At 41.3% G+C, this 72,089-nt stretch overlaps 2 protein-coding genes, 2 long non-coding RNA genes, 1 other non-coding gene and 3 pseudogenes across 5 annotated transcripts; 5 read left to right on the top strand and 3 right to left on the bottom strand.

Annotated features, from left to right (window-relative positions):
- The first annotated feature begins 20,076 nt into the window (after window positions 1-20,076).
- Window positions 20,077-23,123, top strand: LOC121804070 (serine/threonine-protein phosphatase 7 long form homolog). Its single transcript, XM_042203619.1, has 5 exons — window positions 20,077-20,110; window positions 20,186-20,273; window positions 20,360-20,806; window positions 20,898-21,135; window positions 22,987-23,123. The coding sequence occupies exons 1-5, from the start codon at window positions 20,079-20,081 to the stop codon at window positions 23,016-23,018; spliced, it is 837 nt and encodes a 278-aa protein (XP_042059553.1). The 5' UTR covers window positions 20,077-20,078; the 3' UTR covers window positions 23,019-23,123.
- Window positions 23,124-28,579: 5,456 nt separating this feature from the next.
- On the top strand, window positions 28,580-37,239 carry LOC121792779 (annotated as a pseudogene).
- Window positions 37,240-37,922: 683 nt separating this feature from the next.
- On the bottom strand, window positions 37,923-38,461 carry LOC121792704 (annotated as a pseudogene).
- A 447-nt stretch (window positions 38,462-38,908) lies between these two features.
- On the top strand, window positions 38,909-38,990 carry TRNAS-CGA. Its single transcript has one exon. It is a non-coding gene; the product is annotated as a tRNA-Ser (tRNA).
- Window positions 38,991-40,086: 1,096 nt separating this feature from the next.
- LOC121792630 (vicilin-like seed storage protein At2g28490) lies at window positions 40,087-41,830 on the top strand. The gene is made up of 5 exons (XM_042190675.1): window positions 40,087-40,462; window positions 40,539-40,720; window positions 40,815-40,895; window positions 40,972-41,322; window positions 41,390-41,830. Exons 1-5 carry the CDS (start codon window positions 40,087-40,089, stop codon window positions 41,828-41,830), a joined length of 1,431 nt encoding a protein of 476 aa, XP_042046609.1.
- An 8,016-nt stretch (window positions 41,831-49,846) lies between these two features.
- LOC121741872 lies at window positions 49,847-51,619 on the bottom strand. The gene is made up of 2 exons (XR_006037942.1): window positions 50,914-51,619; window positions 49,847-50,290 (listed from the first exon to the last, which is right to left on the bottom strand). It is a non-coding gene; the product is annotated as an uncharacterized LOC121741872 (long non-coding RNA).
- Window positions 50,288-55,704, top strand: LOC121741864. The gene is made up of 6 exons (XR_006037941.1): window positions 50,288-50,572; window positions 51,676-51,741; window positions 52,282-52,646; window positions 52,724-53,008; window positions 54,993-55,093; window positions 55,196-55,704. It is a non-coding gene; the product is annotated as an uncharacterized LOC121741864 (long non-coding RNA).
- Window positions 55,705-70,859: 15,155 nt separating this feature from the next.
- Window positions 70,860-72,089, bottom strand: part of LOC121741854 — a 4,940-nt pseudogene continuing 3,710 nt past the window's right edge.

The following is a 72,089-nucleotide window of genomic DNA, read 5'->3' as shown; positions in this document are numbered from 1 at the left end:
AGAGAATCGATTTAGAAAAAATGAATACATTGATTATATCTCATTTAATTCTTAAAATTAAATATTTCATCACTTGTACGATCAAACTACATTGATCAGACTTAGATCCAACATTTTATTTTTCGCAAATATCACTTAACATCGCAAGATGCAATTTTGATTTGAGAAATATAGTTACCTGGAAAACATAAGTTATAGTAATTCCTTAAAGTAAGAATAAGGTGCTCCCAAACCTGTCGGCAGATTTCCCATACTTCATAAATTCACAATTTATAATTTGGACATCAATTCAGAATTTTTTTTTGGAGGGAGGGGGGGAGGAATTTAGTTAGTTACGGAATAATAATATGCATGAGCGATTGATTATGTACAAATTAAATGGGACATACTTTTCAATTATGTCCCAACCTTGCTCTTAATTTTCACTTTTTTCTACACTTTGGTTTAACAAAGTACTACTATGAAACAACTTACCAACTTTACTCATTACACCATGGGTCTTGTGTGCAATAAAATAGACAATTACTATAAACTTAACAAAATTTGGGACTTGGCTTATAGCTAGTACAGTTTTATGTAGGGGTGTGCATTCGTGTTTCGGTTCGGTTTTTTGCCAAAATCGAACCAAAACCGAAAAACCGAATTTAGTTCAAAATCCAAACCGAACCGAACCCGAAAAACCGAAAAACTGAAACCGAAAAATCGAAACCGAACTTAAAAAACCGAAAAACCCGAACAAAACTGAAAAACCCGAAAAAAACCGAAAAACCTGAAAAAAATAAATATAATATAAATATATATTTATATATGTGTATTTTATTTTATTTTATTTTATTTTATACTAATAGAATATTTATATATAATATAAAATTAATAATACATATAATATATATTATATAGTAGAATATATTAAAAGAATATATATATTATATATAATATATTATATTAAATTAATCGAATATATATATAATTCGGTTTTTCGGTTTTTTTCTTCGCCCGAACCGAACCGAATCGAAAAACCGATTTTTTTTTATTTTTAAAACCGAACCGAACCGAAAAACTGAAAAAACCGAACCGAATTTTAAAATTTCGGTTTGGTTCGATTCGGATATTCGGTTTCCGGTTTTTTTGCTCACCCCTAGTTTTGTGAAGTCCAATACCATGAATTACAATTTTCTGTTTAAAAATTTGAAATTTGGTTATCTGAATATTTAGTCAGTCTATAGATTGTGTATGATTCGCCGTCAAACAATTTCATGTGCATATGTATGTCGCAATATATACTCATTGTATCCCCTAAAAATAAAAACTTTAAAAACAATACTAAGTTTTAATAGTATGAGATTTGTAAAATAAGAAAAAGAAATAGAAAATTGAAATAGAAAATTGTAGTTAAAATTAGTGTTAGGCCATCCGCAACGCTGTCTCTTAACCGTCTCATCTCTTCACTATTCATGGGCCCCACTGCACTTTTCATCTCATCTCTTAACTAAGAGACAACACCTGCAACCCTCCATCTCTTAACTGTCTCTTAACCATCTCATCCCTTAACTATTCATTCAATTTTTTTATATTTTTTTCCAACAAATTCAATTAATAAAAAACGCACTTCAATAAATAAAATAAAAATACAACTTAAAATTAAAAAAAAAGCATATAATTAAAATCATAAAAAAATAAAAATTACAGAATTTAAAATACAGTTTTATAGAAATTAAAAAACTACTACTCCGCCGGCGAATCATCCTCCGAAGGCGGTGGCGGTGCACTCAAGCTACCTGGAGCCGGAATACCAATTTGTCTTGCCATATACTCAATTCCGGCAAGATCGGCTTGATATTGTGGAGGCGTCATGCGGGAAGTGTCCGCCATCGTGGCGGTCAAGTACATGGACAATAGGGTGTTCGAGCCCGAGACCGAGCCCGAGCCCGCCTGGCTTGATTCGCCTCGGCCCCTCCTCCCTCTAGCCGCCTTGGTCCCTTGCGGCCGATGGCGCCCACAGGAGGAGCCCCCTGCATCGGTGGCCGTGCCCTCAACCTCTTGTGAGGCAACCTCTTCTGAGACGCTGCCTGACCCGCCCTCACTAGACGAGTATTGGCCACCCGCCGTGTGCTTCGTGCGCTTCAAGCTCGAGCCATGGCTGGACTGGACACCGTCGGCCAACCTTTCAACATCTTTGATGGCCTACCAAACATCGACATGTTTGAATTCTTTGCCGTTGTCGTCAATGAAGACTCGCAAAGCCGCTCTCATAATGTCGGCTCCACTGGCTCAGCTTTGGTATTGAGCTGCTTAATTCTTGTAGATGCCGCAAAAGTTTTTGACATCTCTGTCGACGCGGTCAAAATGACTGCGGAGCATCTTCAGGGTGCGGCGGCGGGACCGAGCCGGCTTGTTCTCGTTGTAGGCGGCGGTGACCTTTTCCCAAAAACACTTGCGGGTTTGTTGATTCCAGACGATGGGATCGTACGAGACTCTGACCCAAGCGTTGAACAGAGTCATCGTGTCCGCTCGGCTGTATGGATGACGACCTTTATCCTCCTCCTCCTCGGCCGCCTCCCTCTCTTCCTCCACGGCGTCGAATGCGCGACCCCTGGAGCTTCCACCGCCGCGTCCTCCTTCCGGATTAGGTTCATCCGGAAAATCCTCCGTAATTTGGGATAATCCATGCGATTGCCCATACCTCGGGGCGGAGGGATGAGAGTATGCATCCACATCAAAATAGGGTGGTTGGTACGCCGGTGGCGTCGACGAGCCTTGGGTGCCCAGCGACGACGAACCAGAACCGGCAGCACCCAAGACACTGTACATGCCCCCAGGTGCCCAGCGACGACGAACCAGAGCGGCCCTCGTTTCCGTCGCCAGACATTTTTGAGATGAAAATTGGAGATGTGAGAGGAAAATTGGAGAGGAAAGAGAGATGATTTGAGAAGAATAGATGTGTGTTTGTGTGTATAAAATGAGGATGAAAGAGGAGTATTTATAGAGTAAAAAAAAGGAAAATACCGTTGAAAACGGTAAAAAATGGTAACATTACCATTTATATATTTTTAAAATTTTTCTTAATTAAAATCGATTTTTTTTTTTAAAAAATGATTTATTGCGTCAGCGTGATGATGCCCACTCGCGGGCCGGCGAGTGGGCGTCACGTCTAGCACCAGCGCGCCCCAGCCTTCCCTCCGGGATGAGACACCCGCCGAGACGAGAGCGAGACGGATCCATGCAACGCCGTCTCGCTGACGTTTCGTCTCTCCGAGACGAGATAGAGACAGCAACGAGACGCGTTGCGGATGCTCTTAGAGCATCCGAAATGGCGGACGTCCACGCGGAATTCCCACCGACGTGCGTGAATTCCGTGGCGGACGTCCGCCATTGCGCGTCCCTTCCACGGATACGGAATTCTGCGAAGGAATTCGCAGTTCCGCAGCCATCGGCAGAATTCCGAGCGGACGTCCGCCATTGCGTTGACGCCCGCAGAATTCCCGTTTAATGCATTAAATGTTTTTTTTTTAATTTGGTGAAATGTACTTTTAATTTGGTCCAAGCCACGGTGTGGCCACTGGCAATGTCCGCATGGGGATACTCCACGACGATGTCGATCGAGTCCGTGCATTCGCTGACATGCGCCAAAAACAAGCCTATGCTTGACTCTAGAACGATATTATTGAAGAAGTATGGCTGCGGAGGGGTCGTCGTTGATGTGGGGGTGGAGCATTATTGAAATGTATTTTTTTAATTTGGTGAAATGTACTTTTCTTTTTTTATTAATGGAACATTTTTCCCTATTTGTGTCGACTATTTAATTCCGTAAATTTCTTACTTTCAGAAATTGTTTAATTTGTGAATTTGGAAATATGTCCCCTTTCCTGGTTATGGCAAGAAATGAGCCAAATTCTGTGCATTTATACTTGTTCAGTGTACAAGAAATATTTCTTGCAAGCCCTAGAATCATGCCAAGGCCCGCACTGCTCATCAAGGAATAGGTAGAAATCAAATCTTTAAAATATGGTGGTTTTTGTATATGTGCCGAAACTCGCACCCAGAATTGAATGGAAGAATACATTTTTACCCCTGGCGTTCCCCCAATTTCATAGCCCACTGATAGAGGGAAAAGATGAGACTATGACTCTGTATGTGTGTCAACTGGCCAGAAGGGTACCTAGACCTAGCTGTGTCGTTGGGTCTGTGTCTATCTTCCCTATCAACAAAAAAATACCTCAACCCACTTCTACTGGCTAGTATAGTGGAGTAAGGGTCGAATCCCACAGAGATGGATGTAGGCGAGATACACTTGCGATGACATTCTGGGAGCGGTTGGTTAGCTACCACGCTTTTTTTTTTGGGGTTGAGTTTTACCTAGTCGGAAAATGAAATGGAACCTATACCCCTCCTGACCAGTAGGCCAAGGTGGGCTCTAAATGCTGCATGCTAAAAGAAATTAAAATGCGTGTGTAAACTAGGGTGCGAGTGTGCATGTGAGAAGCTACTAGACGAAACTTACTAAAAATGGCTAGACAAAAGGTAAATGGAATCAAAGGACATGCTGGCAGACTGTTTACGGGGTGTGCAGAAAAGCAGAAAAAGTGCAAGTACAAAAGCATAAAGCAACAAAAGCAACACAAGTGGTCCCATTCTTTGATTGTGACATTTTCTTCTTCACCAAGCTAAACTAACAAGATCTGACAAACTCCATTGATGAATGCTCAAGCTTGAAAATTCGTGAATGCAATATTTAACTTGAAATCAAGAACGAAAGCTAAGAAAACTGAGATCTACGCAAACTGGTCAGCGGGACAGGGTGACAGAAACAAGCAGAAACGAATTCCATGCATTTTTCAGAAACATAAATCGATTAAAACTTGTAAGCACTTGAGGAAAAACTAGATCTAACTAAACAAAGCAGATTCAAGCACTTAAACAACAGAAATCAATGTAAAACTATCAGATCTAGCTACTAGGCAGAAAAAGATAATAAGCAAGCTGAAACACAAAATAAAACCACAATAAACTTCATTGCATTCAAGATTATCACCCAAAAGATGTTCCAACTAAGTAGCTACTGGAATCCAAGTCAAAGGCATGCAAAAACAAGTACTTAAACTAAGAAATCTTAAAAACAAAGCAAGTAAAAGATTGTTTGGCTCATCGGAAACTAAAACTAGAGGAATTTCTGGAACTACGGCGGCTGGAATGAATCAGGCATGATGCTTTTCGCCGGCAGGTGGCCGGAATCTTCAAGTCAGGCTGCTGGATTTAGATGGAACTAAGAGCTAGTGGAGCTATTCTCCTCAAAAGTGATGTAGTAGTGATGATAAGTCCTAAGTGAAGTGGTGTCAAAATTCCCCTCTTTTCTTTATGTTCAGCTCCTATTTATAGGGTGGCTTGCCCTAATTTCTAGGGCTTTCTCTTCATGTGGAATGACAATTTTGCCCTTCTTTAGATAGGTGATTATTCCAAGCAAGTCCTTCCTTCTCGTGTCCAGTTCTGTAGCATCCATCCTGACCAGTTTGCGTATTTTCTGCTCATACTAACCAGTTTGCACACTTTTCGTAGCTTTTTCACTCGAATTCCTTCTGAATCTTTCCTCCTGATTTAGTACTTCAACCTGCACACTTTAACAACTATTTTGCAGATATTATCCAATAAAGCACCTTATACTGATCAGTAACCAAGGCCGAGAACGAGACTCATCAAACTGCTCACACTTAACACATACTTGTCCTCAAGTATGAAGAAACAAGCTAAATAAAAATAATGAGTTGAGTTCGCAAGCCTGGTTACCTCCCTTCACCGACCTAAGACTCTAAAACTTAAAAGACTCTTCAACACATAGATGACTCACAGAAAACAAAAAACAAGAAAACGGACAAAAGAAAAAAAAAACTCATAAATACATTACACAGGCTATATTTTCAATCAATCCTCCCCCTTGGGTTGAATTAATCCGGCTGTAAACAACTTCGAAATTCTACCACCCTCCCCTTCACTGGCTAGTCTATCCGCTTGTCAAGATCGCCACTCTTATAAGCCAAAAGCTAGGTTCACTCAGTCACTTATTCCTCACCAGAAATGTTAGGACTATTCTCTCAATATGCTCAACCACAATTGCTTCGGACTTAGATCTCACGTGCAGCTACCGAAGGACTTAAAGGTTTGTACTGGGGTTATTGGCTTGTAGTGTTTGGGGTGGGTGTTCCTAAGGCTCTAAGGTTCAAAAACTACTACTTTATTTTGATGTGGGGGAAATGTGTGTATCTGGGCTTTTGGCTGTTGCTTCTCTTTGGCTGGGCGTTTCCTGATATTGACCTCCAACTGGTCAGTAGCTTCTTTGTGGCTTCGCCACCCTTATTCCTTCTTCCTTCTTTTTGTGGTCAAGTGTTTTCGACCATTTTCTTCAACATTTTTTTTAATGTGGCTTTGCCACACTTATTCCTTTTTTTTTAAACTGAACAGAAAACAATTTCATAGCATAAAACATGTTTGGATCTTCAAACAAAGTACTTCTAGGCGGTGAAATTCAAAAGCAAACAAAGATCCAGCGTAAGGAAAAACAAACAATTTAACTACGAAAGCGAAATAAAAGTGTTTTGCCACGCCGGGCGATGGAACTTCTAACTACGATCTTGCTGACTGGATGAGAACGTCTGGAACTCTGGGAACTTCTTAATCTTCAAGTGACCATGGCAGTGGCGAGGAACGAGACTCTAGACTGGGCTGAAGGACTGAACTACCGAGAGAATTCTACCAAAGAGTGGATGATGATGAAAAATAGATGTCTCCTTTCTCTCTCCAAGTGGCTTCCTTTTATAGGGAGACTTACCCTTGATTTTAGGGTAAAACCTTGCGGTGAGATGACTTCTTTGCACTTAATTGTGATTGATCAGTCCCAGCTATCCTTCTTCTCCATCTCGAGCCATTTTTGCATGTATACTGGTCAGTACGTAATCATCCTGACGCCCTTTTCACCTGAAGTATCTGAAGCTTTGCCTACTGGCTAGAACACTCAACCTGCACGCTTAAGCAACTTGTTTTGCAGATAAAGTTCAAATATGCACATCATACTGACCCGTAACAAAGGCCTAGAATACGACTTATCAAACTGCTCACACTTACCACATGCTTGTCCTCAAGCGTGAAGAACAAACAAAAAGAAATAAGTCGAATTCTAGCCTGGTTACTCCCCTGACCGATGCAAACCTAAACTAGACTCTAACTATGACGCAAAGGAAACACTTAAACAAACACACAAAAAAAAACTGAAAACACAAAGTGCGGGCTATATTTTCAACCATCCCTTACCTCAGGATCAGGTGCAATCCGGCCTTAGACAGCTTTGAACTTCTGCCGCCCCCCTTTTCTTTCCCAATCAGTATATCTACTTGTCAAGATCGCCCAAATTCTCTCACGTGCGGCTCCTGAAGGGCTTTAAGGCTTGTAATGAGGCTATTGGTTTGTAGTGTTTGGGGTGGGTGTTCCTAAGGCTCTAAGGTTCAAAAACTACTACTTTATTTTGATGTGGGGGAAATGTGTGTATCTGGGCTTTTGGCTGTTGCTTCTCTTTGGCTGGGCGTTTCCTGATATTGACCTTCAACTGGTCAGTAGCTTCTTTGTGGCTTCGCCACCCTTATTCCTTCTTCCTTCTTTTTGTGGTCAAGTGATTTCGACCATTTTCTTCAACATTTTTTTAATGTGGCTTTGCCACACTTATTCCTTCTTTTTTTTTTGGACCCGTAATTTTTCCTGGTCGATTTTCTCCTTACCTCTCGATTTCTTTCTCCAGTTGATTTTTCTTGTACGTCCTCCTGGCCAGTCGCCTTCTTGCCTTATGCCTCACACACACACAGTCCCAGTGGCTAATGGGTTATATCTGGGTATAGATTTGGCTAGAAAGTGGGGTTCTAACGGTGGTTTTTTTTTTTGCATGGGGGGTTTCCTAATGCCTTCAGGACTTGCTACACGCAGTCACCTTACCCTAGGCATCATATGGCAGCCACTCTTTTCTTTTTTTTTTTTAAATATTTAGCGGAAAGTGGTTCCACTTTAGGCTTTTAACTCACCATTTTAAGAGGGCTTTCACAATTGGCTTCTAATCGGGTTCTTCTTTCATACTTGCATCCTCTAGACTAGCCTAGATCTAAGAAAGGTGGTTTCTATTCTTGGTGTGTTTTATTTCCATCGATCATCTCGCCTTAAGATTGGATCAGTTGAGTTTTTAGCCCGTGTTTTAACACATGTCCTAAAAAAACAAAACTTAACCTAAACTGACTCACTAGGGACTGACTCGACACATGACAACACATATATACAATTATACTGGCCATTATCTCCTCCTCCCACTTCATCCTTGCTTGCCTTCACGCAAGTTTAGTGAAGTGGAAAACAGGATGACCAGTATCTAACACATAGAAGCACAGAAAACTAGAAAACACATAACACATGGAAAACATATTATATATGAAACTTCTCACACTTAGACTATGCAATAGGCTAAGTGGGAAAAGAATAACAAACATAGAGAACACATAGACAATGTGGAACAAGAACTAATATGCAAAACATACTATGTCAACAAAAACTTCTCACACTTAGACTATGCAATAGGCTAAGTGGGAGAAGGTATAGGACTCACATAAAAAAAACACAAAACAAAGACAACTTCTACACATCCTAAACGCATATAACGTTGTAAACCCTCGTCTTCTCACACTTAGACTATGGAAAAGACTAAGTGTTATGAATGAGGGTATACGCATGCTAAAATATGTACAAAAAATAGAAACAACACAACTAGAAAAAAAAACTCAAGTTTACTGAAAATAAAAAGAAAGCTAACTGGTCAGTTGGTAGGGTCGGTCATCTTCTCCTCTGGATCCTCTTTGGTCAGGAGCCTTGTGCAGTTTCCTTCTTGGGTTCCTTTGTTGGTACAGATCAGGGGTATCACTCTTTTTCTTATGATTCTTGAAAGTCCCCTTGATTTTCCTCTTTTCCGTGGGCCGCAGATGATGGTTGCTGGGGACCTTGCTCCCAATCAGTTGGGCACTTGTCCCAGCTTCTTGATGATAATGGCCGATAGGACCACCCTAGGCTTCTTGGTCTCCTTCTTTTGCTTTGCTGCCCCATTGCCTTTCCTCTTTCTTTCTTGGTTGCATTTTCCTTCTTTGTCTTGATTTTCCTGTAAGTCGGTTTCTGGTACTGGTGTCTCTTTCTGGGCAGCAAGGATGACAAGTGGATTGTCGATGTTAGCCTCCTGTACTGGCTGGGCGAAAGCTGCAGTCGGGTTCTCCCCAGGTTTTGTAGGAGAACCCTCTTCCTGGATAGTAAGGGTCGATGACGGATGTCCAGCAACAGCGGGGGTCTCTGACTTGGTTGTAGCATGTTTTGGATCCTCCACAGGTTTTGTAGGTGGTCCACTATCTTCCTGGCCAGTATCAGTGTCCTTGCTCTTCTTTTTGTTGCAAGGAGTCTTGTCCTCCTCGCTTGAGATCTCTACAAGATCATGAACCTTGCTGGGCCCCTTCTTTTTCTCAATCATACGCCCGATGATTTGCCTCGATGCGCGCTTTGGCCTTTGTTTTCTCTTTGCCTTCTTCTCGGCCAGTTGGTGAGCCCCAGTGGCTCTAGCGAATCTTGACTTCTGACAAATAGTCTCTTCAATATCCTCTTCATCAGGTTCTTTAGTGGTTTCCCTTGAACTCTCTTACGGACCTTGATTGATTTGAGGTTCAGCAACTGGCTCAGTTTCATCAGGACCACTCTTCTTGGTCAGTATGCCCCCCTTATCCTTCGTCTTGCTTGATTCCCCAAATGACTCGTTCCGTTCAGGCTCCTTGTAGGATGTTCCTGACCACAATGTCACCTTCCTCACATTAGCCTTGTCAGGTATGTGCACCGGAACTGGGAGCCTTTCCGCATTCCCACAAATCTCGTTCATCGAACTGGTCAGGTAGGACAGTTGCTTATTCAGCATGTCCATATTTTCCTTATGCTCTTTCTGGGCATTTTGCATGCCTTGCACCACTTCATTATTTGACTGAAATTCACTCCTCATGGTTTGCTGGTAAGCAAGCATCTCTCCCATCATCTCTTCCATAGATCTTCCTGACTTGTTTTGGTGTAGGAAATGGTTAGGATTTTGCTGATGGTGGGGATTATACTGGGTGTTAGGGTATGGGTGGTAGGTATAGTTTGGCTGATTTTGATGAGAGGTGTACTGGCCGAATTGGTTAGAGTTGTGGGGTTGACTGTGATTGGGATTCAGGTGGTGTATTTAGGGAATTTGCTGGTGATGGGAGTTATACTGGCCGTTGGGATGCGACTGGTAGATGGGATGGTTTTGATTGTAAGGGTAGTTTGGCTAATTTTGGTGTGAAGGGTACTGACTGAACTGGTTGGGGTGGTGATGCTGGTTAGGGTTAGGGCATGGGTGATTTTGGCAATGTTGGGGTGAGTGAGAAGGGTAATTCTGGTTTCCCATTTGATATTATGGCACATAGGTGGTATTTTGATATGTATTTAGTGGGTGCAGATTATGCTGGTTTTTTCCTGACCAGTTCGGCTGTGAATCTTGGGCTGGGGGTCCATCGTATACATTCTGAGGTGGGTTGGGCTGGTTAGAGTTTCCCTCTCCCCATCTAAAGTCCAGGTGTTCTCTCCAAGGCGTGTCCTCCCGCCTTTCAGGATTCCAGTTTCTATTTGAATTCCAAAGCCCAGTCGTATTTGGATAGTGATCCTCTTGGGCAGTTACCATGGTGGCATTAACTGGAGGAACTTGCGGTTTACTCTTCTCAATTGCTGACAAAAGTGCCCTCTCGAGCTTGTCAATCCGACTCTCTAATTGATCATTATTTCCTACTGCTGCAGCATTCGCCATGCCTCTTCTGGACGGGAGAGTACGTGGATTGTCATAGGCTCTTTTCGCATAGAGAAGTCTTTCCATGATTCTCTTGGCCTCACTAACTCGTAGTTTGGAAAAACTTCCTCCACTTGATGAGTTCACTAAGTCCTTGCTCTCCGCATTCATCCTCTCATAGAAAATCGAGTAAATTTCTACTTCCAACATGTGGTGGTTTGGGCATGCGTCCAACAGACCCATGTATCTTGACCAGTACTGACTCAGGGTCTCATCATAACCTTGTGTAACTCCTCGGATTTTATCTCTTAGTGCACTTGTCCTGGCCGCTGGGAAGAACTGATCCAAGAACATCATCTTGAAGTCAGACTAGGTTCTGATACAATTTGGTGGCAGCCTCTTGAACCAAGTATTCGCCTCCCCTTTAAGGGCAAAGGGAAGGGCCCTCAGTCTGTAGTCGTCTTCGCTCGACCCCGCTGGCCGCTTTAGAGCCTTGCAGATTTTGCAAAATTCATGCAAGAACTCGTATGGGTTATCACAACTCCTTCCCAAGAACACATGCAAGATGGCCATAATGTGGGGCTCCACGTAGATTACTTCTTGTCCTAGGGTCGTGACGATTGCTTGCGGTGGTTCGCCATCCAAGTGAGCGTACAACGAGCTTATCTCGGGATCATTTTCCTGGTCAGCCATGTTGGCTTTCTCCTCTTCAGTTGCGGATATTGATTCCGGTTCAATCTTGATGGTTGTGCTGCGATCTTCCTCACCGCTCGCATCCAAGTCAACAGGTAAGGCAGTGGTTAATTCTGAATGAGTGGTGACTGGATTTACCCCTTCTTCCCTTGGCCAGTTGGACTCAGTTTCATTTAACTGCGGAACACAAAAAATAAAGAAAAGTTTTTCTACAATATTCACACCAAAATTCTTAACAAAACTCCTCATAAACTAAGAAACAAAAGAAAAGAAAAACAATTAACTATATGTACACCAAAGTGTCATGCAACAAATGTATGCAAAAACGCCATCCATCCCCGGCAACGGCACCATTTGATAGAGGGAAAAGATGAGACTATGACTCTGTATGTGTGTCAACTGGCCAGAAGGGTACCTAGACCTAGCTGTGTCGTTGGGTCTGTGTCTATCTTCCCTATTGTAACGACCCGCAAAACCGATATTATTAGAAACGGTATTATTAGCTTGATTATCTGTATAAGTAATTTTTAGGCGTTTAAATCCGAGCTACGATAGATTGTTATTGTTGTTTGTTTGACGATAGGGAAGTGAACAAATAAATAAGACCCCAAAATTTAAAATTTTAATGTCTGATACATCCAACAAAAGTCCAACAAAATTTAATACATCCTACGTTCTAATAAAATCGGATACTTCAACACGGACAACCACGAACTTGAACCGATTATACCTACACCAAATTAAATAAATGAATAAATAAATAATCAATTAATAAAAAAATAAAAATATATATTAATAAATAAAAAGGAATGCAGATCCCTTGGGCTTAATTATTTTCTGACACAGCATTAAATGCTGCATTTAATTAGAGAAGGAAATCATTCTCCAGATAAAGAAGAATATTTGAGATAGGATTATGTCAGGCCACTTGCTTTTCCTCACACTTAAATATCATCACCGCCTCACCCTTCCACCGCCTCATCTTTTCACCAAAGTTTATTCATCTTAAAAATAAAAAAAAAGAGACAAAAGATGATCCATTCCCTTCCCTATCACTGCAACGAGCCGCAACAAGAATTCAGGGAGATCTTTTCTTTTGAAATCCACGGCAGACTTCGAAGGGTGCCAAATTCCTAGATCAATCCTAACTGTGAAATTGAAATTTTCCAACTTCAAGAACCTCCCTTTTCAGCCTTGTGAACTCCACAACATCCTACTCACGGAGGTATATCTTTTACTCAATTCTAAAGCATGAACTTTTAGCAATTGTTTCACAGCATATCATCATCCACCTTTCCCACACATAACACAATTATTTGAGCATAATTGATCGAACACCCACTGCGAAAGAAAATAATTTGTAAAAGGGACTTACCTTGCGGGGTGGTTTGGATTGGTTTCGGGACGAATCGGGGGCTGCGGTGATGTTTCGGGGCTGCACGACCACCGACGGAGCAGGGGCGAACAAACAGCCCGGCTCTGTTCAGCGGCAGCAGCAGCGGCTGACTTCAGACAGCCGAGACGGTGGCTGGACGACGGCCACCAGCAGCGACGGCGTGCGACGGAGGATCGGCGGTGAGGAGTTGGAGGCAGCGGCGGTCGGTATCGACGTCGTGGAAGGGAGAAGACGCCTCCTTCCTATCGGTAACTTCGCAGGGAGGCAGGGAGCGACACCTTCTCTGTCGGAAGCCTCGTCAGGAGAAAGGACTCGACGCCGGTGACAATAATCGGTGGAGAGCGAGCCGACTGTAACGCGATTTCGTCGGAGAAGAAGAGAGGAAATCGCTGCTCCTTCACTAATTCACTAATTTTTTTTTTGAAAGATTTAAGAAATTTGGGGAAACATTCTGGAGATGTACCGATGGGAGTGGAAGGAGTATTTGACTCATTGGCTTTAGAATTGGGCCATGTTGGATTAAAAGAAAAAGAGAGTCCAATGGAAGAATAAAGAAATTTGGGCTTGTCCCTTTTAAATGAAGGAATTTGGATTTAAGGATTTGGGGCCTAATAATTAATTTGCTTTGGGCCGAGAGATTTTGTTGGTTTTTGGGCTACCTAATTAAACTAGTAGACTTGGAAATTTAATATTGTTGGAGTAAAATTAAATAAGGAATTGAGTTGGAGCTCATTTAAATAATTCCCGAATAAAGTATTAAAATTTCAAAGATGGAAGATGTTAAAGTTGGAAATGCTAAGGGCCGACCGGCATCACCCCGCGACGCCTCGGGCGGCCGTTAAGGAAATGGGAAGAAAGAGGGAGACGACGTTCTCAAGTCACAGAAATAATTAAGTTTAATAAAGAAGTGCTATTAATTAATTTTCCCAATTTAATTAATATGCAAGTTTCTAAAATTTTCTAACGGTGAACAAATGATAAAAGAAATAAAGTAGGGCATGCATTCCTGAGTATGTGAATTTATCGAGTCTTATTAGTACGTTGTTTGTTTTCAAAAGGCTATCTCCGTGAGTTAAGGGTGGAGTCAGAAAAATTCAAGTTAAAGAGTTTTAAGCGAACAAGGTGAGCTTTCCTATACTAAAAATACAAATCGTATTTTATGAAAACACGAGCGCATGTTCGTGATTCTTAAAGATGTTGTCTTGCCATAAATATTTTTGTATGATGCCTATCTGTTTGGCTAAGGCCAAAGGAATTATGAATGATGATATAAGTCGAATTCGGGTCCCAGTGAGGGTGGTGTCCCCGCTCGGACTAGTGTACACAAGCTACCTCTGACATGTTGGGCAGAGCAGGTGACCGAGGAAGGTGGCCACCTTCCCGGCACAAGAATACCTCTGACATGATGGGCAGAGAAGGTGACCGTGCGAGAACACCATCTCGACGGCACAATGTGATCAGATATGGCTAAAGTACAGGAAAAAGGGACTGCAGTCCAATGTGAATATATTTAATAAGCTCGGGGCTTTTTCAATAACACCCCCGAGTGTTACTGTGATGATGGCTTGACAATATTTTCAAATGTATATGTGTAATTTTCGACAATGTGTTCACTGAGTACTTTTTGTACTCAGCCCTGCATATATTTCTAAATGTGCAGGTTGAGCAGCGAAGTGGTGGAGGAAGTGCTATTGAGACAAGACATTTAATTCAGTCAGATTTTGACTCTCGGAGGTTCATGTCTTCATACATGGAACCGCGTTCATTTGCTTCTGTTGTGCATCTGAAAAGACTCAAGTCTATTTTGTTCAAAACTCTGATTTTATTTCGAGCTTTTCACATTTGTTTGGAGCTATGGTCGATTTGTGTTGTTTTCCCCTTTCTTCCCCGATTCTTTAACCCTTCCCCTAGTCGCGATCAACCGTGTTTTCTATCCTTAGAAAATGCGGTCGTGACACCTATCAACAAAAAATACCTCAACCTACTTCTACTGGCTAGTATAGTGGAGTAAGGGTCGAATCCCACAGAGATGGATGTAGGCGAGATACACTTGCGATGACATTCTGGGAGCAGTTGGTTAGCTACCACACTTTTTTTTGGGGTTGAGTTTTACCTAGTCGGAAAATGAAATGGAACCTATACCCCTCCTGACCAGTAGGCCAGGGTGGGCTCTAAATGCTGCATGCTAAAAGAAATTAAAATGCGTGTGTAAACTAGGGTGCGAGTGTGCATGTGAGAAGCTACTAGACGAAACTTACTAGAAATGGCTAGACAAAAGGTAAAGGGAATTAAAGGACATGCTGACAGACTGTCTACGGGGTGTGCAGAAAAGCAGAAAAAGTGCAAGTACAAAAGCATAAAGCAACAAAAGCAACACAAGTGGTCCCATTCTTTGATTGTGACATTTTCTTCTTCACCAAGCTAAACTAACAAGATCTGACAAACTCCATTGATGAATGCTCAAGCTTGAAAATTCGTGAATGCAATATTTAACTTGAAATCAAGAACGAAAGCTAAGAAAACTGAGATCTACGCAAACTGGTCAGCGGGACAGGGTGACAGAAACAAGCAGAAACGAATTCCATGCATTTTTTAGAAACATAAATCGATTAAAACTTGTAAGCACTTGAGGAAAAACTAGATCTAACTAAACAAAGCAGATTCAAGCACTTAAACAACAGAAATCAATGTAAAACTATCAGATCTAGCTACTAGGCATAAAGAGATAATAAGCAAGCTGAAACACAAAATAAAACCACAATAAACTTCATTGCATTCAAGATTATCACCCAAAAGATATTCCAACTAAGTAGCTACTGGAATCCAAGTCAAAGGCATGCAAAAACAAGTACTTAAACTAAGAAATCTTAAAAACAAAGCAAGTAAAAGATTGTTTGGCTCATCGGAAACTGAAACTAGAGGAATTTCTGGAACTACGGCGGCTGGAATGAATCAGGCATGATGCTTCTCGCCGGCAGGTGGCCGGAATCTTCAAGTCAGGCTGCTGGATTTAGATGGAACTAAGAGCTAGTGGAGCTATTCTCCTCAAAAGTGATGTAGTAGTGATGATAAGTCCTAAGTGAAGTGGTGTCAAAATTCCCCTCTTTTCTTTATGTTCAGCTCCTATTTATAGGGTGGCTTGCCCTAATTTCTAGGGCTTTCTCTTCATGTGGAATGACAATTTTGCCCTTCTTTAGATAGGTGATTATTCCAAGCAAGTCCTTCCTTCTCGTGTCCAGTTCTGTAGCATCCATCCTGACCAGTTTGCGTATTTTCTGCTCATACTAACCAGTTTGCACACTTTTCGTAGCTTTTTCACTCGAATTCTTTCTGAATCTTTCCTCCTGATTTAGTACTTCAACCTGCACACTTTAACAACTATTTTGCAGATATTATCCAATAAAGCACCTTAAACTGATCAGTAACCAAGGCCGAGAACGAGACTCATCACCCACATTCCAATTCAACCCAAAAAATCAAAGCACTCAGTAACCCTAGTTATGCGTCGTCGTTGTAACAAGCACCGGGCATATCCGTGTCGGATGAGAGAAATTCGAAACATTCTTCAGTTTTCGGTCATTTGGTAAGGCCTTCACTGAATGAATACATCAAAATATGCTTATCAATTTCATGTATTTCACACGACAAAAAAATTCTGAGCTTTTAAACCCTCTAATATTTTTAGCTAACAGTTCGACTCCCTACTGATAGTCCACTAGGTGAATCACACATGTCTTGAGCAGCCTCATCCTGTGTCTCCATTTTTCTAGGGTGAGCATTCGGGTTTCGGTTTAATTTTTTATCTAAACCGAACTAAAACCGAAAAACCGAATTTAGTTCAAAACCCAAATCGAACCAAACCCGAAAAATCAAAATTTTTAAAAATGCTGAAAAACCGAAAAAAATATGGAGTATATATTAATATATATATACATATATATATAATATTTTATTTATGTATACTAATAGAATATAAATAAATATATATATATAGATAATATTAATTAAAAGAATAAATATATATAATATTCCATTTAAAATATAATTCGGTTTTTAGTTTTTTTTTTCCTTTCACCCGAACCTAACTGAAAAACTGAATTTTTTGTATTTTTAAAACCGAACCGAACAGAAAAATCGAAAAAATCGAACCGAATTCCAAAATTTCGATTTGGTTTGGTTCGGATATTCAGTTTTCGATTTTTTTCTCACCCCTACATTTTTCCACCATCATCTGGGATTTTAGAGTCAATGGAATTGGTTCTTTTATTGCAAACCTCTATAATATGACCTTTTGGCATTACTGTGTTATTCTTTTGTTGCGATCCTTTATAATATGAGCTTTTGGCATTATTATTCTTTTGTTTAGATATTGAGAATTCATTTTTTGAAGAGTAACGGTGTTAGAATTTACAAGTGCAAGTTTTCAAATTCGATCAATATATTATGTGGATAATTTGTTAAGTATGTAAATAATAGCATAAAATTTCTTTCTAATTAAGGTACAACTCAAAACCACTTTTTCGATAAAAATGGGCCTCTGACGAAAACTGAAATCTAAGTCGCCTAAAATCCAAAAAAAACTACAGATATTAACTTTTGGGCCTACTAGGCCTTTAAAAACCTGGTTAGAATAATATGCTTCATGTTATTAAAATATTTAGTCGTATATAAACTTTTTCAATTTATTTAAGTACGATTTTCATTGCATTTTCTATGCAATAGAGTCAAGCTTCTTATTTAGATAATGGGAAAAAAGCGTCATATAATTATGGAGTACTGATACAAATATTCAATCAATCTCCAATTTTAGCCACATTTTAAAAAATATGAAATAAAAGTATAAAACCGCCTCAGTGTATAGTTGAAAAGAAAATAACTAAAAACTTATAAATGAAATTAGAAGATGGAATGGGATCCCGGCTGTAGAGGAGTGCACAGCAAGGTGCTATCCCTCACACCTCAATATATTATTCATCAAATACAATTAATTTTTTAATTATAAAATAATGGGGTGTGAGAGACAGTACCCCTGCTGTGCACTCCTCCACAACAGGGATCCCGCCCTTAGAAGAGAAACTATTGTGATGAAAGAGATAAAGTACTTATATGCCTGAATAGGTTTAGGGGCAAAATTATTAGTTCAGACACCGTTGTCATGAATTTTTAGTTTTTACAGTTCAGATCTTTGAAACATGATCTTCCTGAGTTCAAGTATTTATAAAGTGCAAACCTCGTTTTTCATGGACTATATGAAGTGCCCTCGATTTATAATATACAAACTCTATCTTTAGGTGAGAGAAAGCTAAGAGGCCAAGTCTTGAGCATATGAGCAATGCACAAACAAATTGATGGTAATTGAAAAGAGGATCAATTCTTTTTTTGGTAAAGGATTTTAATGGAATTCCATTTTAATGAAGAGCATTAGTCGTATTCCGCCTCAGGGAGTGACGCATAACTCTTATGCGTCACTAACAAAAAGACGCATAATCCTTATGCGTCGCTATTAAACGACGCATAATCATTGTGCGTCGTTAGTTAATGACGCATAATCATTGTGCGTCGTTAGTTAATGACGCATAACCATTGTGCGTCGTTTATTAGAGACGCATAACACTTATGCGTCGTTTATTAGAGACGCATAATACTTATGCGTCGTTTAATAGCGACGCATAACTCTTATGCGTCTTTAGTTATCGACGCATAATACTTATGCGTCGTTGGTTGAGTTTTAAAACGGGCAGAAGGCAGAATCAGGCAGAAACGCGACGAAAGAGGCGAGGCAGGCGATTTCCGACGAATCCGAGCAAAATCCGGCGAATTACCACCATTTTGCAACCATTTTCCGGTAATTGTTCTTCAATTTGGCTAAATACATCCTTTAATGTTTAATTTGGGCAGGTTTTCCGTTATTTAGTAAAAGTAGGGTTTTTGATTAAATTGATGGATTTTTGGTATTTTTGTGTTGTTTTGTTGCATATAAGTAGCGATTATGATGAAATTATGGGTTATGATGAAATTGATGGAATTTTTGGACGACTTTCCGTAATTTGTGTATTTCATATGGATTTAATTTAGCAAAATTAGGGTTTATGATGAAATTGTTGGATTTGTTGGTCGATTTTCCGTAATTTGGGTATTTCATATGCATATAATTGAATGTGTAGAAGCAATTGATTAAGTTTTTGTAATTGTGCCCCTTTTGGTGGGCGATTTTATGCATATATTGTGCCCCTAAGTTGCAATTTAGTTAGCTTGTTGATTGTTGAGTTGTTATGAAAAAAATTTGAAGCATGGGTGAATGTTTTGAAGTAGATGGCATCTGCAAGTTCCGAACAACAGTTATGCTATGGACCTGAGGATCCATCACTACTGTTTCATCAGAGCGAACACATTTCAAGCTCGTTGTTGGCGAATGACACAACAAATGTGTTGAGAAGTCGTAGGACGGAGAGTAAGGTGTGGGCATTGCCTATACATGAAAATGTGATGTATTGGCTAGGTGTATAGGGGTTCAGAGGCGTGGTTGAATGTGGAAGACCGATGAGGATGGACAATGAGCTAATAACTGCCTTGATCGAGCGCTGGAGGCCTGAGACACACTGTTTCCACCTTCCAGTTGGGGAAGTTACTGTTACCTTACAGGATGTGCAAAGCCTGTGGGGTTTGAGAGCAGACGGTCGTGCTTTCACTGGCCGTGACTACCCTGTTGGATTTGAAGATTGGTCCAGCAAGTGTAGAGATTTGTTGGGATGGATACCTGACTCAGAAACCGAAACGAAGCACGGTGGTTTGTTGATGACGTCTCTGATCCACCAAGCGACGATGCCGTTGGGTGATGGGCTGCCTGTGTAAGCATACATTCAAAGAGCACGCATACATGCTCTGATCCTGTTAGGGGGGCTTATTTTACCGGACACCACAGGGTGCAAGGTCCCCTTTATGTGGTTAAATGCCTTAGACGATCCGGAAGATGTGGCTAATATCAGTTGGGGTAGTGCTGCGTTAGCATACTTGTATCATTATTTGTGCGAGGCTTCTGTAGGCAGACAGAGAAGAGATGTGGGTGGACCTATGGTTCTCTTGCAGCTGTGGGCCTGGGAAAGAATGCCTACATTGAGGCCAGCCTTCTTGATATCGCCTATGCACACGCCGTATACCCCGTGCGGAGCCAAGTAATGTTTTTGTTTAAATTAACTCACATAATTATGTGTTTTGTTGATAACTTTTGACATTAATATTATGTATAGGTGGCACGGAGTTACTGAAATTGGAAATGCGCCCCGACATTCAGTAGCTCATTATCGTGATCAGTTATCACTGATCCGTCCTGGCCAGGTGAAATTTATTTGTGTTGTCTTAATTAATGAATTTACTTACTATAGTATGAAATTAATTGTGTTTTTTATTTTATTTGTTTGTAGTTTCTGTGGACACCCTATGCAGACTGTATCCTCCCTGAGTACTGCATTGATTCGACTGCATCCTACTTGTGCGATACTTATTTGGTGTGCTGGTCATTTGTCGAGGCACACGAGGCTGGACGCGTTTGTCGACAATTTAACCGCTACCAGCGTATTCCTCAGTACTGTGATAGGATGCTACATAGCTCCGGCCATTTGAGTAAAAGTCATCGCCGTGGGAGGAAGGGCGCTGATTGGGCTAAGGTACATAAGTTCTTCATTGATGAATGGGACTTGCGCCACGACAGGTTCCAAGCAACTTTTGACCACGCAACGGCGACACTAGATGGTCGCATTAATCCGGGTTATATGGCGTGGTACAATAGGATCACCGTGTCGTACCTAGTTCAACCTGGGACACAGTCAACTGACGGGATGAACGAGGCAGCCTCTTCTAATTTATTGGCGGTATGTGATGTTTTTGTATATAAAAACGTCTTTAGTTTAAAGTTTGTATTGCTCCACGTGGTATGATGTCATTTGTATTTTTGTTATCTAGGTTGAGACCCTTCAGGGGATATGGCATTTGACCTCTGAGCATGACACAGACCCTCGGTTCAGGCAGATTCGAGACATGGCTGCTTCGGCACTTCGTGCGATGAACCATGCTGATGCGATGGAGTATCCATCTTCTCAACGGCAAAATGTGGTCGTGCCGCCACGCCCACCAACTTCTCTTCGTCATGGACTGCCGGGTGTCCGGACGGGTGGGCACGGGATTACACGACAGCATAGGTTGGCGCAGCAGCAGCAACCGCAACCTGAGTATGCGGTACCAGAGCCCTTGAGTCCGGAGTACGATCCCCCAGGATGGTCTCAGTTGAGTGGTGCAAGCATTGAGCCCTCGCAATGGGGAGCACGCGCGTCATGTGATTCATTCTTTGGAGGTGTGTCTGATTGGGATGCATCTCAACAAGGACGTGACACGTACTTTCAGAATTATCAATTTATGGATCGTGTGGGGGAAGAAGAGGGTCAGGAAGAAGAGGGTCCGGAAGAAGAGGGAGGGGAAGAAGAGGGTCAGGAAGAAGAGGGTCCGGAAGAAGAGGGCGGGGAGGAACATGACGAAGTAATATTCCGACCACCGACCGCGGGATCCTCACGATCATCAAGTACGATTGGCCGGGCTATGCAGAATGTATTCAGGGGCTTCTCAATAAGGAAGAACAAAGGGAAGGCTCCGACAAAGTTCACGCCTCCATCTAGATAGATTTCGGTCATATGTCAGTATTTGTGTCTATTGAAACAGGTTGTGGTTGATTATTTTTTATGTGATGAAAAATAGGATCAAGCTCCATGTTTTCTATGGTTGAATGAATAGTATTATGATTTTGATAAACAAATATAAACGAATATCAACATATGACCGAGCGAAGTATTATGATTTTGATAAATCAGTATTATGATTTTGATATAAAATTCGGTTACAAATATAAACGAATACCAAATATAAACCGTATTATGAAACAAATATAAAATTTTGAAACATAAAATCGCCCGATCGGGCGTTTTAGGCACGTAAATCGCCCTACCGGGCGAAGTTTCTGGACTAAACAGTGCTGAACGAAATTGCTTTTGTGACGCATAACTATTATGCGTCTTTACTTGGTGACGCATAACTCTTATGCGTCGTTACTTGGTAACGCATAAGTGTTATGCGTCGTTTATTGGTGACGCATAATGCTTATGCGTCACCAAGTGAATTTCGTTTCTGCACTGAATTCACATTTTTGAACATTTTTTCCGGGTTGTGTGTGGCTTTTTGAAACACATAATGTTACAAAATTTTTAGTCTAGACATAATAAAACACATCATAAATGTCGACAACATCTCACAAATGTTGATACATACATAACATCTCAAATACACAAGTTCAGATACAAATGGCTACCATGACTTTACTGAACGGTACCGGCTGAGCAATTTCTTCGGTCATGCCCCTCTATCCCGCAATTTCTGCAACGACGGGGAGCTCTCGGTTCATCCTCCTCCTGGACATCCATTTGATTAAGTATCCTCCTTCTTCTAACTCGGCCACGCGTTTTAGGAATCAACTGCTGAGGGGTGATGCACAATTTCCATGAAGGTGCAACCCAATACTCTTCATGTCTTGGTGCATCAAATGAAACTTCACTATAGTACTGTGATCTCCATGTACCTAGGTAGTACTTCTCATCTATGAGGTCAATCATAACATGACCTCTGTCTCTAGCAACCGCACAAGCATGCGAACAAGGGATTCTCCACATCTGCCACTTACCACAACTGCAACTCGATTCCAAATACCTGACTATTTGAACATTGTTGCCCTTTGACACTCCTTGTACGATTCTTCCTCGAGTTCGGACATGGTACTTCCCTAGATCTCGGTCAATGACAGTGATGTAATGTTTTCGCCCCTTTGAGTCATTCTTAGCAAGTCTGTCCCTCGCCCATGGGGTTAATTCACCTTCGGTGTGTTCTATTGTTGTCTTCTTCTCCGCCCACCATTTTACCGTCCTCCAAAATGTCAAATCAACCAACGCTCTAATCGGCAACTCTCTCACACCCCTCAAGACGTTATTGTAGCACTCCGACATGTTTGTGGTGGCCACCCCCCACCTAAGTCCACCATCGTAGCACAGTGACCAACATTCTTTTGTAATCCTATTCAGCATTCGAACCGCACCACTGTTGACATCATATAGTGCTCGACGTCTTCTGGCAAATTTACGTTCCTGAGAACTGACCCCCAACTTCCATATAATGGCCTTCACATTGGGGCCCTTGTGCTTCTTCAACACATTTGCCCTCACATGAAGCAAACAAAATTTGTGGTGTATCTGCGGGGCCCTAGTCATGATTTCAGACTCCATTGCATTCAAGAGTCCTTTATGCCTATCTGATATAATGCACACCTCCCTCTCGTATTTCACTACATGAGTTCTGACATGATCCAAAAACCACGACCAACTGTCATTGGTTTCTTCATCCACCACAACATATGCAATAGGCAAGCATGTCTTGTTAGCATCAAAACCACAAGCAACAAGCAACTTACCTTTAAATCTTCCTCGAAGGTGAGTCCCGTCCACTGTTAACACCGGTGCGGACTTCTGGAACGCATGTATTGCAGGCCCAAATGCCCAGAAAACATAGTTGAACACCATTGTACGCCTCTGACTCAACAGATCGTTATGCTTCCACTCAACAATTGTGCCCATATTCTGTGACTGGAGTTCAAACATGTAGCTTGGCAACTGCCTAAACGACTCCTCCCATCCACCGTATACAAACTCTATAGCCTTTCTCTTTGCATACCACGCCTTCTTATAACTGATTAACACACCAAATCTGTCTTGAATATCAGCTATTATTGAGAAGACCTTGAAATCGGCACATTGTCGCACATGATGTCGAATCAACAGAGCTATCATTGGGGCTGAAAAGTTAGCATGATCTCTATTAGCACGATGGCCTATACAGGTATGTCGATTCTTCCACTTCCTAACTTCCCACATATCGTCATGCGACCTTTGTGTAACTGAAACCTCCCACTTACATTCCCTCGCCTTTTCAGCGTCGGTGGTGCTGATGATGCCTGCCCCTGTGACTGTCGTTCCTGCTGGAAATTTGCATACAGCATGCCACCTTCTTAATTTGCTCTCGACAACCTTAAACTGTTTTTCATTCCATAAACTCCACATAGTTATAGCAGTTTTCACGTGTAGCTTGGAATCAAATTTTGTTCCCAACACAATCCGATGCGGCTCATTCTCATTCCAATACAAAAGGCTGTGTTCATTACCTCCCACATCATCCGATACTCCAGAAGGACGACTTGGTAATTCACGAAAGAATCTAAACCCATTAGGATTGTATTCCGGAAGTGGTTGTTCACCTTGCATAACAGGTTTACATGGTACTATCTCATCATCAGAACTAGCACCGACATCATCAGCACCATCACCATCACTGAGATCGGGGTCTGGCTCTGTCTCGGATAGTGGCCTTAGCTCATCAAGATCATCTGCATCATCTACCTCATCATTCAATCCAACACCAACATCAGCAACATCTACAACATCTACAACATCTCTCTGCTCATTCATTTGGTCCACCCTCGCAGATGATCCAATACCACACTCAAAACTCATTTGTTCAAACCTCGCAGATGCTCCAATACCATAATCAACAACTGGTGGGATTTCTTCACTCCTCACAGGTGAATACTCAACAAATAATTCAATACACCCACTTGAATTTTGAGCATTGTTGAACATAAACATTACACTATCATCATTGCGAATCACAGAACATGTATAACTCATACCGGAACCATAGACTATACATTGTATCCATAATAATTCAATTGTGTGTTGGTTCATATCTATTCCCATCGCATCACAAATCATTGCTACCAACTCATAATAGGAAACACCTGAATTTAATATAATGGAGCTCCTCGCACGAGGTGGGTCATAACCAATACCCATATGTGGTAGTTGAACTACTCTACCACCCCAATACAAACTCACAAATACTTGCATGATTTCTGCATCAAAAACATATAAACCAACGACAATTATGGACATTTTCCTACAAGCCCTAATTTGTATAAATTGGGTAAAACTAACAAATGAAAGCACAATAAACATGAATAATGATGAATGTAGCTAAATTGATGAACAAATTACCGGATCTTATGGAGAAATCGCCAGAAAACGCCGGAAATCGCCGAGATAGATGAATTGAAAGTGTATGAAGGTGCGTTCTGTGATCTGCGTGTGACTGGAGGCAGATAAAAGCCGCCTTAACGACGCATAACCAATGTGCGTCGTTCATGAGCGACGCACAACCCTTATGCGTCGTTAAGCGACGCATAATCCTTATGCGTCATTAATTAACGACGCATAATGGTTATGCGTTTCATTAAGAACGACGCACAATCATTATGCGTCACTCCCTCAATTAGAATGAATCTATTCTCCTTCATTAAATTGGAATTCCATTACTCTCTTAGCACAAAAGAAGAAAGACCTCTTGAAAAGATGGCTAAGGAGATATGCTTAAATGTTGAGCTATAGCTCAACGAGAAGACCATGAAGATTTCTTAACGAAGGACTATACAAGGAGGACTGAACATCTCTTATAATTGTACTCGTTCAGGCCATCCACAACGCTGTTGCTATACCGTTCCTTAAACTACTATTTGCAGACCCACTGTACTTTTTTACTTCATTCCTTAACTAAGGAACGAAACCTGCAACCCTCCGTTCCTTATCCGTTTCTTAACCGCTCCTTAAATTACTATTCATTCAATTTCATTTTTTATTTTTATTTTCAACCCAATTCAATTAAAACAAACACACTTCATTAAAAAACACACCACATAAAAAAAATTACAAATTAAAATTTTAAAAAATAAAAAACACACAATTTAAATCCTAAAAAATTAAACGTTGCATAATTTAAAATACAAATTTAAAGAAAAAACTACTCCGCCGGCGAATCATCCTCCGAAGGCGGTCGAGGTGCAGGGGGAGGCGGAAGGCCAAGTTGTGCTGCCATATACACAATTCCGTTCCACCAGGCTTGGTATTGGGAGGGCGAGAAGCGAGCAGTGTCCGCCATTGTAGCGGTCATGTACACCGCCATAAGGGTGTTCGAGCCTCCCCCGAGCCCGCCTGGCTTGATTCGCCTCGGCCCTTCCTCGCTCTAGCCGCCTTCGCCGCCTTGGTTCCTTGCGGCCGACGGCGCCCACGGCTGGATACCGCGGCATCGCAGGCTGTGCCCGCAAACTCCTGCGGTGCACCCTTTTGTCCGCCGCTGCCCTCACCGGTGTCACCAGACGAGTATTGGCCACTCGTCGTGTGCTTCGTGGGCTTTGAGGTTGAGTCCGAGCTGGAGCGGACACCGCCGGCCTACCTTTCCTCGTCCTTGACGACCTGCCAAATATCAACATATTTGAATTGTTTACCGGTGTCCTGGTTGTAGACGCACAAAGCCGCCCTCAGAATGTCGGCTCCCGAAGCTCCGCTTTGGTAGTGCGCCGCTTCGGTTGAGTAGACGCCGCAGAATTTTTTGACCTGTTTGTCGACTCGGCCAAAGTGAGAGCGGAGCATCTTATATGTGCGCTTCCGGGACCCTTTCGGCTTAATCTGGTGGTAGATCTCGGTGACCTTTTCCCAGAAGCACTTGTTGGGTTGTTGATTCCCGACGACGGAATCGTACGAGACGGTGATCCAGGCGTTGTACACCACCATCATTTTGTTGTTGTTGTATGGATGCCGGCCTAGATCCTCCTCTTCCCCCTCCTCCTCCTCGCCCGCCTCCGACTCCGCCATGGAGCTTCGCCCGCCTCAGCCTCCTCCCCCGCCTCAGCCTACTCCCAGAGTGGGTTCAATGGGGAAATCCTCCTGAATCTGGGATAATCCCTGCGAATACCGCGGGGTGGAGGGACGAGCGTATGCATCCACGTCAAAAGTGGGTGGTTGGTACCCACCCGGCGTCGCCGAACCCTGGGTGCCCGGCGTCGACGAACCGGAACCACCCAGTGTGTTGTACATGGTCTCCCAATCGTTAAACGTGTTGAGATCCCACCCGCTGGAGCCGCCACCGCCGGAGTTGCCGTCGCCGGACATTTTGTAATGAGATGTTAGATGAAAATTGGAGAGGAAAGGAAGTTGATTTATGAGGAATAGATGTGTAGTTGTGTGTGAAATGAGGATGAATTAGGAGTATTTATAGAGTAAAAAAATTTAAAAAAAAGGTAATATTACCGTTTACAATTTTTTTTTTAAAATTTGAATTTTAAAAAAAAGATTTATTGCGTCAGCACTTGACGACGCCCACTCGCGAGCCGGCGAGTGGGCGTCACGCAAGACGCAGGGGCGCGCCACGTCGCCATGGCGCGTGGCGTGACAGCCCGTCCCGCGTCTTGCAGGGACGGGTTACGGGAGGAGATGGGAATGGTTCGGGGGCGGGACGGTGTGCCACAACGCGTCGCGCTGGTTCTGTTCCTGCGGAACGAAACGCGGGACTGTTCCGCGCCGCGTTGCGGATGCTCTCACGATCAAGTTGATTTCTTTCGTTCTTATTCTAGTTTCATCTTATTCCTCATTTAACAATTTTAGATGTGCATTAAACTGAGTATGATGATAGACAAAAGAGAGATAAAAGTTTCGATGAGATGAAAAACAAAAAAAATATTTTTTACTTTTTCATACGTTTCACGATCAGAACGGCAATGTTTTAGATTTTTAGTACATATAAATATACCTACAAGACACATTAGACCAAAACAATGTTATTTTGGTTCATTAGAGCATTTGTAATGCAAGGGGCCGGGCCGCATCTCGCGAGTCCCGGCCCGTCCCGAGCGTTGCACGGAGGAGAGTCACGGCCTAGGCCCGTCCCGGGGCCGCGTTCCCGGCCTGTCGCTCGTCCCGCGTCCCGGCCTGGGACGGCGTTGCATGGTGACGGGCCGCAACTGTAGAGTCCCGGCCCAGCGTTACACGCTCCTCGGGCCGGGCCACAACCAATATTTTTTTTTTTAAATTCGAAAATTTTTTCTATAAATACTACTCCATTTTCATACACATTCAACTTCATATTCAACTTCAAATCTCTTCCTAGAATTCGAAAAAATTTGGACTCGCACAACACACTCGCCTCCAAGCCGATCTAATCGAAGAAATTTGGACTCGCACCAATGTTTTCCAGAATTGACGTTATGTTTTTATGTATTTTATTTTCAGTTTTAAATTTTCTATGTTGTAATTTTGCAGTATTCGATGAAATTAAATTTTCCGTGTTATAAATTTCCAGCGTTTTTTATTTTACGAGTTAAATAGGTTGGAGTTGTGAATAGTGTCATTTATTAGTTGCTGCCAGGGCCGCAACCTGCAGGGTTACAACAGTTGGGGCCTGGACCGCAACTGTAGAGGAATGATGACGTGGAGGGGACTTGGGGCCGGAAATGGGGACGGGTTAATGATGCCCTTATACATCAACATTTATTAATTCTTTTATTTATTTAAATTCACAATTCGTAATTTTAGAATAATACACCATTTTTTTTCTTCTATTTTCAAGGGTTTTGATACAAATCTCGCAAATCTGATTATATCACAATGCAGATTGCAGAGCAATACTGATTTTCAATACTAGTACAAAACAAATAGTACTCGCTCACTCCGATGTCACTTCCGACGGCTTCGTTTAACTTCGGATTAGACTCCGACGCCGACGAACTCCAGGCCATCGCCGCCGAGCAACGCTTCGAACTAATGACCGCCAAAACCGTCGAGGCCGACCTCGACTTCGCCTTCGATCTCCAACTCCAGGAAGCCATAACCGCTTCTCTATCCCTTAATTCCCAACCTTCCACCTCCTCCGCTGCCGCCGCTGTCGATCAACCCCAACGAAACGAGGAGGAATTGAAATTCACCGACGTCCTCTCCGACGAGCTCCTCAAACTCGAGCAGGAACTCAGAAACCAAGCTATTTCTGAGAGAGAATTCCAGAATTTGAAGAATGATCTCGACAGGAGGCTCCACGATCATCAGTTGGCGCTTGAGATCTCGAGTGTGTCGGAGGATGAGTGGGATGATGATTTCGAGCGACCGTTTGGGGAAGGCAGTTCGAAAGGGGGGAGTAATGAGATATTTAGGGTTTATTTCAAGGGTTTGATGGAGAATCGTTTGACCGATGAATCTCCTATCGGAGGAATTGGCGTCGCGATATGCGATTCGAGGGATGATTTGTTGTTTGAGTTGCGGAAGCCGTTTCGTGGCCCACGGGGCGAACCGGCGGACCGCGGATATCACGGCTCTTATCGAAGGCTTGTTTTCTACTGCGATTATAATCCGATTTTCAATTATGTGAGTTTTGGTTTGGTCTTCTTAATTTGAAAGAAGGTTTTTATAAAATATTTACAGTACTTGTTAAATATATGCAGCTATGCTCTGTGCGAGCTTTAGTAGTTTGATTGCTTGGGGTGTATATCTTCACTGCAATTGGTGCTATGATCGTTGTATGATTGTGTTTCAGTTGTTAAAATAGATGAAGTGAATTTGGAACCATCCATCGCGTTGTTGTGTTCTATAATGAATGTCCTTTTCAAGGAAATTGATTTTTTGGTTAATGAAATTTGAGGGGTTGCTATGATTGACCGGTATTACTAGTGGTTTTTATCGCTCCAAAATATGGTCCCTTCTTGCTATGATTTTAGTTTATACTAAAGCGTTACGAATGCATCAACATGTTTTACAGAATAATTATTAGAGTCAAGGATACGGCTTTGTGTTTCATATCATGAATCATGATCACCCTTATGTGGTTAGGAGCAGATGGATTGGGGATTGATTCCATGCTGAGAATCATTTGGGACTGACTTGCTCTATTTGTAAAGTATAGATTTTATTGTTTGAGTTGGATTTTCCCAATATTTATTGGTTTTTAGTGGCAATTTGCTTTTCTCAGCAGCAAATTAGCTGCTCTCTACTGTACTTTATCTTCTAATAGAGCTGCATGTCCCTTACCGAGCGTTGTATGAGTAAAAAATTGTGCTTGTCCTTTTTTTGAAGTTGTGTGCTAGTCCTTTGTTTTCCTTCTAATTTCGTAAATTTTGTCTTTTTTGCGTTCTACTAGGATCTTTCTTAATATTAGTGCAGACACTGACTATTCTTACACCTTAGAGCATCCATAACCGTGCTCTTGCCAGCGGCACGGTTGTGGACCCGGGCGGTACTATTCATGCCTGCTCTCTGTCAAGAGCACAACACCCACAACTGTGCTCTTCCGCAAGGACGAGTACAATTAATTTAAAATTCAATTAAACAATAACATTTCCATAATATTAAAATTCATTTAAAAACCACAATAAATATTACAAATGACAAATAAAATTAAACATTACATAATTAAAATCCTAAAAATGAAAAATTACATAATTAAAATCCTAAAAATTAAAAATTACATAATTAAAATCCTAAAAATTAAAAAAACCACTACTCGTTGCCGAATTTCGCCCAAATGTGGTTGATTAAGTCTTCTTGTAGTTGATTGTGGATTCGAGTATCGCGCATTGTGTGTCTTGTCTCGATCCTCTGGCCAACCGTCGTATGCTCGCCTCGGCGTGGGGGAGACCTCGCTGTTGAGCTTCCGGCTTCGTCCTCGTCGTAGAAGCTAGCTGCCCTCGGCCCTTCGTCGGCTATAATCATGTTGTGTAATATAATACACGTGAACATGATGTCGGCGATATTATTCACGTACCACAGCCGAGCCGGGGCCTTCACAATGTTGAATCGAGCTTGAAGGACCCCGAAGGCTCTTTCGACGTCCTTCTGCGCTGACTATTGACGCTGCGCAAAAAGAACCCGTCTCGGGTCGTGCGGGTTGTGGAGCGTCTTCACGAACGTCGACCACCTTGGGTAGATACCATCGGCGAGATAGTAACACATGCGGTATGTATTTCCGTTGATGGTGAAGTCGATCACCGGTGCTACACCATTCATCACATCATTGAAGAGTGGTGAAGAATAGAGCACGTTCAAGTCGTTGTTGGATCCGGCAACGCCGAAATATGCATGCCAAATCCATAGGCGATAGTCGGCGACCGCCTCAAGGATAAGTGTTGGGCCGCCGCCTTTGTGACCGCTTAAGTGTTGCCCCCTCCAAGCAGTCGGGCAATTCTTCCACCTCCAATGCATGCAGTCAATGCTGCCAAGCATTCCGGGAAAGCCATGGACTGATTCGTGAAGGCGAAGCAACCGTTGGCAATCATCGGTGGTGGGTGCCCGAAGGAATTCATCCCCAAAAGCAGAACGAACGCCCTCGCAAAAATTCTTTAAACAAAGGATTCCAGTGGACTCACCGATATGCAAATACTCGTCGAAGATGTCGGTCGTTTTCCCAGTAGCGAGTTGTCGGATGGCACACGTACACTTCTGCAACGCCGTGATACTTTGCCGGCCGGCTGCATCTACACCTGTTTGAAAGTATTCAACACGTGCGGACAATGTGTTGACAATTCGCATGAACAAGCGCTTTGACATGCGAAAACGGCGCCTGAAGTAATCTGCCGGAAACCGCGGATGGTCGGCAAAGTAGTCGGCAACGAGCCTTTCGTGGGATCCCTCCCGGTCACGATGGATGTAGCGGCGATTTGATCTAGTGCGTTGAGGAGGATGAACGAGGGTATTCGCCGCGACATATGCTTCGTAAGCGGCACGATGTTGTTCATAGTATTCTTTTTCTTCGCGCTCCGCTTCCGCCATGAGATGAGTGAAATCCATTTGATGTTTTGAGTGAATGTTGAATGTGTTGATAGTTTGTATAAGAATTATGAATGAGAGATGAATGAGAGATGAATTTATGTGTATTTATAGATGATTTTGGGAAAAAAAAATAAAAAAAATCAGAAAAAACGGCCATATTTTTGGGATTTGGAATTTTTTTTATTTTTTAGCATTATTATAATTAAATACCGATTTTTTAAAAAATAAAAAAAAAAGTTTAAACACAACGGCTATGCCGTTGACGAATAGGAGCGCGCCACGTGTGCGTCCGCTGGCACGGACGTGCTCGATACATCGAGCAGCGCCGTGCCAGCGGCGCGAGCGCAGCGGCGGCGGATGGCGTCCGTGCCAGCGGCGCGGACGGCGGTGGCGACGGACGCCACCGCTGCGCATGCTCTTATAGCATCCACAACCGTACTCTTACCGGCGGCACGGTTGTGGGCCCGACCCCACTTTTCTGCCTGCTCTCTGGCAAGAGCACAACACCCACAACTGTGCTCTTCCGCAAGGACGAGCACAATTAATTTAAAATTCAATTACACAAAAACATTTCCATAATACTAAAATTCATTAAAAAACCACAATAAATATTACATATTACAAATAAAATAAAAAAGACATAATTAAAATCCTAAAAATTAAAAATTACATAATTAAAATCCTAAAAATTAAAAATTACATAATTAAACTTCTAAAAATTAAAAATTACATGATTATTGGCTAATATTACCCGAGGAAGACTACGCATCCGGCGGCACCAACCCCAATTATTTTTTGAGACCCAATATATTGTCCTCGTGCGTTTGAAGTTGCGTGGGGGTCATAGTTGACCTATCGGCCATATTGAGTTGGGCCAAAAGGGCCCACAACGAGTTATTCGGGGGTGGAGGTGGAACATAGGGTGCGGGTTCGGGGGCGGGGGCCGATGGAGTCGCGGAGCGCCGGTGGTCGGCCGCCGCCTTCTTCCTTCCTTGCGGTCGGCGTTGGGAACCGCTTGGTCCGGCGTCGGGGCTACCCAAGTTAGCTCCGGCGAGTTGGCTAGCCACTTCTTCGGAGCCGGAGTCGGATAGGGATACCGACCTTGACCGTTTGGAGGAGCCGCTCGAGGAGGATGTTACGCCTCCCATATAAGCATATACCTCGGGTGGAACCGCGTTTCCTGCCAAACGTTGAGGTACTTGAACGACTTACCGTTCAAGGATTGGTAGGTGCTCAGCGCGGCAGTGATGATGTCGACCTCGCTCCAACCGCTCCCGGCATTCCGCGACTCCTGGAGGAAATAGCCATTGAACTTGCCAATTTCTTCGTTGGCTCGGCCGATGCAGTTGCGCACCATACTCTCGTTGCGCTCGATCGTTCCCGGCAGCCGGTTTGCATTGTACCGGCGAGAGACGCGCCACCAAAAGTGATCGCCGGATTGGTTCGTGCTAACCGCCGCATCTTCGGAGATTTCGAAGTACGCCTTGAACAATTTATCCATCTCCGCCGGAGTGTACGGTGTTCGGACACCGCTACGAGTAGGAGCCGGCGGAGTTTGAGAGGGGGCGGTCGGCCTAGGCTCCGGTGTCCACCCGTATCGCCCTTCGGAGACACCTTGGTCGTCTATTGGGTATGGCCGGTAGCCACCCGGAACGGCCGAATCTTGGGTGAGAGGAGGGGCCGAATATTCCGTTTCCGGACTAGGAAACAGTTGTGCACCAAACCATTCGGGGTTCCAACCGTGAGAGGGCGGGTTGTCATCGCCTTGGCCGGACATTGTTAGGGTATGAGATAATGAAGATGAAAATGGATATGGGAGAATGAAGATGAGAATGGATATTGGAGAATGAAGATGAGAATTGTGTAGTTTGATGTGAATTTTTTGGTGTGAAAGTGAGGGTATTTATAGATGAAAGTGTGTATTTTTGGGGGAAAAAAAATAAAAAAAAATAAAAAAAGTGTAAAAAACGGTTATAATTTTTTTGGGAAGTGAATTTTTTTTTATCGGTTTTTTTAATTAAAAACCGATTTTAAATTAAAAAAAACATTTAAAGGCAACGGCTATGCCGTTGCCCAATCGCCGCGCGACACGTCAGCTGCTCGCTGGCGCGGCGCTGTGCATCGAGCAGCGGCGAGACACATCCGTTCCAGCGGCGCGGACGGCGGTGGCGACGGCTGCCACCGTTGCGGATGCTCTCACCCTCTATCCCCTCCCTCATAGGATAGTATTCATATCAAGGTTAACAGTTAGGCACTTATGCAAAAGTGGGAGAGATATGACCTGGGTGGCTTGGGTTCATGTTGCGTTGTTAATATGGAACATGATTATTGTCACTTAGCTTAATTTCACTTCAGTTTGACAAAAGTATTATGAGTACTGTTTAGTAAATTCCGATCATCCTTAACAATCGCAAGTGATGGCTTGGATTAAGTGTTAGGGTTTCTACATATGCGAATAGCTAAACTGCTGCAACTCTTTTTCAACCGCAGGTTACTAGACAGTGGTCGAGCAAACAGAAAAAAGTTGCTGCACTGCTAGATAGAGTAATCGATCTTTCAAAAGAGTTTACGTACTGCCAGCCAGCTCGTGTTGCTCGAAAAGACATAAAAGTTTGCGTTTAAACTAGCTAGAGAAGCGATAGATGCTCAGGTAAACAGGGCTGCAGAGGCAAGTAGATCTAATAATCCAAAGGAGGCGTGTGTTATCTGTTTGGAGGATTCAAATATAAACCAGATCTTCTCTATCGATGATTGTATGCACCGCTATTGCTTTTCTTGCATGAAACAACACGTGGAAATGAAGCTACTCCATGGACTGCTGCCGACTTGTCCACACGAAGGATGTAAATCTGATTTGAAAATCGATAGTTGCAGAACATTCTTGACACCTAGGTTGATAGGCATTATGTGTCAGCGTATGAAGGAGGCCTCGATTCCAGTGACAGAGAAAGTTTACTGTCCGTACCCTCTGCGAGCACGGATGTGGGCACAACCCCACTTTTTCTGTCTGCTCTTAGGCAAGAGCACAACACCCACATCCGTATTCTTCCGTAAGGACGAATACAAGAGTCCCACCATTCTATTATTCAATTTAAATAAAAACATTTTCACAAAATTAAAATTCATTAAAAATACCTGTAATAATATTACAAATTATAATAAAACTAAAAATTACATAATTAAATTCCTAAAAAATAAAAATTACATAATTAAAATCCTAAAAAATAAAAATTACACAATTTAAGCATAAAAATTACATCCGGGGAAGACTAGTCATCATCCGGCAATATCCCCAACGTTCTTTGGAGACTCCGTATCATCGTCACATGCGATCGAAGTTGCTCGGGGGTCATATTTGACCTATCAGTCAAATTGAGTTGGGCCAAAACCCCCACAACGAGTTGGTGGGGGGTTGAGGTGGCATATAGGGAGCGGGAGCGGGTTCGGGATTGGGCGCGGATGGAGTCGCGGGGCGACGGCGGTTGGCCGCCGCCTTCTTCCTTCCTTGCGGTCGGCGTTGGGAACCGCTCGGGCCGGCGTCGGGCTACTCAAGTTAGCTCCGACAAGTTGGCTAGCCACGTCTTCGGAGTCGGCATCGGATAGGGATACCGACCTTGACCGGTTGGAGGAGCCGCTAGAGGAGGATGTTACGCCTCCCCTATACTTCGGATGCGACCGCGTCTCCTGCCAAATGTTGAGGTACTTGAATGACTTGTAGTTCATGGATTGGTAGGTCGACAAGGCGGAACTGATGATGTCGACCTCGCTCCGGCCGCTCCCCGCCGACCGCTCTTCCTGGAGGTAATACCCCTGAAACTTTTAGATTTCTTCGTTGGCTCTGTATATGGCGTTGCGCACCATACTCTCGTTGCGCTCGATTGTTCCAGCCGATCGATTTTCATTGTACCGGCGACAGATGCGCCACCAATAATGATCGCCGGATTGGTTCGTGCCAACCTCCGGATCTTCGGAGATTGACAAGAACGCTTTGAACAATTGCTCCATCTCCGCCGGAGTGTACGGTGTGCGGACACCGCGAGTATGAGGAGTCGGAGTTTGGGAGGAAGGGCTGCCCGACCACGCTCTAGGCTTGGGTGTCCACCCGTATTGCCCTTCACGGGCATCTTGGTCATCGATCGGGTAAGGCTGGTAGCCACTTGGAACTTACGAACCTTGGGTTTGAGGAGGGGCCGAATATTCCGTTTTCGGACTAGGAAACGGTTGTGAACCGAACCACTCGGGGTTCCAACCGTGGGAGCCGGGGGGGTGATCGCCGTGGCCGGACATTGTTATGTTGTAGGAGTGGAAGAAAGATTGAGAATTGAGAATTGAGAATGGAAATGAGAGAATGTAGATGGGAATTATGTAGTGTGGTGTGAATTTTTGGGTGTGAAAGTGTGAGTATTTATAGATGAAAATGTGTATTTTTGGGGAAAAAAATTGAAAAATAAATTAAAAGTGAGTAGAAAACGGATATAATTTTTTGGGAAGTGGGAATTTTTTTTTATCGGATTTTTTAATTAAAATCTGATTTTTTTTAAAAAAAAATCAAATTGCCAACGGTTATGTCATTGGCCAATCACCGCCTGCCACGTATGCTGCTCGCTGGCACGGACAGCGATGCCGTGCCGTTGGCACGGATGAACGGACGAGCTGCAGCTCGCCGATGTGGATGCTCTAATGTCCAAGTCAGAGGCTCTTGAACATTCAAAGCCTGCCATAGTAAGAGCGGAAAGATCAGGAGCAAGAAAGTGCTTAAAATGCAACAACCACTTTTGTATTAATTGTAAAGTTCCCTGGCACAACAACTCAACTTGTACTCGGTAAAAAATGTGCAACCCTCATCCCCCGCAAGAAGAGGCAAAACTGAAGAACTTAGCAGCAACAAATTTGTGACGTCAGTGTGTAAAATGCAACCATATGATTGAACTCGCTACTGGATGTTACCACATGACTTGCAGGTATGGTTGAACCTCATATCTCTCCATTAACTTGATATCATACTTGTAGTCTGTCCAGTCTGAAATGTTTACATTATGTTTCTATACCATATCATATGAAATTCCTAATAGCTAGGATCTTGTCATTCTTCACTTTGAATATCCTTAAAACATTTTGTTTTTCTTATTTGAAGTCTCTTACTATTACTGAATTTTTCACTAGAAAAAGTTATCAAGAAGAAAAACAGAAATTTTCTTTTCAACCGGCTGTATTAGAACTAAACATGCTGTTTGCCTATAGAGCAGGCATGATTGCCACTCCATTATCTTCCATAGAATAAAACATATAGAATCACTGATCATATTATAGTAGATACTAATACTTTTAGAGATTTTTTTGAGAGGGCTTTTAGAGATTTTTAATATTAAGGTATTCTGGTTCTCACATTTCCCTGCAGATGTGGAAATGAATTTTGTTTCACATGTGGTGCTGAGTGGAAAAAGAAGAAGGCGACCTGCTTTTGTCCACTTTGGGATGAGGAGAACATTCCGGAAGATGACTTCGACTCGGATGAAGAGGACGAGGATGCATACTTTGATTCAGATCCAGTTCAGATGGATATCAGATTAGATTTTTAAATCGTAAAGAGTTCTCCTTTTGGACTACTTGTCAAGTAACTTTCGGAACCATTTTGGCTTAGGATTGTAATTTGTAAATATACCACTTGTTGGAATCAGCATTGCGTTTTTTCTTACACATGAGAGAGTCGTAGTTGTTATGAAAGTAAGTAAAGTCCAAAAATGATCCTAAACATATGTCGATTTTACGATTTTAGTACAAAACATTATCTTTTGAATTATTGAGTTCCGAACAAATGAAAACGGACCGAATTTGGTCCATTTTTTATGGAATCGTTAATTTTTTTTTACAGTCAACGCTAATTAAATGACATTTTACTAGATTAGTATATCTAATTAATATACTCCATCCGTCCCCAAAATGTATGAACTTTGGATTCGGTATGAGTTTTAATGTATTATTGATAAAGTAAGAGAGATAGATGGAGAAAGTTTTTTAAGTATTGTTAGTGGAGAATGAGTCTCACCTCATTAGAGAGAAGAGAGTTTCCAAAATTGAAAGTTCATACTCTTTAGGAACGGACGAAAAATGAAATAGTGCATACTTTTTAGAAACGGAGGGAGTATATAATATTTTGTAAATAATAATTCCCATCTTTTTTGAACCTCACACTTCATCTTCTTCTTTCATTTCTAAGATATGAAACCTCACATTCCATATTGAAATCTACAAACATTGGATTCTAACAATAAAAATTTTCAGCAAGAGCCAAGAGGTCAAAAATATCCACCGCCAAATTGAAATCTGCAAACATTTGATTCTAGCATTCAAACATTTGACGGAACCGATCACACTTCAACTTCTTCTTTCATTACCACGGTCACCTCCATAACCGCAACGGATGCCGTCGCCATAACCACCACTGCCCTCACGACGGCCATATCCACTGCCACCGCCTCCTCCATGACCACCACCACCTCCATAGCCACCACCACCCTCACGGCGCTCGTAGCCACCGCCGCCGCGAGATTGAGCCTCGTTGACGGTGATGCTGCGGCCGTCCAATTCCTCGCTTTTCAACCCCTCTATCTCATCCCTCATCGACTGCTCATCCTTGAATGTCACGAATCTGAAACCCCTCGATCTCCCGGTCTCGCGATCGTTCATGATCTTCGATTCGATGACTTCGCCGAACTAAGAGTTGGCTTGGCCAAGAGACTGGTCAGTGGTTGCCCACCACGGCAAACCACCGACGAAATACCTATACTCAACGTCGGCCATTGGTATTCAGAGGCAAGAGAGGAAAAAGTATTGAATTAAGTTTAAAACCCCAATTCAGTAAACCCCAATTAGTACTAATATAGTCAAATGCCATTTAATTGACGTTGACAGTAAAAAAAATTAACGATTCCGTAAAAAAATGGACCAAATTCGGTCCGTTTTCATTTGTTTGGGACTCAATAATTCAGAAGATTATGTTCTGGACCAAAATCGTAAAATCGACATATGTTTAAGACCACTTTCGACCTTTAACTCTTATGGAAATATTAACGGATGTTTATGTACATCCGTAAACATAAACTTGGTTTAAGTGATTACCAAATTTTCATTACTAATATCCTATGAACTCACTTAATTGAACACTAAACACAACTCAATTAGCCAAAAAAAAAATAGGGACATAAAATTTCGTGTTATATAAAGTTACGTCGTAGAAGCTTACAACTTGTCGATATGTCCGAGTGGTTAAGGAGACAGACTCGAAATCTGTTGGGCTTTGCCTGCGCAGGTTCGAATCCTGCTGTCGACGTTTTTCAGTTTTCAATTCATGTCTCCTCCACCATTTTTTTTTTCAGAATTGAATGAATATATTTACGTATTCTTTTTCTAAAATAAAAAAGAATGCAAATATAACTCCATATTCTTAATTATTTTTAAGGATGCATCTTCTTGGGAGTGACGTTAAAGTTCCTTGAATTTTTTTTACATTCATAATTAAATATATTACAGTTTATTTATAAATTAATTTAATTATCTTGAAAACATAATTAAATTTATTTTGTTAAGTTGAATAAATATACTGCAAAATTATAAAAATAAAATAAAATTATAATGTAAAAAATTAATTTAACAAAAATTATAATGATAATGATCAATTTAGTTATCTTAAATTAAATTAAATTAATTATCAAAATTAAATACTTCATCACGTTTTATACTCCATCATCCATAAAAAATAATTCCATTTTGTTATTTTAGAAAATTAATAAAAAATAGTCTTATTCCTAAAATTGGAAAGGTTATGTACTTTTTTTTCTTCTCTAATAATGTTTTATATATTTTTTCTCAATATCTCTTTTTACCTAATTTTCATATTCTTTTATATATTATATATAATTTTTTTTTATTAAAATTCATGTTATCCAAGATTTTTTTTGACTGAGAGATAATTAAAATATATCGATTGGTGTAAAATTATTCAATAATTTTGATTAAAAGTAGACCGTGGTTCAAAAAGGTTGATTCGAGTTTTAAAGAGACCGAAACCCTTTCCCCCTTTTTGTTAGATCATCACCATATATCATTTTAGAAAATGACAAAAAATAACTTAATAAATATAGCTAGCTAGTAAATTTCAAGCGTCCCATAAAAAAACATGTGACCGATTGTGGCGTTGAATGTAAAATAAAAATGAAAAAGAAAACAATTGAATACAAGAGATATTAGATGAGATGGGAAGGAATCCATGAACTCATTTGTGTCTTAAGCAGAGACGGCCAGCGAGGCTAACCATCGATGCATGACAAACACCTGTACCCTTTCTCTCTCTACATATACACCATTTCTTGCATTCACCATTTCAACATATCCACGAAGAATCGAAGATACTACTACTATATTAGTTCATGGATAAGACGACACGTTTGTTGGCCGTTTTGGCCTTGTTGGCGGCGCTTGCGGTGTCCGTCTCTGCTCGCAAGGATGACGAGCGGTGGTCGGAAAGGGAAAGAGGCCGCGAAGAAGAGCGGTGGTCGGAGAGGGAGCGACGAGGCCACGAAGAAGCTCGTGGCGGCGACGAGGGTGGCACGGGATGGCGCGAGGGGGACGACTGGTTCCTGCTTCACCATTCCAAGCCGGTGGTCAAGACTGAGGCTGGGAGCATGAAGCTCGTCAGAGGCTCCGGCAAAAGCCCTATGCATATTGGCTTCATCACCATGGAACCTAAGAGCTTGTTCATTCCTCAGTATCTCGATTCCTCACTCATCCTCTTCGTTCGCAGAGGCATCATCTATTCACACATTTTTCAGTAACAAAACACTAGAGAAAGATAGGTAATATGATGTATTCTTGATTGCAGGGGAAGCAAGAGTGGGGAATATATACAAAGATGAACTGGTGGAGAGGAGATTGAAGGTGGGCGATATATACCGAATCGCGGCGGGATCCGCCTTTTATTTGATCAATGCAGAGGAAGGCCAGAGGCTTCATGTCGTCTGCAGCATTGATACATCCGACAGCCTCACACCCTATAAATTTCAAGTACACTTACAATTTACAAATTACAAACCAAACCCTCCCTAGCTACTACTAATATCATTTGAATTTTTCTCCTAAACACACTGCTTTTTGTCAGTCCTTCTACGTTGCTGGTGGAAAGAATCCTAAGTCGGTGCTCTCTGGATTCGATCATTTAACGTTGTCGACAGCATTCAATGTAAGTACATATAAATTCATCTCAATGCACATTCATGGTTTGAGTAAGGATGTTTGTTTTTCTTTTATTTCCTCAGGTGACAGAGGAAGAACTGGAAGATATGCTGATGAGCCAACGCGAAGGTCCGATCATCTACTTATCTAACACGACTCATGCCCCATCTAAATTCTCGGAGATGGAGAGGACGGCTGAGCAACAATCGACATGGTCTTTTAGGAAGATGATGGTGTCTTTCATGGATTGGAGTAACAAGAAGAAGGATGATAGGAAGGGTTCAAGAACAGGTAAAGGCCCAGATGCGTACAACCTCTACGACAGAAAGCCCGATTTCCAGAACGACTACGGGTGGAGCATTGCCCTCGACGAGAAGAACTATCCTCCCCTCCGCTACAATGACATTGGAGTCTATCTTGTCAACCTCACTGCGGTAATTAACCTGCCTTTTGATTGTTTTTTTTTACTGAGACAGAGTTATGTATGTAATGTGAATGCAGGGATCGATGATGGCGCCTCATATCAATCCGATGGCGACAGAGTATGGGGTTGTGTTGAAAGGAAGTGGGACTATACAGATCGTGTATCCAAATGGGAGCTTGGCTATGAATGCTAAAGTGAACGAAGGAGATGTGTTTTGGATACCTCGGTTCTTCCCCTTCTGCCAGATTGCGTCACGAACCGGGCCGTTTGAGTTCTTCGGGTTCACCACCTCGGCCCGCAACAACTGGCCTCAATTCTTGGTGGGAGCAAACTCGTTGCTCCACGCCATGAGAGGGCCCGAGTTTGCGGCTGCCTTTGGGATGAGTGAGAAGAGCTTTGATTACATCATTGATGCGCAACGGGAGTCGGCCATCCTGCCTACGGCCACGGTGGCTCCGCCAGATGAGGGAGCTCCCGGAAGGGTGAGAGAGGCAGTGAGGAAGTTCTGGAGTGAGTAGTGAATGGGGTTTGTGTACGTTTGTGGTGGAATGTGAATTACTAATGTTTTTAGTTGTTTTGGTTTCGTGTGTATTTGGTTCGGATGAATTTGTTGATGTTGGTAATGTTCAGTCGCCGGAAGTGTTGAATAATTTCGACTCTGCTTCTTGTCACAGCTGCCTCTACGAAACTTTTATTAAGTGATTTAACTGAGAATTAGTAAAATTTGTAAACGTGACTAATTTTAATTCATAACTAGGGGTGGGTAAACTTATTTTAAACTGAACCATGAACCCCACCTTCTCACATATTATCTTTTCTAATTAAATGTCTTATCTAATTTCAATTGTTTCCTTCTAAATCTAGGTTTTTTTCTTAATTTTAATGCAATTTTATTTTAAATTGAACCATGAAAAATCTCACAAATCAAGTACTCTGGTCAAGGTTATTCTCTATGGTTGAGGGGTTTGGATACTAGCATCAGGTATTAAGAGAAAGAGTAAATAGAGAAAGACATAAAAGAAATAACTATCATTTTTATCCCTTCTTTATGAAATTTCAGGCTCCAATGAAAAAAAAGTATGGAGAATTCAGGCTCCAATGAAAAAAAAGTATGGAGAAGGTATGGAGCATGAAAAAAGGTATATTATACATTCTTTTATTTTGAGAAGGTATGGAGCCTGAAAAAGGTACTTGAGTAGGTAATATATATTCTTTCATTTTGAGAAGATATCTTTATCTTTTTTTGATAGAAAAGGTAAAAAGTTAATTATTTTGGTTGCCTTTTCAATATACATTCTTTCATATCTTTACCTTTTTTTATATATAGAAAAGGTAAAAAGTTAGTTATTTTGGTTGCCTTTTCAATATATATTCTTTCATTTTGAGAATATATCTTTACTTTTTTTATAGAAAAGGTAAAAAATTAGTTATTTTGGTTTGCCTTTTCAATATACCTTCTTTCCTGGTAGTCTATTACTTTTTAAGAAGGTATAATGACATTTGAAAATGATAAATGCAAAATATACCTTCTCAATATATCCCTCCTCTTTGGAGATGCTCTAAGGTAGACATGCCCACCGGTTCCGGTTCCGGCGGTTAACCGCCGAACCGGAACCGGCGGTTCCGGAACCGGAACCGGAACCGGCGCAATATTCCCGAACCGGAACCGGCGCAATTCGGTTCGCGGTCCGGTTCAGGTTCAAGATATTTCGAACCGGAACCGTCACCGAACCGGCGGTTCGGGACGGTTCGGAACCGGCGGTTAACCGTGGAACCGCCGGTTCCGGCGCTGAAATCGAGGCAGGGGGATGAGGGCCGGTGGTGATCTTCAAAAACGGTCGAAACCGCCGGTTTTTCGGCGGTTAACCGGAAAAACCGGCGGTTAACCGCCGGTTTAGTGACTTTCGAGGCGGCGCGGAGCACGAGGCGACAATGGAGCAGCTTTTGCAGACGGTTCGTTGACCGAACCGGCAGTTTTATTTCGGAAACCGGCGGTTTTGGCCCGGAAACCGGCGGTTCCGCCGGTTCCGGCGGTTTTCCGCCAAAACCGGCGGTTTTGTGAAAATTCAAATTTTTTTTTTTTTTTTTAAATTTCAAATTCGAATTCTTCCATTTTCCCCCTCATTTTTTTCTATAAATACCCCCCTCTATCCTCATTTACATTCACCCCACTCTTGTGTTAATAAGAGTTTCTCTCTTCAATCTCTCAATTCTCTCTCTTTGTCTCCAATTTCTCATTTGTGCTATTGTGCTTCCATTTAATTACGCAATTGCTACTCTTATTACGCATTGTTATACACTTATACAGTTATACTTGTTCCCGTAGTTCTATAAGTTGTCTTTCTTTCTCAATTACTAAAACAAAAAAAAATATATTATTCCATATTTCTACATTTCTACATACCATTCCAATATGTCTTCATCCCGAGAAGGTCGTGTTGATAAGGGAAAGGGAAAGGCCAAGAGGCCATCTCGGAGATCCGTTATTGATGAAATTTCTCAAATGAACATGGATGAGTGGCAGGTTAATATTTATTATCTACTAATTTCATTAATTTTGAATTACATTTCATTATTGTTCATAATTTTATTTTGTATTTACAATACAAATATTATTTTGTAGGCTCGAGAAGAGCAAGATGTGGCACATGCTATTGCTCTCTCTCGCTCTCAATACCAAGGCGATGCTTATGTTGGTACCGGTAGTGGTGCTCCCGGTCGCGGTGCCTATTCCCAACAAAGTCCAACCCCCGTGAATGTTGATGAAGACGATGATGATGATGATGATGATGATGACGACGAGGAGGAGGGGGAGGAGGTAGAAGAGGTTCAAGAAATGCCACCACCACCACCACCAAGGAGTCGGCGTGGTCGTGGTGGTCGTGGACGTGGACAACCTCCTCAACCTCCTAGACCAGCTGAAAGGTCTTTAACCTCAAACATCTTCGTGAAACATTTCAAGAGGGTACAAGATAGTAACGATCCAAACACTTATAATGTGTATTGCAACTATTGCGAAAACGTATACACATTCCGAAAGGGTGGAGGGTACGGTACATTTACCCGTCACCTGGAGAAAGCGCATCCGGTCGAGTTTGGTATCGCTCCAACCCAAACTCAACTCAACTTTCAACATGGAGTCGGAAGTGGGACGACGGGTTCATCCCAAACATCAGGTATGTGTAGCAATACTCTTTTGAAATATGATCACAAAAATGCTCTTAATGTGATGTCTAGATTTGCCGTTATGAAACATTTTCCATTCAATGCTTTTGATAACGATGCTTTTGAGTCGAGTATGCGGCAAGTATATAATGCCGCTGCAAGAAAATTGAGTCGAACTTCAATGACGCGAGCCGTTGTTCGACAATGCATGGAAAAGAAGGCGCAATTAGGTACGTTTATTATTAACTTAGGGCATAAAGTTTCTATTTGTTCTGATGTGTGGACTGATTGTTTTTGTAAAAATTCGTATATGGGCATCACGGTGCATTTCGTTGATCACAGTTGGACTTTAAACAAACGTTTGATTGCATTTCGGGAATTTCCCGCACCACACACTGCACAAGCAATTGCTCAATTGATCATTCAAGTTTTGAATGAATTTCAATTGATCAATAAAATTTTTTCTATTGGTTTTGACAATGCTAGCGCTAACACTGCTAGCATAGATGATTTAATCAGTGCATGTTCTCCTGTTATTGATGGTAAATATTTCCATGTGCGATGTATTGCCCATATTTTGAATTTGTGTGTTCAAGATGCCATCGATTTGTGGCAAAAGTATGTTGATCCTATTAGAACTGCTGTGAAGTTGATTCATAACAAAGCTCCTATTGGTAGAGCTTGGAAGAGATATTGTCATGGTAAGCAATGCAGGTACACCAACTTTCGTTTGGATGTTTCAACTCGGTGGAACTCGACATATGATATGTTGGAGTCGACTTTGAACCACATTGAGTATTTATGTGATTTTTTTAGAAGTTGTCCTCATGTTCCTTCTGATTTGATTTTGATACCCGCTTGTTGGGACCACAGCATGGATTTATTTCGATTATTCCGCGCTTTCAAAAATGCCACTGTTGAGTTATCCGGTGTTTATTATCCTACTTCTGTGCGCGTTTTGGAGCATTGCATGTATGTGGCAATTGGTTTTAAAACTTGTGTGAAAAATACTCAATTCGTTGAGTTGAAGGCTATTTTGTTTTACATGGTTGAAAAATGGTTAAAATATTTTTCACGTATTCCAAATGTGTTTTTGATTGCAAAATGCTTGGATCCAAAGTGGAAGTTGCATGGTGTTTATAAAATTTTAGACATGTACTATGGTTGTTTGCACGCTTTGGATTTTTCTCAACTCCGCGAAATGGGCTTGACAAGAGGAGAATGCTTCGAACTAAGTATTCCGGATGTTGATGAAATCAAACATAGGTTAGATAGTGCACTTCGTTCTCTCTACGCGGAATATGAAATGCGGTATAACACCGCTCACCAGGTACGTGCTCCTCCTAGTCCTTCTACATTTGATTTTGGTGGAGGGGATTTTTCCAATGTCATGATCGATCCCGACGTAGTATCACAATTGCAAGATCTATACGGTACTACAACCAATAGGACTAGAGCGACTAGTGAATTAGATATATATTTGGAATCGCGCTCTATTTTTCAAGATGCAGGTCCTCCTACTCAACAAATTGACGTCCTTAATTGGTGGGGAACACATGACAAAGAGTTTCCGATACTCTCCATCATGGCTAAGGAGATATTCGCCGTTCCCGCTTCCACCGTCGCCGTTGAACAAGCTTTTAGTGTCGGCGGTTGTGTCCTAGACGACAAAAGGAGCAATCTCTCCGCCAAGAACATGGAAGCCACTATGTTACTTGACGATTGGGCAAAGGCGGACATGAGAGCACAAGAGCCGGATTTCGACTTCCGTGTAGAGAGTGATGGTGAAGAATTTTCTTCCGATGGCGATGACGAGGTCAGAAGCGATAGCACTCAACATTAGCAATGAGTCGACGGGGGCGGTGAACGGCGAGCACTGCCGACCAAAAAGGTAAGCAAGGTAAGAGAACTACGTGGGCTTTGATTCCTCAATAAAATTGTGGATACGTAGGCACCTCAACTTAAATTTGAAAAGTTTAACTTCGAAAGTTTAAGTTGAGCTCAAGCCCTTTTCAATTTTTTTTTTTCCCCCTATTTCATAGATCATTCAGGATGCGGCTATGTTGTACTTGAAGATCATTAAAATATATTCCCCATTTGATAAATATCAAATGCGGAATATATTTTAATGATCTTCAAGTACAACTTAGCCGCATCCTGAATGATCTATGAAATCTTACCTTGGAATCAACCTTTTTTTCTTGCAAAATGTTGCCCATTTTCTAAGCAAACACATATCAGCACGCTATATACACATTGCTGCATTTCTAATAGGGGCAATTTGATCTTCCAAAGCAATCAATGCATCTCGAACACACATAGTCAGAACATTATTCAAGCATCTAGCATGGAAAAAATCAGAACAAACTATCTATTAGTACTAATTTTTTCCATGCTAGATGCTTGAATAATATTCTGACTATGTGTGTTCGAGATGCATTGATTGCTTTGGAAGATCAAATTGCCCCTATTAGAAATGTAGCAATGTGTATATAGCGTGTTGATATGTGTTTGCTTAGAAAATGGGCAACATTTTGCAAGAAAAAAGGGTTGATCCCAAGGTAAGAGAACTACGTGGGCTTTGATTCCTCAATAAAATTGTGGATACGTAGGCAACTCAACTTAAATTTGAAAAGTTTAACTTTGAAAGTTTAAGTTGATCTCAAGCCCTTTTCAATTTTTCCTTTTTCCCCCCCATTTCATTTTTTTTTAAATTTACCTTCCGAGTCCGACGAGGCGACGAGCCGACGCCCGACGACACTTGTAAATTATATTACATTGTTGTATGTTGTTGTATTGTATACTTATGTATTGTAAATTGTAATGTATCGTTGTCCGTTACAACTCAAAATCAATAAAATTTATTTCATTTTCTCCTTATTCGTCTTATTTGTGCTTGAATTATGCATTGTCTTGTTCCGATTTGTTGTATAAAGCCAAATTTCAAATTTAAAAAAAAAAAAAAAAAAAATAATTGAACCGGCGAAACCGCCGGTTCAAAAACCGGAACCGCCAAAACCGCCGGAAAACCGGCGGTTCCGAACCGGAACCGGAACCGCCCGGTTTTCGAACCGGAACCGCCCGGTTTTCGAACCGGAACCGCCCGGTTTTCGAACCGGAACCGGAACCGTGAAATAGCCTCACGGTCCGGTTCCGGTTCCGCTTCCGCCAAAACCGGAACCGGCGGTTCCGAACCGGAACCGCCGGTTTTCGAACCGTGGGCATCTCTATAAGGCTATCTCCAAACCCAAACCCAAACCCAAACCCATTTTTCAGTATATGTCACATCAAACAGTAATTTTACTATAACTATTTACACCAAACTCAAACCCAAACCCAAAAGAATATTCCATATTCACCTACTTTTTTACTTTTTCAATCTTACCTACATATTTATCTTAATTACACATTAATCCCACCACACTTATCAATAATTTATTTGATTTATTTACTTATAGTATTAAATCATGTTATATATAATCATATTATAAAAAATAATTAATGCTACTTATTGTAAACTGAATTTCAAATAATTAGAAATTTCAAATAATTAGAAAATGTGACAACTTATAAAAAATATGCGTCCACTGCTCATATTATTAGTTAAATAGTAGTATAAAAAAAATTAAATTATTGCTAATCTCCAAAATAAATATACTCATTTCCAGTCAAATTAATTCATTAGGCTTTACTTTTATTTACTAAAATTATCAGCCTAAGCCCATTTGACCACCTACAAATAAAAACCTAAAAAATGGCATCGTCTTCTTGGCGTAAATGTTTCTGGTTCATCTTCTTCAACAAATAGGTTCTTCCTTCTCCATAAATCAGGTATATCTCACAGCAAGAGGGATTTATTTGCAATTATCAGAAATAATTTGCGTTTGCTACAATGCTACTCCATCTTTGGAGTAACACTGTTCAAAAACACAAAAAAATGGCATTTTGGAATGGTTTTGGAGTATGGCTGGAGGTGTTTTCAACTGAAATTTGGGTTTTTGGGGATGGTTGGAGATGCCCCAAGGCATTCATAAAAGTGGGTAGGATATCAAGTATGGTGTCAAGGCTATTTTTTGAGTATGGATATCCAATTTTTTCGAATCATATGAATGAGACCACAATCAGTTTTCAAAACAAGTAATAACCATAAATATAAAATCATCAAACATTCAATGAAATGTAGAAGAAATGTCCGCTAGTTTTTTCCTCCTCTTGTAGGCGCAGCGGAGGTCGAATTGGAATGTCCACTAGTTTTTTCCTCCTCTTGCAGGCGCGATGGAGGTCGTGTGCGCCGAATGGGGAAGGACGAATGGATGGCGATGTCGCCCAACTCATGTTGTTCGCAATTTCAGAAGCTGTGTCGGAAAAAATGGGGATTAATTCAAAAACAGGTTGACTGTTAATATTTGACGGTTCCATTAAAACGTGCCAAAGATAGACGAAATTGATATATTAGGCCAAATATAATATTCTCGATCAAATTCATAAAATAGTCTTACGTTTAGTAATTAGTATACCAGTTTTGGACTTTAGTTTTAAAAAATTATAAATTATTCAAGTAAAAAAGTTTACGTTGTTTTTATTTACTATGTGAAATTAAATTAAAATCTTAAATAATATTTTAAAATATAAAGTTTAGTAATTATTTTATGATAAATGAAAATTTAATACTACGGAGTAGTATTTAATTTGATACAATCCCATAATTTATTAGTACTCCATAAGTTGTTAAATTAACTGATCTATATATAGATAAAGCTGTTTATTGAAAATATACACTTTCTTGAGACACAATTAACCCAAATTTTATTTTAGGTCTTCCAAGTTAATTCCCAAGTCGGAATCGACGTCCCACCGTAATTAGGTTTCTTAGTACGAAACGAATCGCGTGTATTTATGTAATGCATACCAAATTGTTAACACCTTCCATAACAAAACTATTTTCCTTGCCAATGTCAACAACAACACACATACCTCTCCCTATATAAACGCATACATACATAAAACTTTGATCATAACTCCAATAGTTGCAAGAGAAATTCCCCCGTCTTTTTTCTTCTTTCCAAATTCGTTGCTTTCTCGCGCTTTTATCAGTTCTTCAGCAATGTAACACCTTACTTTCGATCGAGAAGCCTACTCCGAATACATGGATGACATTAACTACATCCAGTGTAATATCCCGCTCAAATTAACGTCATTAAACGTTTATAGACTAAATGAATGTATTAAAGCAATTAGTATTTTAAACTTCTATGTTTCGTTGTATTAAAATCCTTGATAAGTTTTAATTGATAGTTAAGCGCCAATGTGAAACTAATTTTGATCAAGGGTCAAGGACTTTTTGATGTGCAAGAAGATACATGAAGCGATAAAATAATTATCCATGTACATTTATAAATCAGATGGATATTAAATGTCCATTTACAAAATATAGTCATTTCTCTTCAAATGAAAAATGTACTAATTGTATTTAATTTATGATGTTACAAAAATGAGCTAAGACTTCTTCGCAAAGCTATTATTCTATCTTCAAGAAACCCCAACTTCCTATAAAAAATGGGACAAGTCAGAAACGACAGTGCAATAATACAGTAACAAAAACAACTCTTTCTATCTTTAAACATAGTCAACATATGAATAGTGCGACACTATTCACTGAAAACGACCCGAAGTCATCACATATGCATATCTACCTAATGGGCAAAAGAATAGGAAGTGGGTAAGGGAAGAATAGTACCAAGACTTTGTTTTTTTTACCAAATCCTACACCATCCCGGGAGCTCCGCCAATAAACACTCCCCTTAATTCTACCTCTGCAAAAATGTGATAAGATAAAAAAAAAAGAATGATGATGTTGGGATATTAACCGAGAAAAATGCGTAGCCATAACTTGTGTAGGGAGTTAGTGTATAAAAGAAAGTATCCACTTCCATTATCAACGCATACCCAAAATCTCTTTCACCTCCAAATTTTATTTTCAAGCAAATAGACGGAAAACTTTCCAACCTTCCAATACCGAGTTTTCAAGTTTTCGTTAAGAAGGAGAATTTCAAGTTGGAGTACTCATCATAGAAATCTCTTATCATTCTTTTGAGGTAATGATTCTCAAACCACAAGTTAAATCTTTTCAAGCATGATTTTATCAAGCATGTCATGTTAGCATAGAACATAGAATCACAACTAAGCATGCTTCATAAACAATCTTTCAATTCATTCTTTTCAAATTCATGTATGAAAACCATTTTATTCTATGCCGAGCCTAATTTACATACAACATATGTAAAGTCTTAGAATCAATAAAATGATTAGAAAGTGGGAAAACCTCCTAAAATGTTTTCTCTTTGTAAGATAAGCACCTTTGGAAATTTATAACGGAAAATCTAACCGTTCAAATGTAATTTCCTTATGTCAAAGTGAAGTTAGAAGAGTTGTTTACCTTCCATTAAAATTTCAGAACGATCGGACAATGTTTGAACCCCCGATCGTGTAGAAAATCGACACTGCTATTGTACGAAACTGCAGCCCCTTACGAAATTAATTTTAGTAGATCTAACCCTTAAAATTCTATTTCCTTCGGTAAAAATGATGCTTTATGAGTCATCTACCTTTGGTTAAAATTTCGGGACGATCGGACATTATTTGGACCTCCGATCGTGAAGGAAACATAGACTATCTCTTGTTTGGCGAAAATGAAAAGAAAGAGCAAAGAGAGAGAAACCGTGAAGTAGAGAGAGAATTAGAGAGAGTTTCAGCAAGGAGAGAGAGAAGGATACACAGTGAGGGAAATAGAGATGAATGAGATGTTTGACTTAGATATGAGGACCCTCCCTTTTAACTTAGATGGGCTTCTTTATTTAAATTGATTGGACTCTCTATGGTTTTTGTTTTATGCTTCAACTAATATAAAGAAGCAGAAAAGTAAGCCCATTTCTTTTTGCAAATAAATCTTTTGGATAAGATTTCTCTTGAATTAAGTTAAGTAAGTGACTTTATATGTTTTTTTTCAAGTAAATCCTTGAATTTATTAAATTAATTAGTCTCTTCTTGAATTAATACCATTAATTAAATCTTTAAATTTAATTAAAGTGAACGAGTTTATGAAAGAGAGAAGGAAAATAGGATGCATACCCTAAGTGCATATCATCCGCTATTGTTATTTCCTTGAAGCTAAATAGTTTATTATCTTTTATTGGACAAGGTCCATCGCAAGGAATTTAACTCTAAGTGAGTTAATATTGTTTTACGGAGTTCGGAAGCATACCAGGTGAACTTTTCTATCCTACATACAAATGTGGATAAAAATATGAAGTATATTTGAGATAATATTTATTTATCCAAATGATGTTGTCTTGCCATAAAAGATGTTGTTTTATGTAATGATGCCTATCTATTTGGTTATAACGAATGTGTTATGCCAAATAAAGTAAGAAATCGAATTCGGGTCCCAGCAAGGGGAGAGTCTCTATCCGGACTAGTGTACACGTGGACTGTGTGTCATCGGTAAGGTTGGCCGGTCCGGTGCCTGTGGAAAGTGGCCACTTTCCCAGCACATGAATGTTAAGGTGACCGTAGGAGAACACCAGCTCTACGGCACAAGATGTACAGATATGACAAAGAACAGAAAGAACTTAGACTATGTAGTAAAAAAATGGTTTTTAGTAAACCCAGGTCTTTTTAATAAAACCCATGAGTGTTCCCGTGATAATGGCTTGACAATATTTTGAAATGTATAATTGTATTTTTCGGCAACGCATTCACTGAGTACCTTTGTACTCAGTCCTGCATGTATTTTCTAAATATGTAGGTTGAGCTGTGATGCAGTGGAGGGTGCTAATTAAACCAGACCTACTTATATTTCCATTCAATACTCTCGGAGGTTCGTGTCTTCACACATGGAACCGCGTTCAGTTCCTTCCGCTGTGCATTGAAGCAAGTGAAATCATTTATGTCCCTAAAGACTCTGATAACTAGCCAGTATATTGTATGGTCCCCGACTCGAGTCATTGTGATCGAGTCATTCTATTCATGTATTCACCGTTAATACTCTACAGACAGAAAGTTCAACCATTAAATCTTTCTTTTCGTACTCAACCCACATTCTTAATATCCACCCCAGTCACGGTATAACGAACCTTGCTATAATTAGCAAAGTTAGGTCGTGACAGCCAGGTTCTCATTCTCTCATACTACTACATAATATAAGTTGGCTTTAATTTATCTGAATATTGTTTTATAAATAATTTCAGGGATTCTATGTAACGCCGGCGACCACTACCAAAAGGCAGAAAGCGCTGCCAAGTTTGCGGTGGAGGAGTACAACAACAAGGCTGGTGAACAAGGTTTTCTCAAGTTCATCACAATAGCAAATCTCAACGTGGAGCCCACCGCCAGAGCGCTCTACTACATCACCGTCGCGGCAGAGGACGCTGCCGGTGAGATTTGTCTCTATCAAATGCAGATTTGGGAGAAACTCAACACAGGATACCTAGTGCAGATATTCCGCCCTGCCCCATACTGCCTCAAATCATCAGGTACACCTTAAATTATCATTCGACGGACATCCCAAAAACACCTCCTGTCACGTCATACGGACATCCTACTGCACAGTGGCGGACATCCCGACAGACTTCCCACATTAATAAAAATTCACAAATTCACAAATTCACAAATTAAACAATTTACGGATTTAAACAATTTACGGAATTAAAAATTCGAAACGAATACGGAATAAAAATTTCATTAATTAAAAAAAGAAAAGTACATTACACCAAAATAAAAAAAAATACATTTCAACAATTAAAAACTCCATCAACGACGACCCCTCTGCTGCCATACTTCTTTAATTATATCGTTCTGGAGTCGAACATGAGCTTGTTTTTGGCGCATGTCGGCGAATGCACAGACTCGATCGACATCGTCATGGGGTATCCCCATGTGTACATTGCCAGTGGCCACGCCGTGGCTTGGACCAGCAGCATCAACATCATCATTGGCCCAATCAGTCAGCACTGGACCTTCATCTTTGACAATCATGTTGTGCATGATAATACATGCGTGCATGATGTCGGCAATGCTGTCAACATACCACAGCCGTGATGGACCCTTCACTGCCGCCCATCGAGACTGGAGCACACCAAATGCCCGTTCCACATCCTTGCGCGCTGCCTCCTGACGTTGCGCAAAGTATATCTTCTTTTCATTCGTTGGGCATCTGATTATCTTCACAAAGACAGGCTACATCGGGTATATCCCATCCGCCAAATAATAGCCCATACTGTGCTGGTTGCCGTTGGCGACGAAATTGACGGACGGACCGGCGCCCATGCACTGGTCGTTAAAAAGGGGCGACGACTGGAGGACGTTGATGTCATTGTTAGACCCGGTTACTCCAAAATAGGCATGCCAAATCCACAGCCGGTAGTCAGCTACCGCTTCAAGGATCATCGTGGGATTCTTGGCCTTGAAACCAGTAGTGTACATCCCTTTCCAGGCAGCGGGGCAGTTCTTCCATTCCCAGTGCATACAATATATGCTGCCTAACATTCCCGAAAACCCGTGCTGATTCCCGTTCATATCCAGCAGAGCCTGTCAATCTTTGGGGGTAGGCTTCCGAAGATACCTATCCCCGAATATCTCCCTAACGCCCTGACAAAAATACTTCAGGCACTCGCGGGCAGTCGTCTCGCCGATGTGGAGGTACTCGTCAAACATGTCGGCCGCGCCTCCGTATGCCAACTGCCTGATTGCGGAAGTGCACTTCTAAATCGGCGTGTGGCCGGGTTTACCAGCTGCATTCTCCCGCACTCTGAAATACCCGTATCGACGCTCTAAAGCGCCCACGATACGCAGAAGAGCGGACGATGCATCCTAAAACGTCGTCGGTACATGTTCTCCCCATATCGTGGCTCCGGAGCGAAGTTATCCTCGTACAACCGACGGTGTGCAACGAGGTGGTCCCGGGGTACCATAGATCGACGATGGATGGGTCGAGGTACCGCTGGCTCCAAGGCCGCTTGTTCCTCCCTATCCGCTGCCTCCGGCACACGTGCATGAATCAGTCGCATCATGTATTCATAATGCCCACCACTACCACTACCACTACCACTACCAGCCATTACGGATATATAAAAGAAATTTAGAGAGAGAGAAACTTATTAAAACAAGTGGTGCGAATGAAATGAAGCTCAATGAGCCGTATATATAGACTTTTAAATAAAAAATAAAAAAATTTAAAAATCGGGACGTCCGCACGGACTACCGTCGTGTCTCCGCAATGGGGGACGTCCGCGGAACTCCGGTGTCCGCAGCGGACGTCCGTATCCGTCGCGACCTTGCACAATGGCGGACGTCCCGCGTGGACGTCCGGCACGCCGTTCGGACGTCCGCCGTGACGGGCGCCATTGCTGATGCTCTTAAATTAAATATTTTTGTCGATTAATCCCTCTTAAATTAAATATTTTTGTCGATTAATTAATATGTTGAATTAGTTTATAATTGATGGATTTGGTATTGTAGAGAAGCTAGCACACAAAAATTGCTGCCTTGTGATTAATAACTTGGTGCCTTGGATGGATGAAAATTATTTGTAGTACAAGTGTTTCAAAGGTGCACATCAGGTAAATATTATTCTTTTTTTTCGTGGCTAAATGTTATAAATAAATTTTTTTATGTTACCTGTAAATAATTGCATATTAATTAATTTGTGATTGAATTTTCAGATTTTAGGAATTGAGATATGTCGCGGTGCCAATGAGGGGGTCGAGCAGTGCCCCCGCCCCGGGCCCCCAAAACGTTGGGGCCTCCAAAATCCAAATACATACATGAGTATATACATGCTACTGGGCCAGGTCCAAGCAAGAAACAAGAGCCCACAGCAGAGAGCCGCAAAGGCAGGCAGCGCTAAAGCCTAAATACAAGCTAACAAGCAAATACTATTAGTTTATAGTATTATTATGGGGCCCCTCTTTTAGTTCCGCCCCGGGCCAATAAAAACTTAGGACCGGGCCTGAAACCATGCGTACATATGGATGAGAAATTCTGCAAAGGTGGAACAGATTGCTCACAAGTATGGAGGGAGAAAGATGCCGAGCTCTAATGTTTTGTATACTTTTAATTTAAGCAATTAATTAAAAAGTATTAGATTTTGATTTTATTTAACGGAGTTAGTTTCTATACACTTTGCATAACATTTATCTAATATTTAATAAATCTCTCGTTGTTTATATTTTGTCCATGTGTATGCCATTTCTTTTTTCTATGTGTCGAACTTATTGGCTTTAGTAATTATTTGGTGTTTTATACTAATAGTAGTATCATTTGACCAACTAACGGCTAATAAAACAAAGATATGGGAAAAGGCAAATGCTACGGAATTATGTGCAACTCATTTGATAATCGCGTCAAATTTTAAGAGGGATTGATGCGGAGCAGGAAACTTTGCGATTTGTTTTAAATATTTTAATCTCCAATTAATTAGTTATATTTTATTAGTTATTTTCCGTTATTTTGTTAAAGTCAGCGTGAGTGACTCCTTTAGGGTTTAGAATTCCTTCTTTAAATTAAGTTGTAATAGTCATTAGCCGTCATCTTGGTTTTGAGATTAATAGAAACGGATCTTCGATCCCTCGCCCTGCGCACTCTGTGTCAGGTGTTACTAGAGCCATGGCTGACGATTCCGTGGTAGGCAATCTTTGCGGACATGATCACGGCGATGGTCATGTGCCGATGAGAGATTGCTCGTTGTTGCGCCGTTTGGAGCAACAATTTGATTTGCGTTTCGATGCCATACAAACGCAAATTGAAGGGGTAAGCAGAAGGCTGGATGTCTTGGAAGTGGGTGTAGGCTCTACAGCCAGGACGGAAAGGATCAGACGGGAGGACGGTCGGCGTCTCCGTAGGGAGAGTCGAGTGGATGTATCGTCTGAGTCAGAATCTGATGAATCGGGCCCATCAAGGCGCTCAAGACATTCAAAATCATTGATGAGATCAGGGGGTTTGCGACGTCATACTAGTGAAACTTCTGATGGGCTAGAGGAGAGTGTTAATGAATCTGCGTCGATACGAAGAAATAATCGTATGAGGGATCTCCGTAGGGGACGTGGTGGTGATCGTGTTAGCGATGCATCCTCAACTGACCAAGGAGCCATGAACGTGAGTAATGTTCAGGATCGTGCAAACGTGAGAATTGGAGAGACATGCCATCAAGACACGATGATAACTGGAGCAGTTGTTAAAGAAGTGGTAACTGACACAAAGCAGTTGTGAAAGAAGTGGAAGTCAAGTTTGTTGATGTAATTGTTTAGTGCTATTGACGTGTATTTAGTTGATAGGAATTTAGGCTATATATATATAGCCATGTCTTTTTGTATCTTGGTTTTTTATGTAAAAAAAGGGATTGTGATAATCTGAGATACATTGAATTAACACTTCCAATATGAAAATTCAATCATCTTCTTGCTTCAGCCTGGTTTCTTTCATGGTATCAGAGCCATGAAGTAACCTTGTTCCTTTTCTCTGCCTTCCTTATCTTGTTTCTTTCTGCATTTCTAAATGTCAGACAACGAGTCGTCAGGTGCTGCAGAGCAGCAACCGACCTCTTCTCCAAACACAATCGTTCCCATACATCCTCACAATCACCCTATTTCCTTCAAACTTTCTGAAACCAATTATCTTATCTGGAAACAACAAATTATGACCATTGTACGCGGATACGGTCTTGAATCCTTTCTTGTAGGAGAGCAACAAATTCCTACTCAATTTATTTCAGTTGCGGGCACAACCGAAAGGGTTGTGAATCCAGAATTTCTTCTTTGGAGTCGTCAAGATCAATTGTTGTCAGCTTGGATCCAGTCTTCTTTAACTGAAAGCACTATGATCCAAATTGTGGGTCTTACATCCAGCAAGGAAATTTGGAAAACTATTGAAGCCAATTTTGGAAGCCAATCGAAGGCCAAAGTGTTGCAGTACAAGCTGCAACTTCAAACTATCAAAAAGGATGCTCTCTCTCTACGTGAATATCTCAACAAAATCAAAACATGTTGTGATCTTCTCGGAGCAGCCGGATGTATGGTTAAAGATGAAGACCATATCCTCCATATTTTAGCAGGTCTGGGAAAGGAATACGATCCGGTGGTCGTAACTATCACATCTAAAGCAGACTCATGGAGCGTACAGGACGCAAGTGCGCTACTCTTCTCTTTCAAGTCGAGACTGGACTCGACAAAGTCCTCCTCCATCAATCTTGATGGATCTCAACCCTCAGCTAATCTCGCCCAAATTTCTGGTCAGAGGCGAGAAGGATCGCAACACAATAGTCGTGGCAGTTTTGCAACTTATGGTAGAAATGAAGGTGGAAGAGGATCAGGTTACCGTGGTGGAAGAGGGGGTCGAGGAAAATTTTCAGGCAATCGTGTTCTCTGCCAATTGTGTCAAAAGCCGGGCCATACGGCTGAAAGGTGCTGGTACAGATTCGAGCAAAGTTTTTCTCCACCACCGCCTCAACAACAACGACCACGACAGCCCATCTATGGCCAGTCACAACCATCTATCTATGGCCAACAACCTGCTGCCAACATGGTTCAAGCTCGGAGTAATATGAATCAGTCACAGTCTCATCACTCCCCTTCAGAGTACAATTTTGATGGCTCTTCATCCTCAGCTTGGTACCCGGACTCTGGAGCCACCAACCACATTTCAAACGATCTTGCAAATCTGAATGTCAGTTCGGAGTACCATGGAGGTATGAAACTTCAACTTGGTAATGGAAATGAGATTAAAATTGCACATGTTGGTCATTCATTGCTTCACTCTGATCCCTCTCCTAACTCTAGATCCCTTCTTCTCAATCATCTCCTACATGTTCCTCAAATAACTAAGAACCTTCTGAGTGTATCTCAGTTTGCCCAAGACAACTCCGTGTTTTTTGAATTTCATCCTTCTGTTTGTTTTGTTAAGGATCAGGTAACCAAGGAAACTCTTCTAAAGGGCACTCTTAGTCGTGGACTTTACAGATTTTTTCTTCACAAATCTCCTCTCAAGACTCCAGTTCCTTCTAGCATTTCCAAGAAGACTCCAAGTCAGCATGAAACCTGCTCAGTCTCTCTCTCGGGTCAGACTCATGTAGCTTGTTTTTCTAGTCCGAATGTATCTAGTTTAGAGCTTTGGCACAAACGAATGGGCCATTGTGCCGTTGATGTTGTTAAGAAGGCTTTAACTAGTTGTAATATTCCCTTTAAATCAATGAATTCCACTTCTTTATGTCAGCCTTGTTGTCTTGCTAAGTCTCACAGACTTCCATACACTGACTCATCTACTCAATACACAACACCTCTTTAGTTAGTACATAGTGATTTGTGGGGGCCATCTCCTATAATTTCCAGAAATGGGTATCGCTATTATGTTACTTTTGTTGATCATTACTCAAGGTTCACATGGCTTTACCTATTAAAAACCAAAGGGGAGGTAGAAACTGTCTTCAAACACTTCAAGTCCCTCGTTGAAAATCAGTTTAACACTCGTATCAAATCCTTTCAAAGTGACTGGGGAGGGGAGTATAGGGGTCTCACCTCATTTTTTCAAGAATGTGGTATTCATCATAGACTTTCTTGTCCATACACTCCACAACAAAATGGTTTGATAGAACGAAAGCATAGGCATATAGTCGAAATGGGATTGTCTATTCTTGCTCAAAGTGGACTGTCCAAATCCTTTTGGGATGATGCTTTTATCACCTCCATTTTTATAATTAATAGACTCCCTTCCAAGGTACTCAATTTCTCCACTCCTTATGAACAGCTATACCACTCCAAACCCAAACTTCACCTCTTAAAAGTCTTCGGTTGCTTATGTTACCCATATGTCAGACCTTATAATAAACATAAGTTAGACGATAGGTCTTCTCCTGCTACTTTTCTGGGCTATAGCTCCATACATAAAGGGTACAAAGCATTACTTCCCTCAGGCAAGGTTATCGTCACTAGAGACATTTCTTTTGATGAAAATATTTTCCCTCATAAATCTGATTCTCCTGTCACACCCTCACATTCTCAAGTTGATCCTCTCTCTACTCATCTACCTCCTCTTACCTCTCCTTCTATCTTCCCTGTGTTACAAAATCCCATTATTCCTACTCCAGCTCCATCTCATAATCTTCCTGTAACTCCAACTTCATCTCCAGATTTTCCCGTGTTCAGCTCTCCTCAATTTTCAGATTCCTCCCCACACAACGAATCTCCTCATCCACTCCTCAACCCGACTTCTCCTACTGCGTCCACTGAGTGTCAGCTTTCAAATACTTCTACTGTCCCTTCTCCTGAGCCAGCTCCCCTTGTTGTCCCTTCTCCTGAGCCAGCTCCCCTTGCTGTCCCTTCTCCTGAGCCAGATCCTCATCCTCGGCATTCCATGACCACACGTGCTCGGGCTGGTATCTTCAAGCCCAAGACATTCTCCATTACCATTAATCCATCTGATCTTGTAATTCCAAAGTCCTACATAGCTGCTCTCTTGATTAAAGTATGGAAGCAGGCTATGTTAGAAGAGCTCTTGAGAAACAAAACGTGGACTTTGGTACTTCTACCACCCGGTAAGAATTTGGTGGGTTGCACTTGGATTTTCAAGTTGAAGAAAGATGCTGATGGCGCCATTGCACGTCACAAGGCACGCCTAGTGGCTCAAGGTTTTTCACAGGAGCCGGGGTTCGATTTCGATGAGACTTTTAGTCCTGTCGTAAAGCCGAATACAATCAGACTAATTCTTGCCATCGATGTTTCTTGTGGCTGGTCTATTACTCACCTAGATGTGAATAATGCTTTCTCACACGGCGATTTAGTTGAGGATATCTATATGAAGCAGCCCCCGGCTTCGAGCAAGGCTCTCCCCAGCTCGTTTGCAAACTGAACAAGGCAATATACGGTCTCAAGCAAGCCTCTCGATCTTGGTTTCTCACAGTCAGATCAGTGCTTCTTAATCTTGATTTTTCCCAATCTCGTGCAGACACATCCCTGTTCTACAGGAATCGCAACGAAGAAGTTACATACCTTCTTATTTATATTGATGACATGTTGGTTACAGGTAGTTCTTCTGTTGCAGTTAAGGAGGTAATCTCCCAGCTTCATATGCATTTCTCCCTAAAAGATCTAGGGGAGGTTACTCACTTCCTTGGTGTGGAAGTCACACGTACAGTTACTGGACTTCTTCTCACTCAAGGAGCCTACATAAGAGATCTTTTGAAGAAGCTGCATATGGAGAGCGCAAAAGGTTGTCCCACTCCGATGGTTTCTTCATCGCAATTGTCAAAGCACGAAGGAAATCCAGTTAGTGATGGTAAATTATATAGGAGTGTTGTGGGAGCTCTCCAGTACGCTACGATAACATGGCCTGAAATTAGCTTTGCAGTCAATAAGGTCTCTCAATTCATGTCATGCCCGCTTGACACACATTGGAAAGCGGTTAAGCGCATACTGAGGTATCTTGCAGGATCTATAAACTATGGCTTACATGTTGATCCTGCTCCACCTTCTCTGGTTGGTTTCTCAGACTCTGACTGGGCAGCGGATCCCGACGATCGACGCTCTATAACAGGTTATTGTGTGTTCTTCGGCAAGACTCTTGTGTCGTGGTGTTCTAAGAAACAAAGTGTGGTATCGAGGTCGAGTACGGAGGCTGAATACCGAAGCTTGGCGCAGGTCTCATGTGAAATTGCATGGCTTAGTTCTCTCCTGAGTGAAATTGGAGTAAAGCTTAAGAATATGCCAATGGTGTGGGTTGATAACTTGAGCACGATTGCTCTTGCGAGCAACCCTGTGTTGCATTCTCGCACAAAACATGTGGAGCTTGATGTGCATTTTGTGCGGGACAAGGTTCGAGCCAAGCAAATTGAATTGAGGCACGTGCCTACGCTCGATCAGATTGCAGATGTTTTAACGAAACCCTTGAGCTATCAATCCTTCACGAAGCTGCGGAATCGATTGAGCATATGTCCCCTATCTTCGCTCGCATTGAGGGGCCGTGTTAGCGATGCATCCTCAACTGACCAAGGAGCCATGAACGTGAGTAATGTTCAGGATCGTGCAAACGTGAGAATTGGAGAGACATGCCATCAAGACACGATGATAACTGGAGCAGTTGTTAAAGAAGTGGTAACTGACAGAAAGCAGTTGTGAAAGAAGTGGAAGTCAAGTTTGTTGATGTAATTGTTTAGTGCTATTGACGTGTATTTAGTTGATAGGAATTTAGGCTATATATATATATAGCCATGTCTTTTTGTATCTTGGTTTTTTATGTAAAAAAAGGGATTGTGATAATCTGAGATACATTGAATTAACACTTCCAATATGAAAATTCAATCATCTTCTTGCTTCAGCCTGGTTTCTTTCAGTCATGTAGTAATGGAAAGGGATTGTGAAAGACCGAGGAAGCAAAGGACTCCACCTGGGTTTAGATTAAAGATTGACATTCCCACATTTTACGGGACTCTAAATATTGAGGGTTTCTTAGATTGGGTAGCTGAAGTAGATAGGTTCTTTGAGCATGCCGATGTCCAAGAGAAAAAACGTGCCAGCATGGTTGCTTGTCGTTTGAAAGGAGGGGCCTCTGCTTGGTGGGATCGGACGCTGCAAGAGCGTGAGGAACTTGGGAAGGCAAGAGTCTGTACTTGGCGAAAAATGAGAGGGATGCTAGTAGATGAATTTTTTACCAATGGACTATGATCAAGTCTTGTTTCAACAGTACCAACGCTGCCATCAAGGAACTCGATCGGTGCACGCGTATACATGTGAGTTTAATCGTCTTACAACCAGGAATAAGTTGTCGGAAACCATTGCGCAAAAGGTGGCGCGATACCTTGATGGGTTGAAGCCCCAGATACGTAATAAGATCGGCATTCAAGCAATCCATTCTTTGATGGATGCTAAAGGCTTCGCTCTAAAAGCCGAACAAATGATTCAACAGAACCCGTTTAGAACCAATTCGGGAGGTGACCGCAGTAGGATGACAGGTCAGCCAAACAGCCAATCAGGCGGAGATGGGAGTAATGCAGTGAATGGTCCGATGGAAAAGAGAGGATCTGGTGAAGTCAATAAGGGTACTCCACATGTGGGTAACAAACCAAATACAAACCCATATGCCCGACCATTTGGGGGTAAATGTTTTCGTTGCGGGGAGACGGGTCACACATTAAATATGTGCCCGGGGAGACGCACTGTTAATATTGTTGGAAAGGAGATAGATGATGAGGAGGTAGACTTTTGTGAACCAGATGTAGATAGCAATGATGATGATTGTGATGACGAAGTTATGCAGTTGGCTGGAGTGTGTCAACGTCTGTTAATCGCACCCAAAGTAGATGATGCTAACACTCAACGGCATCAATTATTTCGAACTAGAGGCTCAATTGGAGGTCAACTTTAGGCCACCCGCAACGCGTCACGCGGGTGGCCCGTATCCCGTCACTCAGGGACGGGACGACAGCGTGACTCGTTGCCGGCCCCGTCTCGTCCCCAGCCCGTCACCCATCCCATTCCGCCGTGACGAAACGCGAGACGGCTCGCCACGCGCCGAGGCGACATGGCGCGTTCCCAGGCCATGCGTGACGCCCACTCGCCGTCCCACGAGTGACATCGTCACGCTGACGCAATAATTCATTTAAAAAAATAGAATTAAATAAAAAAAAATGTGAAATGGTAATATTACCGTTAATAGCCGTTCTTCCTTTATATATATATATATATATATATTATTTTTTACTCTATAAATACTCCTAATTCATCCTCATTTTAAACAACGTACACATGGACCTATTGTAAGTTCTCTCTTTAAATTGGCATTTTTTCTATATATCAAATTAGAAAAGCATTCATTGATAAGGAGTGACGTTTCTTTTATGAGGAAGCACGTCTTGTTTGCTGCAGTCCCTCTTATACATTTTAGTATGTACCTCTTTATGTGGCAACATCCACTAGTTTGCATGCAGTGATGACTTTTTGGTGGTAGTTCCCAGATAAAGTAGGAAATGAATTTTTTTGCAGCCTAATTTATATGGTCGTATATTCTAATGCTTGGTATGGATCAACTACGTCGACCTTGTTTTTCCAGTTTGCTCTGTCAAGGATTATTAAACCAGATGATGTAAATGATTATTTTTTCTAATGGTGGATGTATACAATAATCCTGTATTGGAACTTGGAAGCATCCTAGACATATGCAAATGGGCAATTAACATATACCAAATCTTTTATCCTCTGTAGATGTCCCCTCTCTTGCCCTTTTAGGTTTTCCCTTGTTGGGCCTTTCTTAATTGAGTGGAAGCAGGGGGTTTGTGGGGGAAATCATTAACTCAAATATGTCACTCTCGTTCAATCATGTTTGACTAGATATTCTATGTTGTTTTTTTTCATATACCTTAGTGTATGCATATCTTGTTGTTTTGTCAGATTACAACCTACACCAGCGACGGAATTAATAAGATTTCCTTAACAGGATCTGATGCTCGCATTTTCTGTGTGGGAGTTAGAATTGTAAAGCGAAGGACTTTGCATCAGGTTGAATGGTCCTCCTGAAATGTTTATTTTTGCATATAATTTGAAATGTTTCTCTGGGTGTATATTCATGTGGTTTGGAAAATTGGGTATCTTAGTTTGCTCAAAAATTAAATAATGCACTGATAATATATTAATATGTTCTGAACCATGCTGTATGCACATGATCCCTCCCTGTTTAATAGGACAAAACTGTCTGGTGCATTCATGGCCCTTTTGTATTTCTCTTGGCCGTGCATCTGTAAGTTGAAGTATATACCATTAAACATCATTATTTTGTGTTTGGGGTTTGGCGTAATTTTTCTGTGTTTGCGGGTACCAAACTCATTATTGATGTTTAATTTGTATTGTCATGTTTCTTTGCTCGCCAAAATGTTTATTTTCAGTTTGATGATTGGGTTCTCTCCCTGAGTTTGCCATTTAAAGAAATGATGGACTGGTCTTGGTTTCTGTTGTACCGTAAAACAGAAGTTTGTGAAACCTATTGGCAGTGTACATTTGTTTCAGTTTTTATTAACCTGGAGTGGACTTAATTAACAGTGAAATTCTGCCATTTTATTTTTAGAATCTTAATTTGATACCAAAAGAGGATGAAGGTGAGCGTTTTGAGGATGCACTAGTTCGTGTTCGTAAATGTGTTGGCGGGGGACCTGCCACAAAAAATGCTGATAGTGACAGTGATATTGAAGTTGTTGCTGATTTTGTTCCTGTCAATCTCCGCTGTCCTGTGAGTAGTGTTATCATAAATACATGCAAAGTTGGGCATAATTTCAAAGAGAATAAGATGTGTCTGTTGTCTACTTCTCATGAGCAGATCTAACATTTTGTGAGCCGTGAGCAAAGTATATTTCTGTAGTTTTATGAAAATCTTTGGTTTACTTAACATCTACATCCTTAGTTGCAAACCCCTCTATCTATTTTTAAAACATCTGTGTATGGTTTCCTAAATATTTACTTTTATTATTGAAGTTCATCATATGCCGTGTTTTGTATTTGTACGAGTGAGATTGTAGCATAGTCAATGTTATGAATTTGCCATCATGAATCAGCATTTCTGCTTGATGCAACCTTGTTTCTTTGTTTAAGGTTGCTATTGTGGTGCAATTATGATGAAACTGAATAGCCTCTACTCTTTTGATTGAATTCTTCAGATGAGTGGTATGAGAATGAAGATTGCTGGAAGGTTTAAAGCCTTGTGCTCACATGGGCTGTTTTGATTTGGAAGTATTTGTGGAGATGAACCAACGCTCCAGGAAGGTAAATTGATTTATATATTCCTTAAATGCATGTTCTTGCTGTGAACACGTTGCATATTATTTTTTAACTGAGTATTAAGACCCTTCTCAGCATTGTTTTTTATGTTCTTGATTGCTGTTTGAGAATGCAGTGGCAATGTCCCATTTGTCTGAAGAACTATTCTTGGGAAAATATCATCATAGATCCTTATTTCAATCGGATATCACACAAGGTATTTGTTTCTTGTGGTCTTATATCTTCTGCCATTCTTGGTTAATATCATGCTCCCTTCATTATGTATTACAGATGCTGGATGCTGGAGAAGATGTGGCAGAGATTGAGGTAAAGCCTGATGGCTGTTGGCGTGCTAAGGCAGATGGATATCGTAGAGGTCTTGGGGAGCTTGGGCTGTGGCATTTGTATGATGGTTCCATCTGTTCATCAAATGAAGCAGAATCAAAGCCAAAAATAGAACTTAAACTAGCCAAACATGAGAATGGTTCTGATGGTCATGGTGCTCTAAAAATAGGGATTAGAAGGAACCAGAATGGTTGCTGGGAAGTTAATAAAGCTAATAATTCACGAGGTGTCTCACCTGGAAATAGACTTAAAGAAAACTTCAAGAAAAATGGTGAAATTATAACTCCTATGAGCAGTAGTGCCACTAGTAGCGGCAGAGATGGTAAAGATGGCAGTGTTAATCTGAATGATGAGGGAAAGTGATATGATTATATCTTCCGAAATATCTTTCATAAATCTATTATTATATTATCATATCTTTTACATATCTTTATTATCTTGTTCACCAAGTTAGGTTATTCATAGGAGTATTATAAATAGGACCTATTGTTATTCTCATTAAGGAATCGATGAAATCATAATTATTGTCTTTTATCTTTATTTAGTTTTTCGTTTAGAATTTTTGATTGTCGACAGAGCAAAGTTTCTCTGCGACTTTCTTTATCTTTTTCACTTTATAAGGGTTTTTCCCTTATCAACTGGTGCTTTCATTGCGAGATCAGCATTTCTGGAATCCCCGCCCACAACAGCAACCCAATCCTGATCCACCAGATTGGCATTGTCACTCACCGACCAACAATCAGCCCACATATACGGCGCCACCATACGACCAATCGTCGTTAGTTGATGCGGGATTTCACCCACCTCTCACTAAACCGCCTGACCGGAGGATGGAGGTGTTTGTCGAGATGGAGTCTCATCTTGCTGTCACCGACCGTCGCATGGACAGTGACAAACTCGTATTTTAACTGTTTTATTGGGCGTTAAACGTGATGATAATTGGTGTTTAAATGCATATTACTTGAGTTTATGTCCATATTTCACTATAAAGGTGCTTTGATGAGTTTATCCAGTGTTTGAAGCTAAAATAGGTAAAAAAGGGTCAAAATGAGCCAAGCATTGACTGAGGTCTGCTTCAAACGTTAATCTGCCTATCAATATGGGGTCCAAATCCTATTTTGAGAGTACCATTGTCTTCACCATCGAAAGAGCTTCGCGTGGGTACCTCACACGCCCCAATCGGAGTTCGGATGAGAGAGATACAGCCGATCTACGAAAGCTGCACGGACTGCCGGGAGCTACCCGGCCGGGTGAATTTTATGTGCAATAATTCCACCCGGCCGGGTGGACAATTTTGTTCATAAAGAGTCCAGAGACTTCTACCCGACCGGGTGAATTTTATGTGCAATAATTCCACCTGGCCGGGTCCGTCTGACTGACGTTTTTTAGCCCAGACGCGATTTTTCTGAAGGGAAAAATAAGAGAGAGAAGCTAGGGCAACGAAAGAAAGCATTCTCTACCAGCCGCAAAACACACGTTCCTTCTCTCTGAAGAACTCTTGGAAGAAGATTGAAGATTCAATCTTCGATTCATCCGCCAATTGTAATTCGTATCATGGTTTCTCTTGTTTTTCTTAGTTTTTGTCTGATTTCCGCCATGAACATGAGTAACTAAACCCTTTATGTGGAATTTTTGGTGAAGATGCATTGATTCATAGTTTTAATCCAATTAAGTTCGTTTTTATCTTGCTCTTGTAATTGTTTGAATTATTATTGTGCCTTTTCCTATCAATTGCTTGATCATCAATTGGGAGTGTTAGGATTTCTTAGAGTAATCGGGAGATGAATTAATTAATCTTGAAAGAAGAATAATTCACACCTTAATTCAATAAAACTCGGGAGAGTTGAGATTATGAGTGGGATCTTTAATCTAATCAAACCTTTGGGAGTTAGGTCTAAGATTTAGAAGGGGACTTCACTTATTAAACCTAATCTACAGATTTCTCACCTCGGGAGAGGGTTTAATCTACCTTTGTGATTGATTCAACAATTCTAGAGACTTTAAATGGTAAATTGGTTTTAATTGGGTTAGGCTATGAGTTGTGCATCGAATCCTTGAATTCTGCATATTTCTCCATCATCTTACACAACTTGCTTCTTTGCTTTCTTGTTTAAGTGTTCTATTTTAATCTTTACAATTACATGTTTTCATTAGTTGTTAGTTTCAAAACCAAAATTCCTAATTGTCTGGATAGTAGTTGAAGTTTGTTCGTGGTACTTAGGTTTACACTTTATTGTCTCTGTGGGATACGATATACTCTTGCTTGCTATTTGCTACGATAACCCCGTACACTTGAGGGTATTATTTGGGTAAAATAAAGTTGAGTCAGACAGCCTCCATCCGCCTGATTTTCCTGGGCCGGAACCACCGAATGCTCACTCGGATTGGCAGCAGCCCACCTCAGGACTGTTGTCGGGGTTCAACCTACCGCCACAGGGCCAACCGATTTACCCTCTGGTTGTTGCCCCGCCGCCACCACGAGCCCCGATGATTCCTCCTTGCAGCCCCGAAGACCAACGAGTTTCATCTTGTGAAGTAATCTCTCCACCGAGTCGACAACGCTCGTCGACGGCGCCGCTGCCTGCCGCTGAGGCCCCGCGTAACGCTGACGACACCCAACACCCATCGCGTCTACATCTCTCGTGTTCAATGAAAAAGGAATGGGGAAGGGGATCGCATGAAAGTGATGGTGAAGGGAGATTTTTTCTGAAGGGACATTGTAATGAGAAAGATGAGAAGTTGGTCGAGCAGAAAGAGAGTGTCTGTGAAGTTGAACAGAAGAAGACTGAGTTGTTTTCTTTAAACCTAGAGAACAGAGAAGATAAAAAGGACTTTGATGTAAAGTTCAAGGGGGTGAAGGAAACATACAAGGCCTTGAAATTGGAGAAGAGGAATCTAACCTCACTTAGACGAGCAAGGTTAGTGTATGAATTGACTAATGCTTCAAAACCCGGCTTGACTCGCATCCAACATGGTCCTTCCTTAGTAATTTTTGCTAAAAATGGTGAATGGAGGTGTTCAACTATTCGGTGTATGTTTGACCCAGGAGGATTCCTCGACGCTCATCGTTGCTTCATGGTTTCCACCTTGAGGACAAGGTGGATTTCAACCGAGGGGAGTTGATACGATTATATCTTCCGAAATATCTTTCATATATCTATTATTATATTATCATATCTTTTACATATCTTTATTATCTTGTTCACCAAGTTAGGTTATTCATAAAAGTATTATAAATAGGACCTATTGTTATTCTCATTAAGGAATCGATGAAATCATAATTATTGTCTTTTATCTTTATTTAGTTTTCCGTTTAGAATTTCCGATTGTCGACAGAGCAAGGTTTCTCTGCGACTTTCTTTATCTTTTTCACTTTATAAGGGTTTTTCCCTTATTAGAAAGCTACACTTTTCTGTTGTTAATGGTACTGAATATGACTCCATGCCCCTGAGTGTTGAACCACCACAAGGATTCAATGATCCAATTACTGCTACTCCAGGTATGGATGCAGAAGTAATTGTCCTTAGTGATTCTGATGAAGAAACTGAACCACTAATGATGTCGAAGGCTGTTTATAGTGGAGCAGATGTTAGTAGCATTCAGTTTCCAGCTCCACAGCATGGGATTCCTGATTCTAATTATGAAAATCCTGCTGTTAGCGATGGTGCAAATTCATGCTTTAATCCTTACAATACTAATGATGATGAGTTTGGGAGTGATAATTGGTCATTGCCACCTGATGATCAGGATTTTCAATTATTTGGGTCTGATGGTGACCTTTCTGTTGACATGGAAGACATCACACTCTTAATTGCCAGCCATCTATGAATGGCTATAAATTGGCTGCGGAGACTTCTATGGGATCTGCTGCACTGATCCCTGATTCTAATGCTCAACTTACTGATATGAATGGTTGTTTAGTAGATAAACATTTGGCGTGTAGTGGCAATAGCCCCTCGCTCCAAATACCTACAAGGCCTTCTGATGCTTCAGCTGCACAGACTGGTTTGAGAGACAATCCTGATGTATCAAATGGTATTCTTACTGATGACTGGAGATTTATCAGGCTTGGTGATGGTGGCAGAGGGGGTAGGGGTGAATGCACAGCTGCAAATGTCTTAGGTTCATCCGAAAGATAGTAACTTGGACACGTTAGCAGATCATGGTAACACTATTGCTATGTTATTTCTGAATCCCCTCCCCCCAAAATGGATAAAAAGACAAGTTGTTTTAGGTTTACTCTATTATTTAATTATCTGCAAATTTGAATTGATTTAAGAGATGAATTGTTTCAACCATGTGTAACTTTTCTATGGGAGAAAAAAGCAGAATGATTGCAGAACCACCTCCCCAGATTGCTCCTACTACTAAACTTGCATCTCAGTTTAGTGTAAACTTTAATGAGTTCTGTTAATTCTTCTGAAATTTTACTTGTTTCCATTTCTTGGTTGGCAGCGAGTTTTTCTCTTGGTATGAAAGGCAACAGGACTGGTAAGATGAGTAAGGAAAGATCTGATAATCCTTTTTTATTTCCTCGCCAACGGCGTTCTGTAAGACCAAGATTATACATGTCAGACTCCGAGTAGAGGCAATCTGGAGGGAATGCCTTATTTTCTATTAGAAGTTGATAGGATAGGACTGCTGTCAGAGATGCCTTGTGTTTTTTTTATGGAGAGGCAGTCTCATTCTTGCTACCTAGTTGACCATCTATACATGTAGTTGATAGAAGAAGCTGACCACATTACCTGCTGCACTGAAAAATGATTCACGGAGTACCTCTTATGCTGCCCCCCACAGAATTTGGTGAGCCATTGATTATGAAGCTCCTTAATTCCTGTTGTGCTCTGCTTTCTGATCTCCCAAAATATTTACCTTTTATTTAATCCCCCTTTCACTTTCTAGCTTGGTTGTTTGCAGGTATATTGCTGTTAAATTGCTCATATTGTAGTTCCAGTAAGATGGAAAAGTTAGGAGTGTCACCTAATTTTGCTCGATCTAGTTAGGGAAAAAACCCTGTAAATTAGACAGCATGATATAAATCCAGTGTTTCTTTTATTGAATGTATCCATTTTAAAAAATATACTGTCATTTTAAACGAGATCGCCCAAAAAAGGAAACCACAGTGAGTATTTATTTGTTGTCATTGTTGGTCATTTGTCGATCTTTGTGACTTTGTAGAGTTTTATCAAATATAGAGACAGATAACCAACACAAACCAACTTATTATGTGTCCATCCATGGAGACAGTGTGACACGAGAGAAACAAACAGCATTCAACATCATAATAACCAAATCCATCTGTTTCAACTACATCGTTTTCTTAAGTAAGAACACAAACACAAACACAACAACACTTTATTTAGTAATGTGCACGAACCTCCACCTCACATACTTATCACAGTAGGGGAAGAATCGGGCTGCCTACTGAAGACGACTTGGACACATCAGGCGCTGGTGGCGCTTCTTCGAGGCAACTCTTGGTGTCGTCGCTGTTCATTCCAACGGTCAGCTTCTCCACTTCCTCTTGTGCGTATATGTGGATCTTCGTGACCACCTCAACAACCTCGCTGCATTCATCACACATCAGAACAAGAATTTGGCCAAAGTTGGGTGATTTTACATGCTATTATCCCAAAAAAACCCAAGCACTGGACTTACTGCCAAGGGTCGTCGCCAATTACCATCATGTCGTTCTCACTATCAGTGTACAATATGCGCCATCCATAGATAGAATCGCGCAAGAGGCCTTCCATGTTGAAAAGCCTCTCAAGTTCAGTCAGCAAATCTTCATAGCTATTCAATCTTGAAATATCAATGGCTCTCCCAACCAAGCTACCTTCTTTGTGAACCAACGAGCAGGAATGCTGATCACCCTTTCGAGTCTCATCTCATGAAAAATGAGTATTAATTATCCATCGCTGCTCAACTTGCTTGGAACGTACCCTTGTACAGCTCCTCTTGTTAGGACCCTGTAGATTGATGGCAGCAGGATCTTCTGTCAAAGAGAAACCGAATATCTTGCAGCTCGGAACTTCTTCCTTCAAGTTGCTTTCATTGTTCATATGTTTAAGGACAGACGTTCTCTCCAGCACCCTTGGTTCATTTGTCAGATGTGGCATCCGACCTACATCGGCTTTAGTCCCACTCAAAATCGAAGTAGGGCTCAAAACATGCTTTTCTGTCTGAAAATTAGAGAAGTTGGATAGTATGAGCCCACCTGTATGGATGTTCTTGTGATGAATCGGAATGCTTCTAGAACCTTCTGAAGCCAGAGGATAGAAGCTCGGCGTCAGCCTCTGATTGTGAATGTTGTAACCGTGTTGAGGTTTTGACCAAACACCGATATCCGAACTACTTCTTCCCGCGAGAGATTTGAATGAGCAAATTTCTTGACCTTGCAAGACCTTAGGAAACCAATTGGATTCCAGAAAGCCTGTGAAGTTGGCGGGAGCGTGATTTCTCACAAACTCGCCATAGTTAATCT

Source organism: Salvia splendens, chromosome 1 (assembly GCF_004379255.2).
Source record: "Salvia splendens isolate huo1 chromosome 1, SspV2, whole genome shotgun sequence".
In the NCBI taxonomy this organism is placed as follows: domain Eukaryota; kingdom Viridiplantae; phylum Streptophyta; class Magnoliopsida; order Lamiales; family Lamiaceae; genus Salvia; species Salvia splendens.
The sequence above is the reverse complement of the archived record's forward strand: the minus strand, read 5'-3'. Positions and strand labels throughout refer to the sequence as shown.

Bases quoted from the DNA above. Each gene is read 5' to 3' on its own strand.
- LOC121804070 (XM_042203619.1), top strand. From the start codon at position 20,079: ATGCACACGCCGTATACCCCGTGCGGAGCCAA. The intron at 20,274-20,359 runs GTGAAATTTATT...ATTTGTTTGTAG, and splicing joins CACTGATCCGTCCTGGCCAG to TTTCTGTGGACACCCTATGC. The intron at 20,807-20,897 runs GTATGTGATGTT...TTTGTTATCTAG, and splicing joins CCTCTTCTAATTTATTGGCG to GTTGAGACCCTTCAGGGGAT.
- LOC121792630 (XM_042190675.1), top strand. From the start codon at position 40,087: ATGGATAAGACGACACGTTTGTTGGCCGTTTTGGCCTTGTTGGCGGCG. The intron at 40,721-40,814 runs GTACACTTACAA...GCTTTTTGTCAG, and splicing joins TCACACCCTATAAATTTCAA to TCCTTCTACGTTGCTGGTGG. The intron at 41,323-41,389 runs GTAATTAACCTG...ATGTGAATGCAG, and splicing joins ATCTTGTCAACCTCACTGCG to GGATCGATGATGGCGCCTCA.